The 55,748-nt window shown below is 46.7% G+C and overlaps 1 protein-coding gene and 1 non-coding gene across 4 annotated transcripts; one reads left to right on the forward strand and one right to left on the reverse strand.

Annotated features, from left to right (window-relative positions):
* The first annotated feature begins 17,614 nt into the window (after window positions 1-17,614).
* Window positions 17,615-54,184, forward strand: WDTC1 (WD and tetratricopeptide repeats 1). 3 transcript variants are annotated; one of them, XM_053267394.1, is made up of 16 exons: window positions 17,615-17,758; window positions 25,404-25,552; window positions 27,314-27,397; window positions 30,220-30,266; window positions 32,236-32,347; window positions 33,602-33,789; window positions 34,572-34,754; window positions 37,420-37,514; window positions 38,430-38,545; window positions 39,354-39,429; window positions 46,688-46,784; window positions 48,438-48,611; window positions 49,634-49,869; window positions 50,506-50,674; window positions 52,164-52,356; window positions 53,560-54,184. In XM_053267394.1, exons 2-16 carry the CDS (start codon window positions 25,424-25,426, stop codon window positions 53,755-53,757), a joined length of 2,097 nt encoding a protein of 698 aa, XP_053123369.1. In that variant the 5' UTR covers window positions 17,615-17,758; window positions 25,404-25,423; the 3' UTR covers window positions 53,758-54,184. The 3 variants fall into 3 exon arrangements, with proteins under 3 accessions (XP_053123369.1, XP_053123368.1, XP_053123371.1); XM_053267393.1 differs by having other exon boundaries at window positions 17,654-18,018; XM_053267396.1 differs by lacking the exons at window positions 17,615-17,758; window positions 25,404-25,552; window positions 27,314-27,397; window positions 30,220-30,266 and adding an exon at window positions 30,586-30,721.
* TRNAT-UGU (transfer RNA threonine (anticodon UGU)) lies at window positions 38,111-38,182 on the reverse strand. Its single transcript has one exon. It is a non-coding gene; the product is annotated as a tRNA-Thr (tRNA).
* Window positions 54,185-55,748: the final 1,564 nt, after the last annotated feature.

Genomic DNA, 55,748 nt, shown 5'->3' on the forward strand with positions numbered 1-55,748 from the left:
TTACAATTAAAATTAAAACATTTTTTTAAAATGCAATAAAAATCAGTTACCAAAAAACATCCCATGGTAACAACATATCCAGAGACATAGCAAGATTGAAGTGGGCCCTGGGACAAGAAGTGAGGATGGGTCCCTGGACCCTATCTCCCCCACCCCCCAGTTTCTTTGCGACAGAAGAACTAGATGGACATGGCGAAAACCAAAACATTCTCTACATGCTCTTTCTCTCGCTCCTAGGCAAATCATACCACACACTCAGCGCACCCTGCTTGCCACTGAGTCAAGGAGGCGGGAGGGGAGAGCAAAGAACAGGCTGTTTCTCAGCCAGTCCCCCCCCCCAGTCCCTTATGGGCCCAGGGACATTTGTCTTCCCTTGTTCAAGTGTAGCTACACCCTTGAGACTATCTTTACAATATCCTGTGTTACCATTTCATTAAACAGAACCTCACAATACAAGAGAAAGGATGAAAGCATTCTACATTCCTTCCTATAAAGGTGCATTCACAAGTAGTTAATTATTACCATCAATGTATACAGAAGTCAAGGTGTAAAATAAAGCAGACACGGGCATGGCTTCCAAAAGGATTGGAGGAAGAGGCAGGTCTCTGTGGGCAGTGCATTCTGTTGGAAATTCTCTGTGGTGAGAGAATCCCTTTCTCAATATAGCAGAGTGCACAGAGGCACGACACAGCGGTGGTTTAGTTAAGCATGCGTGTGTGCTGAGAGTAAAGTAACTTGGAGCCAATTCATAGTTTCAAATCAATATAAAAGGCATTTATTAAGGAACTCCATTCTAGATAGGAAAGTGAGGATTTAGGATCTCTAATCTATCTATCTAACTAACTAGATGCAGATGGATTCTGCATCCTCTCTGCACATTTGGTGCAGGGAGAGAAGCTTGCCATGTTGCAAGGTAGGCAGCCAGGTAGCAAGAGAGAGAGGAAGGAGGAAGTAAGTTTGAATCCCTGAGATTAGCAATCTACATTTCAAAGGGATAGCATCAGAAGTGATGACAAATGTCTTGACCCTCTAGCCCTCTGACTTATTAGTCTGTCCTCCACTGTCTGAGACAAGAGACAGCGCAAAGTCCTTTAACTTTCCAACACATTCCATATTGCAGGGACCACAAATGATGAAGGCCACATTTCCATCACTAGGGCCCGTCCAAGCCCCCGGGTGGCACGTTAAAGTGGTGCCCTCTAGGGATGTGCACAGAACTGGAAAGCCCTGTTTGGTTCAAGTCGAACTGGACTCAGACTGAACCGGGTCCTGTTTGGTTTTGTGAACATCCGAACCAGGCTCAGTTCGGCTCAAATTTGAGCCCAGTTGTGGGGGGAGGGGCTTGAAGCAGTACTGGTAAAGGGGAATCCAGTAAGGATTCCCCTTTACCAGTACAGGGGAAGGGGGGGCAGGTGGCTTAATTAAGCAGAGTTGGGGCAGGAGGGGAGTCAAAATTTACATTGCTGCTGCCGCCAGCATTGGCAGAAGCTGCGGCGACTTCTGGGGGTGACATCAGTGGCTCCCCCACACCCCTGCCAGAGCAGGCAGGCCCATTTCGGGCCCATTTCAGACCTCTGCACATGTGTAGCAGTTTTTTAAAAAGCCTCTGCGCATGCGCAGCGGCTATTTTTAAAACTGCCACATATACACAGAAGCCATTTTTTAACACCACGCATGTGCAGAGGCCCCCAACAGCCTGCCTGCTCTGGCGGGGATGGGGTATCCCCCGCTGCCACCCCCAACCACCCCTGCAGCCACCACCTCAACAACACCAGTGGCACCAATGGGGTAAATTTTGACTCCCCTCCCACCCCAACTCTGTTTAATGAAGCCCCCTGGTCCCCCACTTTATTGGTAAAAGGGGACTTTGAACTGATTCCCCTTTACCAGTGTGTTCTGAGCCAGTTCAAGCTGAACCAGACCCAGTTTGGCTTGAGTTCAGGCTGAACCAAACCGGTCCAGCTCACCCTGGACCTTGTCAAACTGGTTTGCAGATCCCTAGTGCCCTCGACCCCACCCCTGCTACACGCAGAGGCAGAACCCACTGTGTTCTGCTTGCCATTCTTTCCATCGTCCCTCACCAGCCCAGCTCTTCCATGCACCATCCCTCCCAGGGGTGTGCAGTATGCACTACTTTTTCCTCCCAGCATTCCAGCTCCCCACCCCCGCCATGGTGATTCCAGCTCCCCACCTCACCTGGCAGTGCCTGCTCTTCCTCCCATGTTTTCAAATGGCAAGGGAAGGAAAGGAAGTGTGGAGGAACGTAGAGTGGTAGGTTAGAGGAATGCTCTAGCCCACTACTCTCTGCTCTTCCTCCACACTTCCACTTCCCTCTCCTCTGCTCTTTGAAAATGCAGGAGGAGGACGAGAAGCAGATATATCCTCCAGAACAGGGCTGCACAACTTTGGCCCTCCAGTTGTTTTTGGACTACAGCTCCCATCATCCCCAGCCATAGACTCCTGCTAACTTGGCAAAGAGGCACCTTTTAACATGGTGATTCTCTTTATTTAGCAGGGGGAGAGTAACTGGCCCTATCCACCCCCAGCACAGTATCCCTCCAGCGACTGTTGCTGGTGTCTGTCTTATGTTTCTTTTTAGATTGTGAGCCCTTCGGGGACAGGGATCCATCTTATGTATTTATTATTTCTCTGTGTAAACTGCCCTAAGCCATTTTTGGAATGGCAGTATAGAAATCAAATAAATAAATAAATAAATAAATAAATAAATAAATAAATAAATGTGGCCACTAGCCAGGGGTTGTGGTATTTGCAGGAGGGATGCAGCTGTACAGCCCTGCTCCAGAAGCATCCCATTTGACCTGATGAGCAGAATACCAGGAGCAAAGCAGTGGCCAGTCCTCTAATAAGGCACTGTGAGATGGCCCCTCAGGTGGTGGATTGGTGGAGGCAGCAAAATCGTGGAGGCATCCTGCACCAGCTGGCCACCTTCACTTGATTACCATCTTCACAGAGACACCCCTGTCAAGCAGGGGCATATCTATGGTGGGGCAGGCAGGGCACGTGCCCCGGGCGCCACTTGAGGGGGCCAAATTTTTGAAAATTATTTTTTTAAAAAAATGGCCACCAAAACCAAAATGGCCACTGCACATGCTCGAATGGCCTCTGTGAGGCCCTAGGCCATGCCAGGCCTTGCAGAGGCCATTAGAGCATGTGTGGTGGCCATTTTGTTTTCAGCAGACTTTTTTTTTTTAAGATTGTTTTTAAAAATGGCCACTGCACATTCTCAAATGGTCCCTGCGAGGCCCTAGAGGCCAGTGGGGGGAGGGAAAACCTTTGCAGACCCCCCACAGCCTTTATGAGGCCCCCCGGAGGGTAATTTAAAAAAAAATTAGGTAATTTTTAAAAAAACAGGTAATTAAAAATATATATATAAGTCACTGTACACATATTCACTTTGGCACTATGTACAGAGAATCAGGGCTTGTGAGAATCAGAGCTGAAGCTTATGAGCTAGGATTGTATTCATTTGTTCTTACTTTGCTTCTTGTGATAAGTGAGTTAAATGTGATGTCTTAATAATATGGCTATTAATGGTGAGTTTGTCTTTGAATCAGTGTGAAATCCTTAGTAGTAAGACCTACTGGGAGCTTCTTGCTCTCTTTCTCTCATTTTAACTGTCTTTCTGAAATACTAGAATATATTCCAAGCAGTGACACAGTTTACTCTGCATATCCTTTAATTATTTTCAGAGTATCTGGGAAAAGTCAAATTCTCCATTTATTTTTAAAACTTATGTAATAGTGATTCTACAATGCATAGTAGAGAATTAGACAGGCACTTCTGTTTAGTTTTCCAAGTACACCTCCACCTAGTATTTGGGTATTTCATGAGCCCCAACATACTGAAATTTGTAGTTTTCCTGCATTTTTTGGTCTGGCTACATCCACTGCTAAATAGTTTTTGAAATATTAAAAGATTAACGTGCTTGACTTGTATTTTTCAGCTGATATTATGGTAAAGTTATCTGAAAGATGGGTGTCAGAAGTTGGGACAGGGGGTGCAATTTCAGTGCTTGCCCTAGGCGCTATTTTCCCTAGATATGCCTCTGCTGTCAAGTTGCTGCATCCACCAATCTGCTTGAGAAGCCGTCTAACTGTGCCTCATTAGAAGGCCAACTTGGTTGGCTTCACTCATGGCACTCCATCATGAGTATGATGATGATGAGCACTGAATGCTTCTGGAGCAGAGGTATCCTCCTGTCCAACATACACAACCTCAAGCCTCCTCCACAAGCATGGAGACAAGATGATTAGTGTAATTATATTAAATGATGAGTGTAATTATATTAGATTATTGGCACACTGCACCATGAAGATGTGTGATAGCTCAGTGGCAGAGCATTTGTTTAGCATGCAGAAAGTTCATAGGAACAGAAGAAGCTGCCTTATACTGAGTCGGACCCTTGATCCATCTAGCTCAGTATTGTCTTCACAGACTGGCAGTGGCTTCTCCAAGGTTGCAGGCAGGAGTCTCTCTCAGCCCTATCTGGAGATGCCAGGGAGGGAACTTGGAACCTTCCCAGAGCAGCTCCATCCCCTGAGGGGAATATCTTACAGTGCCCACACATGGCATCTCACATTCATATGCAACCCGGGCAGACCCTGCTTAGCAAAGGTGACAAGTCATGCTTGCTACCACAAGACCAGCTCTCCTTCCATAGTCCAGTCCCCAGCATCTCCAGTCCCCTATCAGCAGCATATGCCAAAACCCCGCACTCATATGTGTGGTGTTTTTGGCTAACCCATTCCTTGTCCCAGACCAGTTTTTGAATGGAGCTCTAGTTACTTGTTTTCCAGTCTTGGAGCAGAGGCGGGGCTAACAAACAGCCAGCAGCAAGAGCACTGAAGGCAGCCTGCACTTGCCTCACTGTAAAGTAAAGTAAAGTAATGCCATAAAGTTGGTGTTGACTCCTGGCGACCACAGAGCCCTGTGGTTGTCTTCGGTAGAATACAGGAAGGGTTGACCATTGACTCCTCCCATGTAGGGCTGTCCTTAGGGCATGGCAAGCAGGGTGACCACCCCAGGCCCCACTCTTTTAACCCCCATTAGTATTAACTGGAAGGGGGACACAGGAACACCGGAACACAGGAAGCTGCCATATACTGAGTCAGACTATTGGTCTATCTAGCTCAGTATTGTCTTCACAGACTGGCAGTGGCTTCTCCAGGGTTGCAGGCAAGAGAGGCTCTCAACCTTATCTTGGAGAAGCCCGGGAGGGAACTTGAAACCTTCTGCTCTTCCCAGAGCGGCTTCATCCCCTGAGGGGAATATCTTACAGTGCTCACTCATCAAGTCTCCCATTCATTTGCAACCAGGGCAGAACCTGCTTAGCTATGGGGACAAGTCATGCTTGCGACTACAAGACCAGCTCTCCTCTCATCCTCACTGGCTGATTTGCCCCAGGCCCCGGGCCCCGCCAAGGCTCTCTAAGGACAGCCCTGCTCCCGTGCAGTCTGAGATCATGCCTTTCAGCATCTTCCTATATCGCTTCTGCCTGATATAGGTGTTTCCCATAATCTGGGAAACTGGGAAACATACGAGCGGGGATCTGAACCAGCATCGTCTTGCTCCCTAGGCAAGTTATTTCCCCACTGTGCCATCATCTAGCTCATTAAACCATTAATATTCTTGATTCAGCTCCACTGTCTTGTCCTTGTATACCACAGTATGGTCTGTGGATTACAATTTCAGCACAATGTTATTCATATTTCTAAGCTGCCGCCTCCTCCAGCTACTTTCCTGGAAGTAAGTACTATGGAGTTTAATGAGGCTTGTTTTAAAGGAAGCCCCAGTAAAATCAACAAGACCAACTTATTCAAGGTTATTAGGAACAGGCCATTAGGATTTCAACAAAGCCTAATTTATTTTCTATTTTGTATTTCCATGGTGACATGCCTCATTTCTGCAGTTCAATCTTCTTGAACAGCTTACATCAGTAGGCTGCAACCTTATGTGCAGTTACCTGGGGAAAGGCTCCTCTGAACACAGCGAGACTTACTTCCGAGTCAGTGTGCATAGAACTGGACTGTATATCAATGAAATAAATCAACCACTATACAACAGCAGGTATAAAACAAGGATTCTCAAACTTGGGTCCCCACACATTGTTGGACTACAACTCCCATCACTGTGGCTGGGAATGATGGGAGTTGTAGACTAATAACATCTGGAGACTAAGACTGAGAACTCCTGGTGTAAAAGAAGAAAGCAAAAGGCAATATGAAAAATAACAGTTAAAACAATTCAGAGACTTCCAACTCAGCATTTCTTGTTCTTCAGTTGTGTGCATTTTGGTTCAGGTTTGTACCAAGGACTACGACGACAACAACTATGGGTACTTATATATCACTTTTCAACAAAAGTGCTCAAGGAGGTTTACATAGAAAAATGGATTGTTTATTTATTTATTTCTCAACCAATCACATTTATATTCTGCCTGATATATACATCTCTAAGCAGTGTATACAATCCAAATTACAATATAAAAATGAAAACAAACAAAACAATTTTATTTCCATAGAATAAAAACAGAATCAGAATCAAGCTTTATGAATAAAAACAATTAAAAACAATTCACAGAGTGAAACAAAATAATTTCACAGGACAAAATAAGTTAAACAGTTTTAAATTAATTTTCATTAAAAGCCTGAGAAAACAGGTGTGTCTTAAGGGTCTTTTTAAAAAGCAATCAGACATGGAGATGCTCTTATTTTAAACGAACAAGAAACAAGATCCCCAGGATATTGTTTCTTGTTGGTTTGATCTTGGAGATCCTTGGATGCATTATTTATCTTCTTATTTAAGTTCTTATTTTGACCGGGAGTGCTTTCCAAAGTCCTGGGGCAGCCACAGAGAAGGTCCAGCTCTGAGGTCCAGCCCCAGATGTGTCAGTGGCAACCATCACCAGACCTCTCCAGATGATCTTAATAGGTGGCAGGGTTCATGACAAAGAAGGCACTCTCTTAAATACCTTGGACTTAAGCCCATTCAGGTTTTATAGGTAATGACTGGTCTGGCACTTTGTATTTTGATCGGAAACATATCGGTAGTCAGTGCAATTCTTTCAGAATAGGTGTTATATTCCCTTCGTGTTGTCCCAGAGACCAACCTGGCTGCACATTCTGTACCAGCTGTAGTTTCCAATCTCTGTACAAAAGCAGCCCCACATAGAGTGTATTACGGTGGTCAAGCTTGGAGGTCACCAGCATATGCAAGGCCATTTTAAGGTCCTTTACCTCCTGAAATGGGCATAGCTGACGTATCAGCCAAAGCTGATAAAAAGGGCTCCTGGCCACTGCCTCAGCCTGAGAAACCAGAGGGAGTTTTGGATCCAGGAGCATTCCCAAGCTACGTACCGATAACAACTTGCACCAATTCTCCTGACCATCTCTCCCAGTGGTTTCACGTAGATGTTAAATAGCACCGGAGACAATATGGACCCTTGTGGAACTCTGTACTTTAGTTCTCACTCTGAAGAGCAACAATCTCCAAGTGACACCATCTAGAATCTATCCGAGAGGTAGGAATGGAACCACTGCAGAACAGTGCCACCAAATCCCACCTCCCTCAGGCAACCCAGAAGGATACCATGGTTGATAGTATCAAAAGCCACCGAGTGATCCAAAAGGATTTAGCAGATTCACACTCACTCTGTCAATACCTAATTGGAGATCATCCATCAGGCTAACCAAGGCAGTCTCAACCACACAGCCCTCCTGAAAGCCAATTTGAAATGGGTTCAGGGCTGTCTCCACTCCAGGACTGTCTCAGCTCCAGAAAATAGTCAGTTTCCTCCAGGACTGTCTGGAGCTGAGTGGCCACCACCCTCTCAATCACCTTGCCCAAGGGGCCTATAGTTGCCTAACTCTGAGGGGTCCAATATTTTTTTCCAAGTATGGTCTAATGATAGCTTCCTTAAGACAAGGAGGCATCCAACTACCTCAAAAAAGCATTTATGATGTTTATCAGACCCTCTCCAACAATCTGTTGTTAAGTAAAATAAGCCAAGTTGGGCAAGGATCAAGAGAGCAGGTGGTAGGACACACAGTCCACATCTTCAGGAGTCACAAAGTGATCCAGTCTGACCACATTAGAGTTGTTGCTGGATACCTCCATAACAGACACTGCCCTAATTGTAGTATCCAGTTCAGCCCGAATACAAGAGATTTTGTCTGTGGAAAAAAATCGTTTAAAACATCACAGTGGATAAGCAATGGTTCTAAATTGGGATTCAAGGAGAAGAGGGCTTGTAGGAGCCCTCTCACAACCCTAGACAGCTCCGCTGGACATGAACTTGTGGATGCAATGCGGACAGAAAAGAATTTCTTCTTTGCCACACATATTGCCAGAGCATAGATCTTCAGATGTGCTCTATGTTGTAACCTGGCGGATTCAAGTCGAGTCTTTCTCCACTTGCATTCTAGTTGTCTACCTTGCTGCGTCAACTTCCATAATTTTTCCAAATACCACGGGGCTAATTATGAATCCATAAGATGGTTCTCTGTCCCCAGAGGGCTCACAATCTAAAAAGAAATTCAAGGGAAACACCAGTAACAGCCACTGGAAAGATGCTGGGGCTGGATAGGGTCAGATGCTTTCCCCCTGCTAAATGTAAGAGAATCACCACTTTAAAGAGTGCCTCCTTGCTCAGTTAGCAGGAGTTACAGTGTGCAATGATTCGTTATTCATTAATGGCAGATCAATGCCTTGCATTTGCCTTGTACCTTTCCGTTTTCCCTGTATTGCAGGAATGCAGGAGGAGATGGAAAAATCATGCGCAGATTTATTAAATACTCATACATTGTGGTCACATTGCCTACCCACTGCAGGCAAGCAATACAATCCACCACTTAAACTGGTCTTCGTGCACTTAAATCAGGGCAGAGCACAATAAGAAACCACAAAAGCTGATTTAAACCCAGTGAGACCAGCTTCACCACTAACATACTGACATATATTTAAATAGATTAAGATTGCAGATCAGTCAACACTGGTCCGACTCATTTCAGCTTAGCTGGCATCCTAAATTCCAACATTCTGATTTACATGAGCTGTGGATTTTGCTATTATATCACAAGACCAACCAAACCTTCAAGATGGCTTCTTCTTCTTGTTATTCTGCTTTGCAGCAGAAGGTTGTCCAAGCAGTTTATTGAGAAAAATAAGAAGATGGTCCTCTGTCCCCAAGGGACTCATGATCTAAATTTACCTTGGCCTTGGAATCTACTTCACACAATAACAAAATTCCTAATCAGAAAACAATATAATTAGCATCATATTATTTATTCACAATTTAATTAGCATCATATTATTTATTACATCACATCTGCATGCCTGCTGTGCATAGATACATGCAGCTATCCTATTTTATTCTCACAACAACCCTACAAGGTAGGTTAGCTTGAGAGATAATGTCAGGATACAGGTAGGAAGTGTACTGCTGTACATGCATTGAGGATATTGTGTGAATGACTGTATGTGCCGACAGATCTGAGCGTGTGTATATTGTACATATACAAACTGAGCAAAGAGGCACCTTTTTAAAGTGGCGATTCTCTTTATTGAGCAGGAGGAGAACAACTGGCCCTATCCATCCCCAGCACAGCAACCCTCCAGTGGCTGTTGCTGGTGTCTATCATATGTTTCTTTTTTAGATTTTGAGCCTTTTGGGGATGGGGAGCCATTTTATTTATATACATATAATGTGTAAGCTGCTTTGGGAACTTTTGTTTATAAATATTTGTCATATTTGTATTTGTAGATCTGGCAGCAGGTAGCAGGACATCTCAGGGGTTACAATTTTGGTTGTGCTGAACCTAGAGAGTGTGGGTGATTAAAAGTGTGAGAGTGGCTTGTCAAGAAAACACTGTTGGGGGAAAGAGTTCATGATCCATCATCTCCCAACCCTCTATTTTATATCAATTCAGTGGTGACTTGTGGTGTTGTGTTAGTGGTGACTAACTAATTAGACTGCAAAGGCAAGGTGTCAGGCGGAGTGAGTCAGGTGATCGGGCATCAGGGCCCAGGGGCCTTACTCCCAAGGACATAGCTATAATTGAATGTGGGGGACAAATGGACTAGGACCAGGGAAACCTGAGTTAAAATCCCTGTTCAGCCATAAGGGGCATATCTAGGGTAGGGCATGCATGGCACGTGCCCCGGGTGCCACTTGAAGGGGGGTGCCATTTTTTTAAATTTTTTTAAAAAATTTAAATGGCCACCGAAAAGAAAATGGCCACCATGCATGCTCAAATGGCCTCTGTGAGGCCCTAGGCCATGCCGGGCCTTGCAGAGGCCATTTGAGCATGCGTGGTGGCCATTTTGTTTTCAGCGGCCATTAAAAAAAATATATTTTAAACAATGGCCACCGCACATGCTCAAATGGTCCCTATGAGGCCCTAGAGACCAGTGGGGGGAGGGAAAACCTTTGCAGACACCCCCCCCAGCCTTTAAGAAGCCCCCAAAGGGGCTACAGGTAAAAATAAAAAAAAAATTTAATATGTCACTGTACATATATTCAGTTTGGCACAATGTACAGAGAATCATGGCTTGTGAATACTGAGCTGAAGCTTATGAGCTAGGGTTCTATTCATTTGCTCTTACTTTGCTTCTTGCGATGAGTTAAATGTGATGTCTTAATAATATGGCTATTAATGGTGAGTTTGTCTTTGAATCAGTGTGAAATCCTTAGTATTAAGGCCCACTGGGAGTTTCTTGCTCTCTTTCTCTCATTTTAACTGTCTTTGTGAAATAATAATAATAATCAGCTGAGCCACAGCTTGCTCTTCGCTCTTCCCTTCTCTGAAGAGGAAGGTGGGAGGCAGTGGCATCAGAGGCATGGGCCCCAATGTTTTGGGGGGTACCCTGGAACCCCCCCCTCCTCTCCTCTCCTCTCCTCTCCTCTGCAACCTCCTTCTCCTTGTCTCCTCCTCCTCCCTCCTTGTAGCAGCAGCAGCAGCAGAGGAGCAAACCAGCAGCACCAGGCGTGTGCAAATCAAGCAGGAAAGTGGTGGCGCACTTCCCCCAAAACATTTTGCGCATGGGCAGCAGTGCACTTTTTAGTTCCACTGCCACCATCGAGGCAGCAGTGGTGGTGGCAACCTTAAGGTAAAAAAGTTTGCCTGGCCCTGGATCATTTGGGGGGCATAGCAATGCCCCTAGTGGGTGGGGATCATCACTCTTTGGGGGGCCCACTCCAACCTTGCTATACCCTTGCTTACTCCCTGCACTACACGGGCAACTCTCAAGCCGGGGAGCTGTTGGTTGTTCAGCAGCACCACCCATAAACTGGCCAGGGAGGGTACTGCAGCTTGTCAAACCATATGATCTGGGGAGGGAGCCAATGTGGAGGGGTCCAGCAGGCTAACCCTACTATTGCTTCAGGCTTACTTTCTTAGTCGGAGTTGTTCTGTTGTGCTTTAACTCCTGGCCAGCAGTGTGGGTGTGAACCATATACCAGCTGCCTCTGGTCCTTCTGATCTTGCTTGTTTCTATGGACATTGACTTCTGCCTCATCTGATTATGTATTTGTCTCTATTCCTTCGTTGGACTACTCTTAGGTTTGACACTGCAGGGTCCAGATAGAGACATATGTTATATTGTATTACTCTTTATTTGTAGCTGGGGATGATGGGAGTTGTAGTTCAACAACAGCTGGAGGGCCAAGGTTCCCCACCCCTGCTTTAAGGCGTGCACATGTGCACATGCTCACGCGGTTTTTGATGTCTGCTCAGTTCATTTTAGATCCCGCTCAGGTTGAATCAAGAAAACCTCATTTTGACTGCATGTGCACACACTCTGCCTTGATACTGTCGCTCAGAACAAGACCCATCACACACAGAGATGAAAAAAACTAGACAGAACACTGTTCTAGAAGTGCCCCCATTGCATTCAATTCAAATGTAGCTTTCCTCTCCGAGGTTAAATTTGGGGAGCTGGGGGCAAGAGAAAGATTTTGGGGTGTTTGAAGGAGAAGCCTACTATGCATGATGCTGATTGGCTGGTTCCCATGCTGTCACCCTCCACATCCTGAAGCCGCAAAGCATAAGAACATCTTCTTTATATCTAACTCGCTAAGGCATACCCGTGGCTAATCCTATGCATGGCAGATCTCGCGAGAGTTTGGAGAGCTGCCGGACAGGATAGCTACGGAGATGGTGGGGGGGAGAAAATGCTGGCAGCAGCCAGTTGGCTGGCCGGAGGGCCAAGGAGTTAACGGTGGTGGTGGCCGGCCAATGGGTGGGTGGCCAACCGGGAAAGTGCCCTCGCTTTCCTGGGTGGAGAAGGCAGGGGTGGGCAGACAGGGAGGAAATGGTGGTGGCAGGTGGGCAGGCGGAGGAAGGAAGGAAACAGTGGCGGAGGCGAGCGGGCAGGGAGGAAGGAAGGAAAGCGAGGCAGAGGCAGTTGGCCAGGTGGGAAAATGACAGTTCCAGCGTGTGCCAGCAGGCGGGAGAAGGCAGGGGCGGGTGGGTGAAAATGATGATGATGGCAGGCAAAGGAAGGAAATAGCGGTGGGGGCAGGTGGCCAGGTGGGGAGAACTAGAGGCGCAGAAGCTCTGTGCCCGGCATAAGAACCTAAGAACAGCCCCGCTGGATCAGGCCCAAGGCCCATCTAGTCCAGCATCCTGTATCACACAGTGGCCTAGCAGATGCCTCGGAGAAGCCCACAGGCAAGAGGTATGTGCATGCCCTCTCTCTTGCTGTTTCTGCCCTGCAACTGGTATTGAGAGGCATTGTGCCTCTGAGGCTGGAGGTGGCCCACAGCCATCAGACTAGTAGCCATTGATATACCAGTCCACCATGAATCTACCTAAGCCCCTTTTAAAGCCATCCAAGCTGGTGGCCATCACCACATCCCATGGCAAAGAATCCCATAGATAATTATGTGCTGTGTGAAAAAGTAATTCCGCTTTTTGGTCCTAAATTCCCTGACCTTCCGTTTCATGGGGTGACCCTTGATGCAGAGGTCATGTCATGCATTTAAAAATGCAGCTTTGCTTTAAAAAAAAAAGTTAATACAGGGATGATTGGATAAAAGCAATTGTCCGTGCAGAACGTTTCTGCTTCCCCCGCCCTTGAAGCATAGGGAGAAGGGAAAGAGTCATGCCTTCAGTTTGCTAGTATGCATATCAGTCATTTGGGTTGTGAAGCCCGGCTTCCACAGGAGCCGAATGTGGCTGGAGCTCGGTTTCTATATTGTCTTTTGCCTTCACCCGAATTGCGCATGGGAGTGCAGCTCTAATTGTTCACCAAACCATTTAAGGGAGTTAATCAAACAATGACCTGCAACCTTTGGAATGTTCCGTGCCATTGGGCCTTTTTAAATTGCCATTAATCATATAGCTTTAGATTACTGGGCAAACCATGTTGCTGTACTTCTCTCCACTGTGCTCCTGGTAACTATGTAATATATTTCATTCACATACAGATTCCAGTCTACCTCTGGGACAGGCCTGTGAACAGCCACTGGCTATGGTCTGCCTGTGATGAGGAAGAGCTTTCTCCACAGCCCTAGATATGCCATTAAGATTGGTTTCTATTAAATGCCGGCATTTCCATGCAACTTACCACAAAGAGCTACTGTTCTGATCTATATAAGACAAGCAGGATTCCCGTGTCTTAACCCCTGCTGCTTGGGCACAGAAGCACCTTTACTCAGAAATGATGGCTGCTATCTTTTATTTAGCAGTGGGAGAGCAACTGTTCCTGTTCAGCCCAGGATAGGACCCCTGTCCCCTCCCAGTGGTTATTGCTGGTGCCCCTTTAGCTGCATTCTCATCGCCGCGGTGATTGAGAGCACTTTCCAGACTAGACCCTACAACGGGGTCAGGACGCATCTCGGAAGTGTGCTTCCACACTTCCTGTGTCGTGACACCGCAGTCCCTATGCAGACCGCAGGGTGCCACCTTGTTGCAAATTTAATCACTGCGATATAGAGCAAGGACGCCATATATCCGGCGTGAAAAAGTTGCTGTGTCTTCAGGTTGTTAGTTTCCGTGAGGACTGCTCCCCCTGCTGTTTATGTTTCGAATGCGACTTGCCTGAACGGAGGCATTTTGCTGCTGTTGAGCAGTTAGGCTGGAAAGCACCCTGGTTAAAGAGTTAACCTAATCCTGATCTGATCCTGGCTACCTATCCTGGTTAAAAGCACAGCTAGCACATGAGCCAGCAAACGGAAGTACAAACGGAAGTAGTTTTTCACACAACACACAATCAACTTGTGGAATTCTCTGCCACAAGATGTGGTGACAGCCAACAACCTGGATGGCTTTAAGAGGGGTTTGAATAATTTCATGGAGGAGAGGTCTATCATCGGCTACTAGTTGGAAGGCTATAGGCCACCTCCAGCCTCAATGGCGGGACGCCTCTGAGTACCAGTTGCAGGGGAGTAACAGCAGGAGAGAGGGCATGCCCTCAATTCCTGCCTGTAGGCTTCTAGCGCCATCTGGTGGGCCACTGTGTGAAAGCCAGCATTTGCTGGCTGGGTGCATTTATTTCTCATTCTTTCCCTCGCTGGAGGGAGAGAAAGGGAAATAAATGTAGCCAGCCAGCAAACGCAGTCTGTAAAGGAGTACTGGGGCGCTCGTACGGGCTCTCCGGAGCCCAGACCACATACCCTTTGCGCATTATGTCATATGCATGGAGGGCTCCAGCGGTCCTTTTGATTGGTGGCCCAGGTTCTTTGGACCCTACCACACAATGCTGGCTCAGGGGACGAATGCTCATTGTGATTTTTGACAATGTCTCCACTCCTAGACATGCAAAAGAGGTGATAACATTGCAATACTTTCAGCTTTCGGCGTATTATCATGCTGATGAAAGGCATTATCTCATACTGCGCAGGAGGAGGCAATGATCAACCCCCCCTGTATTCTACCAAAGAAAACCACAGGGCTCTGTGGGCACCAGGAGTCTAAATCGACTTGACAGCACACTTTACCTTAAAGTATTCTGGCAGGCATTCATGACCCAGGCACTAAGGCCTTTCCCCACTTGACGCCCTAGACAGCCACCTAGTGGGCAGGCTACCCACTGACAGTGAGAAGTAGTATACAGCTTCTGCTCATTGTGCTTCTGGCTCTATCCTCTCACACCTTATAAACTTATAAATGCTTCACACCAAGGTTATAGGCTCAGCTTTTCTCAGTACTGTGAAAGGTCTAAATATGAATGTGCAGATCATGAAATAGCTAAAGGCTGCATGGAACCAGGAGGGTATGAAGACGCCCTGTGCAAGCAGTGCCACCTTATGGAGAGAGAGAAAATAATATTACAGCATGGTTGGCAAGTTACACATGTCTCAGGTTGAGATGTAAATGAAGAAAGGACAATTTCATTAAGTGGCATCAAGGCTGCAATCCTATGAGCACTTACTTGGGATGAAATCTCAATGAATTCACTGGTGCTTACTTCTGAATAAGTGTTCATAGGATCTAGTTGCAAATATGTGATTCTAAGCTGAGTTGCACAGATTCAGTGGCGTAGTGACCGTTGGACAAGGTGGGACAAATGTCCGTGGGCCGCCAGGGCCACCACCATGACGCACCCTCTCTCCTTTCCCACTGCACCTCCTTGTCCTCTCCCACACCCAGCCAGTGAGCAAACTGTTGCATTCTCTTCATGGAGTAAACTTAGGAGGACATTCCTGCCAGTTTTTACTTCCATTCCTCTGACAATATCAATAACATTTTTAGTAGTTTTTTGTGTTTTAAAAACCTTTGAAAGTTTTTAAAACACCATTGCAAATTTGGCTGCAGCAGGCCAGATAGTTAGGACAATAAAACCTCCCCAGCGAGGTTCACCTGGCTTCATCACTTTGTTCTTTTAGATGCCAAGTGCAGCGGGGAAGTAACTTGCCTAGGGAGCCAGAGGTTGCGTGTTCAAATCCCCACTGGTATGTTTCCCAGACTATGGGAAACACCTATATCAGGCGGCAGCGATATCAGAAGATGCTGAAAGGCATCTTCTCATACTGCACGGGAGCAGGCAATGGTCAACCCCTCCTGTATTCTACAAAGACAACCACAGGGCTCTGTGGTCACCAGAAGTCGACACCGACTCGACAGCACACTTTATTTTAAAGACCTTTTTACTCACTTAGACCTATTAAATTTTAATTTTTCAATTTTATTTTTAAAATCAAAACGTTAAAAAATTGTTGTTAAAGTGCTTTGTATTGTATTTTGAGTGTGTGTGTTGTGGTTTCATGTGTTATGAGTTTTTAATGCAGTGTTGTGAGCTGCCCAGAGAACAATTTGGTGTGGGGCGGCTAACAAAGCTTGTCTGTTTATAATTAATAATAATTATAAAAGCATGAACACACGGAAAGTCTTGCAATGCTATCACCTCAACTAGACCTAGTCATTGTCAAAAATCACAATGAGTATTCGTCCCCTCCAGATGGTACTGTCCAGCCCAGCTGGGGTGTACTAAGAAGAGAAAAAAGCATGGGGGAACTCTATACATCCCTTTAAGCTAGGCTAGGTATGAGGGTTACGGATATGCCTGAGGTTGTGCCTTTGAGAGAAGAGATGATCATTGAGGAAAACAGGCAGCCATGCTGCTTCCAGACATTTTCCTGAGGTGAAGTGGCTTGTAGTACTACTATGAGAGAAAAGCAAAGCAGGGGTTAAGTAGGGAATTCCCACCCCATAGGAAGATTCTAAGCAAAAACTGGGTTCCAACATTTCCACTAATCTATTAAAGAGATTTCTTTTCGATAACCGCCTCACTACGCAGTGGAAAGAGACATCATTAAGTTTCGTCTTATTTTAATTAATGATTTCAAAATATACACCCTACTGGTTTTCAAAACATCTTTCAGACTCAGCTCTTTGATGCAAGGTTTGAACGGATTATGAGTCTTCCCTTTCAAGCAGATGACAATGGATAATTTCCAGGGACTCTCAAGATTTTGAAATACTGGCTTTTTAAAAAGGCTGCCTCATTACATGCATATCTAATGTTTTTGTGTTGCTTCATAGTTTGCTTTTTTAATTGCAAGTCAACTGGATGTATAAACAACATTTCTGGATTGTTCAGAGGCGTCCTGGATTTCGGAGCTGAAGTCCAGGGCCTCCACAACCCCTGGGGGCATCCAAATCCACTTCACACCTCCAGCCCACATCACACCTCCACAGAGGCGTATCTAGGGAAAATAGCACCTAGGGCAAGCACTGGAATTGTGCCCCCTGTCCAAACACCTGACACCCATCTTTCAGATAATTTTACCATAATATCAGCTGAAAAATACAAGTCAAGCTCGTTCATCTTTTAATATTTCAAAAACGATTTAGCAGTGGACGTAGCCAGACCAAAATATGCTGGAAAACGACAAATTTCAGTATGCTGGGGCTCATGAAACTCATCAGGAATAATCTCAGAGAGAAGCCAAGTACTTTACTGTCCTACAAACGAGAGGCGTTTTTTCTCTCCACCTTAGACAAACTTCAACTCCCAGAATCCCCTCTCGGCCAAATGAGCCCGCCCCTTTCCCTCTTTACGTCCTCTAGTGTGAAGATTGGCCCGAGCCGCCCACCGCTTGGCGGAGTCCCTTTGGACACAACGGCCGTCACTCCTCACACGGCCAATTAGACGTTTAACGTCTAGGGAGGGAAAGCTATTCTCGAAGTGCGTCTGCGCCGCTCGCGCGGCGTAAGGATTGTGGCGGAGATAGAGGATGGTGGCGCAGGTAGCGTCGCGCAGGCGCGCTGCTGGGTGAAACGACGGAGGCAGGGGGGTGAGTGAGAGAGGAGGTGTTTGCTCGAGCCCTAGACAGCTGGAGGGGATAAACAGAGGAGGGGGCCGGGGAGGGCTCGGGTCCCAGCCAGGCCGGGGCTGCGAAGCCTGGCGAGCGGCGCAGGCTGCCTCGCAGCCACTCGTCTCCTGGAGGGGCCCCTGCTCTGGCACGGGGGCCGGGCCGCCTCCCTGCATGGAAGTTCAAGGGCTTCGTCCACTCGCTGCTGCGGCTTCTGAGCCTGCTCTGAGGAGGCCTGACAGGTAACCAATCTCCTCCAGCCGTGTCCCACCCTGGGAGGGGGGGGAACCTGCCCCCTCCCCGCTCCGTCTTCCCGTGGCACGTGATACCCCCCCTTGTCTTGCCCCATAACCTATTGCCCCATAAGCTGTGTTCTCCTTCTCTTCCCCCTCTCTTGAAGTCTGTCTCTTCCTAACCGATTCCATAGAGGTCTCTGAGTAACCGTCATTATTATTATTATTATTATTATTATTAGTAGTAGTGGTGGTGGTAGTATTGTTCAATGCAAACTGCTTTGAGAACTTTTTTTTGGTGAAAAACTATATAAATAATAGAAGTAAGAAGTAAGCAAGCTTGCTCCAAGGAGAGAAGCATTCTCTTGTTGCTGTTCTAATTGTGCATTCTAAAGTTTTGCGTCCATTGCCTTGCAGCTCAATAGCTCAAAAAGTGGGGTGTAAATCAAATAAATACCTCTCTTTCCTCGTATGGGCAGAGGAAGCTGCTATATACTGAGTCAGACCATTGGTTTATCTAGCTACCTATACTGACCTGCAGCTCTCCAAGGTTTTGGGTAGGGGTCTCTCCCAACTTTTCAAGTTTACTTACTGGAGATGGGAATTGAACCTGGGACTCTTTGCATGCAAAGTAGATTCTTTACCTGTGAGCTACAGCCCCATTCTTCCCCCTTTTCAAAAGTGTCCAGTGGCATCTGAGTGACTAACAACAAATTTATTGTTTCAGAAGCATTCATGGACTAGATAGAGCCCATGTCGTTGAACTAGTCTAATCCACAAAAATTTATGCCAGACTTTAATCTATTAGTTTTTCATGTGTTGCAAGATCCTTTCTTTCATTAACGCCCCCTTCCTGGTACCTAATGACTTAAGGACTAATACTCAAGTTTGCTTAAAACAGGACAGTTTGTTAGAGGTATGCCCTGCCATTTGATCTAAAAATTCTCAAGGCAGTTTACAGTGGACTGTAACAGTTTAAAACACACATGTGTGATTTGTAGTTATTCCTCTTATATCTTCTCCTTTTGAACATTGAAAAAGTTCCCCTTTTTCTTGAACAAGCTTTCAGCATTACCCTGGCAGTCAGAGGAGGCAAGGGGGTGGGTGGGTGTGTCTTCAAAAGCTTGTTCTTCTGAATTCAGAGGAGTGATTCTAAATGTGTGTATGACCCAGAGTAATCGGTTAATCAAGAATAACAGTTTGAAGTAGAAGTGTGTGTGAAGTAAAAGTCTTCTGTGTGAAAACAAACTGCTGTCTTTCTGTTATTATATTGCCTTTTAAAAATCTCTTGTTCATGCCACTGTGCCTCCTTTTTCTCTTGCTGTGTTTACCACCTCTTTGGTCAGGAAATTGGCTTTTCTAAACCCCCTGATAAGTAGTATTTCCTCTTATCCTATGATTAAGTTATACAGTTTTCATGTGCTTCGTAGTAAGTATCTGGACAGTTAGGCATTCAATGTTCTTGGTATACTACTTTTATGGATGAGAAGTGAGGCAGAGAAGAGAATAGCATCTTGCCCAGAACCACTCAGTGTGTTTGTGGCTATAAAGAGTTTCCCACAAACTCCTGTCTTCTAGTTTCCATTGTTGCTGTTTTCTCTGCTCCCTGACTGATGATCACTTCATACCCTGCTTCTTCTTTCTAAGTTGCTGGTCAGGATCATACCCCTTGTATTCCTTGGTTTGAATGTGGATCGGCTTTTGTTGTCAATTTGCACGCATACATGCACTTTGGGGCTTATATTGTCTCTGTGCAATGCTTTGTGCTATGCATGTGGCCATTGGTGCGTGTGCAAAGCTGAGTGCCACATTTGTTTACCAACATCCTTCTGTAATTTGCCTTAAAAATCAGCCCTGTAACTGCTTTTTAACTGTAAGCAGAAGTGTCTTTGTAAAAATAGATACAAAATCCTGTTGTTCATATGTGCAACTCAGCATGCTAGAGTACGCAATGAATAGCTCATGTTCATTCTGGAAGCCAATCTAGGTTGAATTGGTATATGTTAAATGGGGCCTTGGCAACCTTTCTTTGAATCTAGGAGCCAGGCAGTAGACACCTGACAAAATTACCTGACTTAGTGACTGACATTTTGGAGTGGTAAATGGGCTTCTCTTTATCTCCTTTACAAGTAACAGAACAAAAACAGGGCTGCCTGGGCCAAATAAAGATTTTTATTAAATAACTCTGCCTCTCAGTATCCTAGTCTAGGAGCCATGACTCCCTGGTGTCTGGGATTTGTCAAGCCCTGTGTGTGTGAATGAATGAATGAATAGCTTTATTACAATCACTGATCAGTTATATATATGCAAACAGATGAAACTGCATTCAGATAAGAATTAAATCATACAGAATACACCAAGGGCTGGAAATTAGTTGTTGACAGATCTTAACAGCAGTTGCACAAAATTTGGCAACCTGTAGGTGATAGAAGATTTCTTAGCTGCAAGAAGGAGTATGGTGTAAAATTCAGCAGTCTGGCCAGGAAAGCGTGATAGCAAGGGAGAAATAAGACTGCACCGGCTATCATTATAAAAAGGACAACACAGCAGCACATGGTGGACAGATTTGACTAGGAATGTGCACAGAGCCAGGCGAGGGAGGCTCAAAGGTGACGGTGCTGCTTTAAGGACGGGGGAGGGTGCACTTACCCTTCCCGCCGCTCTTCCCCTGATGGCACTCCGTTTTCATTAAGTCCATCAGGGCGGCAGCGTACCTCCCTGCTGCCCCGTTTGCCACCATTTACCGGAACTAGCCAGAAGTATCTGTTATGTCTGCACGCCCTGGTGCGCACACATCACATCCACTGTGCACCTGCGCCCGCTGTGTGCGCGTCCACACAGGCGCGGCAGATACTTCCGGCTAGTTCCGGTAAATGGAGCGGCAGGGAGATATGCTGCCTCCCCGATGGACTTTCATAAAACCGAGCACCGGCGGGAGAGGTAAGTGCACCCTCCCCCACCCTTAAAGCAGCACCCCCTGCCTTCACACTGGCCGGACCACCTGCCGTTCGAACCGGTTCCATGCACATCCCTGGATTCGACCTTACCTGAGCTACAGGGGCAAAACGGACTGGCCAGAGGGGTTTCCAGAAACCTTCCAGATAAAACTGCTGATGGTAAGGCATCATGAGGAGTACCCTGTGATGGCTTGGTAAAGAAAGGCACAATAGGTAGCTAGCAGGTTCCCAGTTAAAGTCACCAAGGCACCCTCTTATGGTCTCTGGGATAGAGCTTAAATCATTCCGATGTTCAGTGTCCAAGACCCTCTGTCTGAGGATCACCTCGGCTTGATTGTAATCTGGTAATGACAAATCTTCAGTAGAAAGTCCAAGTGATGACAGTTTACTCATCAGTGCTCATGTCCAGGTAGATTGAAACCTGTTGGCCAACATAAGAGGGATCAATCCCAGAGAGGAGAAATGGATTCTAAGCCAGTATTAAAATCCATGCTTTTGTTTCCACCCTCTGGGGGCCCATTTCCAACCTCAGCACTGTTTTGGAGATACACCGAGAGCCGTGAATACTGCTGTAATAAGCTTAGATTGGATTATTTCCAATGGCCTATACTTAGGGTAGGTTCCCAATTGTGCACCATACAAAAGTTGGGCCAATGATTTAGCAGCAAATAACTTTAACTTTTGTTTTAAACAAGCAAATATTGCAAGGTGCTGCATTTTGTACTTAAGAGAGCACCTTCTGTCATGAACCCGGTCGCCTATTAAGATCATCAGAAGAGGTCCAGTTACAGTTGCTGCCAGCTCGTTTGGTGGTAACTCAGGACTGGGCCTTCTCTGTGGCTGCGCCAGGGCTTTGGAACACGCTCCCTTCTGAAATAAGAGCTTCTAATGTGTTTTTATCTATTATTATTTTTATCTCTTTATGAATTTTAAATGTTTTATATTTTATATTATGTTTTAATTCTATACACTGCCTAGAGATTTCTCTATTAGGTGGTATATACATTCAATAAATAAATACTTAGTACAGAATTCTTTGTGTGTTCATGCAGAATTTTGGAATTCTCACAGTCCAAGTAACAGGATGTGTGTGGGGTTCCCTGCTTATGTCGAGAAAGGCAAGGCTGTTGATTTTGGCTTGCCAACTTTGTTTCCTTAATTGCTGAACTGTCTCTGCTTTCCTTCTCCCTTGCCTTGGGCTTGCCTATCTCTTTTTTCTTTTTCTTTCCTCCTGCTAAATTTTTAACCAATTTTCCCTTCTGGATATCTTTAAGTTTGCAAGGCAATAACTTTAAGAGGAAAGCAGCATGGAATTTGTATGAGTAAAAATATTTGTAATCGTAGTCATGTGCTAATGTTGTTGAGTGGTTGCTCCGGTGAGTCCCAGTGTGTACAGTCCAGAGGAAGGAAAGCGTTCAACACTCCTTAAGTAGCATTTTGTGTCAGTGGGACTCGTGCATTCCTAACTTTCTCCCCAACACATATGGAGCAGGCAAAAATAGTCTCTGGAAGTATTTATCATACAGGACTTTTCCCCCTTTAAAAATGTTAAAACTTCCTTGGCAGAGGAAATGAATAATTCTTATATGGCAGTAAAAAGTTGAATTGATGATCAGAAGCCCTGGAAACACCGCTCTGGTTTCTGAGTCTTTATGTGTGTGTTCAGTGGCTTATGCATATATAAAAGGGCTGGCTCAAGCTTTGGAGGGTGGGGGGAGGGCTCAAGCTTTGGCGAGGGAAGGGGCTCAGCAACCTGCCCTCCCTGTGGTTTGTGATGGGTCTTACCATGGCAGGTGAGGAAAGAGAGAGAAGGCAAGACAACCGTGACTCTTTTGGCCAATAGAAACATTCCACCATGACTGCAGAAAGGCTATGGGAGCAGAGCAGGGATGAAGAAATGTTGGCTCAGTTTATCAGCCAGACACAATATTTTATTCGTCAGATGATTCCTCAAGCTATGTAGGTTAATTGCTTGCCAGGACTCTTTTCACGCGTCAAGCATCATTTTTTACTCATCACAAATCAGTAGACTAGTAGATTTCTTCAGCCCTGGAGCAGAGGTGGGCCATACTGAGCCCTACTGAGGGCCTGGGCCCTCGGCTGTTGCCCAACAGTGCTGATACCTGACATAACCAATGTATAAACTGAATTTGTGTTAATCTTTGTAGAGACACAAGGGCACTGAAAAATGCTATTTGTTTGCAAGCTGTATGTCCCAAGCTTTCCAGAAGCAGAAACTGGAAGCTGTTGCGCAGAGGAGCAGAGTGTTCCAGTGGGATGGGAAATGCTGATGGTTGATGTATCCATAATTTGAATTCAAATTGCAGAACCTGGTTGAGCATGAAACAGTGCAGCATTGCTGAGATGGGCTCAGTTTATTATTCTGAGGAAACAATTCTGCTTTGCATGCAGAAGGTCCCAGACTCAATCCCTGGCATCTCCGGGAACATAGGAATCTGCCTCATGCTGAGTCAGACCATTGGTCCATCTAGCTGGGTCTTTACACAGACTGGCAGCAGCTTCTCCAAGGGTGCAGGCAGGAGTTGCTGTCAGCCCTCACTTGGAGATGCTGCCAGGAAGGGAACTTGGAACCTTCTGCTTGCAAGCAGGCAGATGCTCTTCCCAGAGTGGCCCTTTCCCCGGAGGAGAATATCTTACAGTGCTCAAACATGGAGTCTCCCATTCAATTGCAAACCAAGGAGGACCCTGCTTAGCAAAGGGGAGAATTCATGCTTGCTACCAGAAGTCCAGATGGGAAAGACTCCTGCCTGGAACCTTGGAGAGCCATTGCCAATCCAAGAGGACAATACTGAGCTAGATGGACCAAGCGTCTGACTCGATATAAGGCAGCTTCCTGTGTACCCCCTGTAGCCAAATGCCTAGTGTTGTGCTATTGGCAAGAGTGCCGGACTTGGACCAGGGAAACCTAGGCTTAAGTTCCAACATAGCCTTGAAACATACATGAGGCAGTCACTATCTGTCAGTTAACCTTCTATGCTGGGCCATCGTGAGACTAAAATGCACGTATGCTGTCTTTAAGCCTTTTGGCGGAAGGTTAGAGTACTAATAAATGTCATCAGTAAATGTAGTCAGTAAATAAATTATTTACCAGTTCTGGTCCCAAGTATCAGCCCCATAATAAGGATAGTTGTTATATCTGACCCAGACTCCTGGTGGGCACAACTGCAGCATTTGCAAGCATTAAAGCCTTGCATTAATTGGTATCTTCCTTGATAAGTTTTCCCCTGCCATTCATTCCAGCACAGTAGTTGTGGAAGGAAGCTGCCATCTCCCCAGAGTCTCTAATTTGCTTCAGTTAACTTTCTCTAGAACATCTGTTCTGTGCAGAGAACAGCAGAGCATAATTTTAGGGATGGAAAATATTCCAGGTTCCTTGATCCTTTAGAAACAAGCATTTCACAGGGCTAAAAACCCAATTCTTAAGAATCTGCTGTATCATGTTACTGGACATCCAGGTACTTGAGATTTTTATGTTTTGTTTGTAGGCGCTAGTGTGTGTTAGTTTTTGACTTTTGTTTTTGTTTCCTTTCGATAATAAAGTACTCTGTCAGACCTTGACAAATCTTTTTTTGATCTATCAGCCAGCCCAAAAATTTGGAAGCAGACGATGGACTCCTGACAAAATGATCAGCCTTAGTGACAGACAATGTGGAGTGGGAGGGTGAATGGGCTTCTCTTTATCTCTTTTACAAGTAATGTACTTTAAAAGGTGGGGGGGGGAGGCTACATGGTACAAATAAGGATTTTATGAAATAACTTTGCCTCTGAATATCCTAATCTAAGCACCATGGTTAAACTTCAAGGCGCCATGGCTCCCTAGCGCCTGGGATTTGTCGACTAGGGATGTGCTGGCTCACATTTGACTGAACTTGAATGCTTAGGTCTGTTCCAGGCTTTGTCTGTGAGGATGATGGCCCAGAGTTTTGTGATACTTGAGGTTCGAAGGTGGGATGGATGGATGGTTCGAATGCCAGATGGATCATTTGATTATGTCTAGCTTGTTGTCAGAAATACTAGAAGTCACTCCCTTTTAGGAGAAAGTTCCTGATTTAAATTATACCTTTAAATCTGTTGTGTGGTGGAGGGTTTTTTAAAAGGTTCTTAAAATTTAAGATTAAGAATAGGCTGGCAAAACAGGTGTACTATTTGGCCTGTTGATTGACATGAATGGAATAACTCCTTGGCTAATGCAGCAAATTAAGGCTGGAACTTGATTGAGACAGCTGGGCCTTCTCCTAGAAGGAGGAATGTATTTATAGGTAAATTTTACGTGTGTAAAATGTATTTTGCAAGTCAAATACTTGGAGGGAATGGTTAAATGTCTCAGGCAGTTGGGGAAGGGTTGCTGGAGATGCTGCTTAACTTCATGTATAAATGACAAGCCTTTCCACACACCCACTCCCTCTTTGACCACAGGTAATTTCAATGCCTTCTCTATGGACATGAACTCTACTGGAATGCTTGGATGCACAGCAACACCTCCACTGGCTTGCGTTTGTCAGCCCTATTGTGAGAAGATGGCAAAAGCAAATATTACTAGAGACCTCATCCACAGGCAGCTCAAGGTGCATCTTTTCCTAAAGAATTCTTGAATTGGGTCTGCTTACTGGGGAGGAGAGAAGGAAGAAGTCGTTCAAAAAGCCATACTGGGACAATGTGATGTAGTATATTAGCAGAGGTAACATCGGTATCATCTCCTAGGACTCGGGCACAATTCAGGTGTCATGGCCAAGCCATAATTTGGCAGTCTGGAAAGTACTCATGTGCAAGAAGAGGAGGGAGCACACTCTTCCCCTCTTGCACTTCTCTATTGCCTTAACCATAGTTTGTGATTGTGGCTAACTGGGGGAAACTATCATTACTGCCAACTGCAGTCTGCCTCCAAACCAGAATCAGAAGCCAGCTGAATGAGTCTGATTCTGGTTTGAAGGCAAGCTATGGTTACTACTAACTGGAACATAGGAAGCTGCCTTATACCTAGTCAAAACGTTGGTCCATCTAGCTCAGAATTGTCTATACTGACTGGTGGCAGGAGTCTTTCTCACCCCTCCCTGAAGATGCTAAGGATTGGACCTGGAATCTTCTGCATACAAAGCAGATGTTCTACCACTGAGCTACAGCCCCATCCCTTACAGGGAATACCTTACAGCTGATAGTGCTCACATGTAGTGCGCGTGCGTGCTGTTGCACACAGACGCATTGGATACTTCCGGTTGTATCTGGTCAAAGGGGGCAACAGGGAGGTACGCTGCTGCCCTGATTAACTTTTGAAAAAAGGAGCACCAGTGGGGGAAGAGCAAAGGGAGGGGTAAGTGCACCCTCACTCACTCTTAAAGCAGCAGACCCCACCTCTGCCGTTGAACCAGTGGACCAGCCGCCTTTTGAACCAGTTCAGAGGCCCATAAAGGGCCTCCAAACCGGTTCCGTGCACATTCCTATCGTGAACTGCTACATGTGTAATCTTCCTAGTTATAGAAAATCTTCTAGTTTTCTGCTATTGCTCAAGAGAGGAAATCTTATTAATGTGAAGTTTTGGCAAAGAGGAAGCAGAACTGAGTTTAGTGTTTTGTCTGGGTTGCCTCCAAGCTCAGAGTCCTGCAGTTCTGATAAATGTAGTGTTACATTTGTCACAGAAGGTAATATGAAGTCTTTTCTGCACTGCAGCTAATAAAGTTGTTGGGAGAAAGCCGTGCACAGCATAATGTGGAAATGGCAATGCAAAAGAACTTGGTTTCTAATGCATATTGTGCACACTGTTTCTGACATGTTTGGTGATCTCCATATTAAAAGAAGCAGCCCAAGAATTTGACTTTAAAAAAACACACATGTTTTATATACGCACAGCTCTCAAATCCATTGTTTCCATGATCTCATAACAGCAGAGCTGGATTTAGGCTCCCCATATTGATCTTGGAAAGCTTTCCCCCCCCAAAGTACAAAGTACTATGGAACCTCCAGCTTCAGAGACAGTCTGCTCCTGCATATTGCCTACCAGGGAGCAGCAGCAGGAATACGAATATGATGGATATTTATTTACTGCTTTTCAACAAAAGTTTCCAAAGCGGTTTACATAGATTTAAATAAATAAAATGTCTCCCTGTCCCCAAAGGGCTCGCAATCTAAATAAACATAAGATAGACACCAGCAACAGCCACTGGTGGGCTGCTGGGCTGGGGATGGGTTGCTGTCTTCAAGCGCTGCTGGTAGATTCCTGGAGGCATCTGGCTGGCACGGTGGGAAGCAAGATGAGATTTCTGGATTAGATGGTCTGATCTAGTAGGGTGATTTTTACATACTTAAGAATGATTGTCGTTTGCTCTTTACAGGAGAAGGGTGCCCTTAGCTTTGAACGACACTATCATGTCACCGACCCATTCATTCAGCGCCTGGGCTTGGAGGCAGAACTGCAGGTAAGTGCCCAGTGCCGGAAATATGGAGATGCCTGTCTGTTCCCTGATAAATAATGTAGACTAAGGGTTTGCCCCCTATGGTATTCCAGATGTTGCTGAACTACAACTCCCATCATCCCTAGCTATAATTCATTGTGACTGAGGATAATGGGAGATGTAGTTCAGCAACATCTGGAGTACCACAGGTGACGAAGGAGACCACCCAAGTTTTACTGCAGACCTGCTTTTTCTCCTAGTAGGGTTGGTCTGGTTCTTCTGATAAGCTTTGCTCTACTTTCTGGAATGATTATCCAAGGAATTGGTATGGTGGCACTGAAAAGCTCGATGGACTTGCAATAAAATATCAGAGTATTCTGCCAATTTGAATTGCCAGATACAAATACAAAATAATAAAAAATAAATAAAAATGGAGCGTGACAAATGCTTGAAATAGAACCTCACGAATTGAGATAGTGACATCCAGCCAGGTAGTTGAAAATTGCAGGCTTGTTTGTAGTGCTTCAGAATGCTTCTCTGACATGACCTTGGTAAGCTATAAGACTCCTTTGAGGTGGGTCAGTAGCATGGCACAGGGTATTGCAGGTGTGAGCTCTGGATCACAGTAGCTTGAGGTGATTTGAACTGGGGGCTTCCTTGTTTATAGGTCAGTTTTCTGAACCAATACACCACAATACCGTGTGCGTGCACACCAGGGTGGTGTAGTGGTGAGTGTTGGACTAGGACCGGGGAGACTTGAGTTCAAATCCCCATTCTGCCATGAAGCTCACTGGGTGACTCTGGGCCAGTCACTTCTCCCTCAGCCTAACCTGCCTCACAGGGTTGGTGTGAGGATAATCATAACTATGTACACCCCTTTGGACTCCTTGGAGGAAGAGTGAAATATAAATGTGTGTACTCATATTTACCCAAATAGAAGACAACCCTGAATTTAAGGCAACCCTCTAAAAATGTAGGTTATACCTAAATTTACCCCAAAGGAATAGCACTTTGCATGTAAGATGACTCTCCCCACAATGGCTCCAGACAAATTTCTAATATAAAAGAACTTGGAAAGAACCTAGATTTGGATTCAGGTAAATATAATATATAAACATTAAGGGGCGGAAAGTGAATAGGGAGTTGGAAAGCCCCCACTTCAGATATCCCCTTTACCATAAAACTCACTGAATAGCTGAGGATGAGCTGCTGTTTCTTTGGCCCTAACTCCTCACATATCCCCATATAAGCAGATATAATAACAGGGCTGTTCTATAATACTTTAAGAATGCATGTGAAGTAAACAAACAATGCAATATAGATGGCAAGGATGAGGTTTTCAAGTGAGATGCCTTTCAGAACTGTGCTTTCACCAAGGGATGGAATAACGAGTTTCACAAAACAGTAAGCAGAGCATAGTCAGAACTGTATCACGTGTAGCTGCGCTCTCAAAGCAGGACAGGTGCTGGGATTCATAACCTAGTTTCTGAAATGTTTCCTAGTGTAACAAATTCATCTCCTTGTGAGCCGTTTCACCTTATTTCTCTGAAATGCCAGTTTGCTTCAGTCATACATAACGCTGGAGAGAAGATCTGGCCACCTTTGTCTTTTAACCCAGTTTTCCCTAAAAGATTAGTACACAGTTATTATACTGACTGAGGTTTGTGGATTACGGGCATGTTTCCTTGTGCACAGCAAGATCTTGGCAGGAGCCTCTGACTCGACTACCATATACAGAGGCTAGATCTTGATAAGGGCCAGAGCAGATACGTGAGTGGCACGCATGGCCTAACTTGGGTAATGTTGAATCCCTATAAAAGTGGGTAGGAGTGGCTTTCAAGTGCATTGGGGCAGGTGAGAGGGTAATGCTGAGCCTGACCTCTCCCTGTTTTTCTGCTGGTGGGATTCAGTGACAGGAGGATTGCCTGCCCAAGAAAAGAAAGCCCACTAGGGACAGATGACTTCAGAGCAATAGTTGAGCACTCTGCCTGCTCTAATGTTTAAGCTGCCCCAACCCTCACTCTGTAGGTGGCCCCATTCTTGACACATGTGTCTTCTGCTGTGGCATCTAGCTTGATCTGAAGCTCTCCTAGAATGTTTTCCTTCTCTCTCTAATGTGAGCAGAGGCTGCTTCTTGTGCCTTTCAAGTTACTCCTGTTAATTGTACATAATGTACAAAAGTTAGGAGCATGGGAAGCTACCTTCTGCTGAATCAGACCACTGGTCCATCTGGCTTGGTATTGTCTACACTGACTGGCAACTGCTCCCCAATGCTTTAGTCGGGAATCTCTCCCAGCCGTACCTGGAGGTGCTGGCAGAGACTGAACCTGGGACCTTCTGCATGCAAGCAGATTCTTGTACCACTGAGCTATAGCACCATCCTCTAAAGGGAATATATTGCAGCAAAGAGCGCTCACATGTAATCACCCACCCAAATGTATGCTAGGGCAGAACCTGCTCAGCAAAAGAGACAATTTACGTTTACACAGCAACTAGCCTCAGAATTGATAATGAAGACATTGCAGTGGTGGATAGCTTCTGCCTTTTAGGATCGACCATCAACAGTAAAGGATCCAGCAGTCAAGAAATACGCCGCAGACCAGCACTTGGTAGGGTTGCCATGAAGGCCTTGGAAAGGATATTTAGATGCCGTGACATGTTTACACCTACAAAGATTAGAATCATTACTACTGTGACTGGAAGTCCTGAGGCCAGGAGAGAGCAAGAGAATTTTAAAATGTCAAGGAAAATTGGACCTATTGAACCGGAGTATACCGCCTCCGCCCCCCATGGAATTTTCTGTTAAATCTAGAATCTGTCTGATGTTTCTCCCTCTTCTTGTTCAGGGTCACACTGGCTGTGTCAACTGTCTTGAATGGAATGAAAAGGGAACGTAAGTATTTCTGATAATTTAGGATGAATGAATTCATAGCATAGCTTGCATCCAGGACAGAATGGAGGGGGTCCTGTAAGTGGGGTGGGTAACTGGCTTTATGCTGGGTTGCTTTCCCATTTGCTCAGCCAAATGGCCCGTGTGCTCTCTAGAACCCTGGGGTGCTCTGTTTGGACCCTGCTGAAGATGTTGGACTGCAGCTCCCATCATCCATGACCAGTCTTCCCTGCAACTGGAATCCCCAGGTGGTGTTGACTACAATTCCCAGAATTCCTAACTGCAGTGACCTTTGGCTGGGGATTGTGGCAGTTGTAGTCAACAACTTCTTGGAATCCCCGTTACAGGGAAGATAGTCCCTGACTATTGGCTACTGTGGTTGGGTATGTTGGGAGCTGCAGTCAAAAAAACAGCTCAAGGGCCCAAGTTGTGCAGGCCTTCTATAACCCATTTCCAAGGTAATATTTTTTAATAGTGTTAAAATAGATTTGGCAAACTCATGGCAGACCTGTATGGTGATAGGTAGTTGCCACAATAGCAACACAGGGCTACAGCATACTTCCGAACACCAGGTGCTGGGGGCAGTCAAAAGTAGACATCAGCCTAAGGTTCTGTTCATGAATTTCTGTATTTCTCTGGCATGCTACTGTTGAGAGAGGATGCTTGGCAGAGCAGGACTGATCCAGCAAGGCTCTTCTTACATTTGTGTTAATTCAGAACAATGCTATGGCATTCAGGAAAGGGCTAAATACTGCCAGGTAGGCGGAGTTATGCTGAGCGTGTAACGCTGTCAGCCACATAAGTTGAGGACTGCATAGTAAAACTTGGTGGACAGGTTCAGACATCATGCAGAACAGGGGCTTATTTTAAGTAAGGTCTTTCTATTACACCACAGATAATTGCCAAATCTCTGTCTCACCATATCATGGTTTGTTCAGGTCGTGCCCCTTCTCCTTGCCTCCCATGACCTAGGCTTGCCTCTCTATATGCAAGAACATAGGAACCTGGGCACATGGGAAGTTGTCTTAGACCTAGTCAGACCATTGGTCCATCTAGCTCAGTATTGTCTACACAGACTGGCAACAACCAGGGTTTCAAGCAGGAATCTTTCCCAGTCCTACCTGGAAATGCCAGGGAGTGAACCTGGGACCTTTTGCATACAAGTACGTGCTCTACCACTGAGGGGAATGTCATACAGCAGACAGTATTCTCATGTCACCCGTCCAAATGCAAACCAAGTCAGACCCTGCTTGGCAAAGGAGACAATTCATGCTTGCTACTGCAATACCAGCTCCCCTCCTGAACCCTGTAAGGGTGAAATTATTGAAACATACCAAGATTTAACCACTACTGTGGATTTAGACATCATGCAAGACCATGGGTAGGATGAACTAACCAACTTCAGACCTTGGGTTCAGATTGTGGTTTGACTCCCAAGAGTAAACCACAGTTTATCAAGTGGTGTGGGTTCAGATATACAAACTAGCCACAAAATAAGCCATGCTTCTACACCATGTCTGAACCTGCTAGGAGACTGGCTGTAAGTTGCAGCAAGTGGGCTACATTTCGGCATGAGAACTGTAAGATTGGTTGGTGGGATAGCTTGCTTGTGATTCAAGCCCTTGTATGCCCCTGGGGAAAGTATACACAGCTCTATTAAATGTCTGTGGGAAGCTCACCTGGCCAAGGGCACAGTTTCTATCAAGGGCTTATGGGGCCCAGTTGTCAGATGGCCATTGGTAGTTGTCTTGCCTTGTTCATGTTGATCTAGCTTGCAGAACAGTGGAATCGGCTTCGCCTCCTGAGTTCCCCACTGGACTCTGTAAACATAGGTTGCACCTAGTGTCTAAGTAGTGCTTGTATCTGAGGACTGATCACAAAAGACTGTGGAGAAAACTGTAAGATTCGAGTAGCTCTTGCAAATGGTCAGTGCAACCAGACGTGTAATGCTTTTTCTCCTTGGATTTCTCAGCTTGTTGGCTTCTGGCTCGGATGACCAGCACACAATTGTGTGGGATCCCCTACACCACAAAAAGCTCCTTTCAATGCACACAGGGCATACGGCAAACATATTCTCTGTCAAGGTGAGTGGACTTCAGGCTAGATGGTGAAAAGGAAAAGCCAGCTAGCCTCTGAGCCAGTGCAGTTTTGTAGCCCTGAATAGTCAAAGCTGAATTCATGGAGGACAGGTCTGTCAGTGGCTACTGGTCTTGATGGCTGTAGGCTACCAAGCTGAGAGGCAGGATGCCTCTGAATACTCGTTGCAGGGGAGCAGCAGCAGGAGAGAGGGCATGCCCACAGCTCTTGCCTGTGGACTTCTCAGAGGCATCTGGTGGCCACTGTGGGAAAGAAGATGCTGGACTAGATAGGCCTTGGGCCCGATCCAGCAGGGCTGCTGGAGCCCACTCCAGCAGAGCTGTTCATATGGATAATCCACACAGCCCCTCAGGGCCCGTATGGAGTTAAGTTTCCTCCTCACTAACTCCCTCCTGGAGGGAGGCCTCTTAAAGACCACTGAGTCCTGCTCCATTTCAGTGCCATCTTGGAAGGAGAGCTGCTGAGAGGTGTAGTCCATTCCCAGAACTTTCCCCATTGATTATTCTAAACCCTGTGGCCTGGGGCTTAGTCACCAGCACCCTCATAAAGAGGTACCCAAGCCTCCAACAGAATTCTTACATCTAGCATGTGAGACAGATTTTTTCCACTGTTGGGTCTCAGCTTTGAACACCCTGCCCCCTCAGATTTGTTCAGCCCCCTCAGTAAAGAGGGGCCCTTCTCAAGACATTCTTTTGAGGCCCTTCTCAAGACCTACCTTTTTTGCCAGGCTTTTGCCCTTTAATTTTTTAAAAAAATTATTGCTGCTGCTGCTGCTGTTAACTGCCTAGCATCTTTGGAGGAGGTGGTATACAAGACATTTTAAATTTATTTACATAGAGATAGACACACACACACACACACACTGCTTAGGCCATAAGGCCAGGATTCAAATTGCTGAATGTCCGTGTCCATGTGGGTCTGGGGAAATGGAAGACTTGATCCATTTATTCTTTTGTAGTAACTTATATAACAGGAAGAACTTTGGGGTTATATGCAGAATTTGTTTAAATTCACTGATACCAGGCCCTATATCTCAAGGAAAGCAGCCAACTTCTTAGTTTCTGCCATCAGTGTTCATGGCAAGCTGATATGATCTGAATTATCCCAAGTCCATGTTTTTGTGTTTGAGTGCCCCAAGAGCTTTTTATCATTGTTCTAACTACGTAATTTTTGTATCTCTAATATTTTTGTTATGGCTAAACAAATAAACTGATTGAATATCTTGTTTGTTTTTTCTTTAGTTCTTACCACATGCAGAAGACCGGATACTCATTACTGGGGCTGCAGATTCCAAGGTGCATGTCCATGACTTGACGGTTAAGGAAACCATCCATATGTTTGGGGATCACAAAAACCGGGTCAAGCGGATTGCCACAGCTCCCATGTGGCCCAATACCTTCTGGAGTGCAGCAGAAGATGGGCTGATCAGGTAGGAGGAGTGTTTTGCCCATCTATTCTGAAGTGTGATCAAGTGATAACTGCTTTAGCTCTTGATTCCGCCTGCCAAGAATGTGAGAGACTATATTTTCATGAGGATGTGAAGAACTCTCCAATAGGTATAAATACAACTCTCAAGCTTTGGAGGCTGGAGTGGAAAGATAACCATAACTATTACACTAGTTTCAGTTTGTAATTGAAGTATGAAGCTGCCTTATAGGAACATAGAAAACTGCCTTGTTCTGAGTCAGACTATTGGTCCATCTAGTTCAGTAGTGCCCACACTGACTGGCAGCAGCTTTCCAAGGTTTCAGGAAAGCATCTTTCCCAGCCTTACCTGGAGATGCTTTTTGAAGGATTTGGGATTGAAGCTGGGACCTTCCACATGCAGCTCTCCTCCTCTTATACTGCCAGGCCATTGGTCCATCAAACCCACTATTGTCCACTGTGATCGCAGTGGCTTTCTAAGGTTATTGGGTAGAAGCTCTCCCCAGACCTTCTGCCTAAGATGCTTCTTCTGGAAATACCAATGCCTGAACCTTAGAACATTATGCCAGCAAAGCAGTGTGCTCTGTAACTGAGCTACGTGTCTTCCTTTTTATCAAAGCAGACCATTATAAATAAAACACAGAATGTCAAGTTAGCTGATCAACAAAGCGTGGGGATGTCCATTTAACTTGCCCCTTTCTCATGATGGCTTGGGTTGTAGTTCCTCTAGCTGACCACTCCTCTCTTGTGATCACTTACTAACACTTTCTTTCATTCACTTTGTAGACAGTATGACCTGCGAGAGAACAGCAAGCACTCAGAAGTCCTGATTGATCTGACGGAATATTGTGGGCAGCTTGTGGAGGCCAAGTGTCTCACTGTCAACCCCCAGGACAACAACTACCTAGCAGTGGGAGCCAGTGGACCCTTTGTACGGATCTATGACATACGCATGATCCACAACCACAGGTAATGGGGACTAATGCCAGCAACTGGATGTGGCCAAATCTCCAAGTGGAAGTAGTGGTAGTGTTAAAATCCAGAAGGGAGGGAGTAAGTGTTCTTTAGGAGGCAGCAAATTCAAAGTAAGTTACAAATGCTGGAAGTGTAGCCCTATTAATCCATTGCAACAAACTGTGTGCCGCCTTAAGACTAACATCTGTTTAAATAAGTTACCATTAACCATATACTTGGTTAGGTGAATGCCAGGAGCTCCCACACTGAGATCTCATCTGGCCATGAGATGGTATAGTTAACTTTCCACTTCACCATAAATTAGCACTAATAGAGTTTGAATTAATACACCCAGGCCCTATCTATATGTTATGTTTGGCACACATACAATGTGTACAGTGCACACATATACTGAATTGTACACATGTATAATTATTCACCGGTTAGGTTAACCTGTAATCGGTATACATGTGCAGTAGTGCCCTTCCGATCTGTGTACCCTGCACTAAAGGGGACATGAATCAATTTTGAAATAAATGCATTTAGAGTCACACAGAAACATGTACATGTTTACACACAGCTGCTGAGGTGTACAGGTATAGGAAGCTGCTGTCTAGTGTGTCAGACCTTTGGCCCATCCAGCTCAGTGTTGCCTGGCAGCGGCTCTCTAAGGTTTCAGGCCGGAGTCTTTCCCAGCCCTACCTGGAGCTGCCAGGGGTTGAACCTGGGACCTTCTGCATGCAAAGCAGGTGCTCTCCCTGTGAGCTTCAGCACCATCCCCCAATAGAGCTCCGGAGTCATGAAGTGCAGACCTATTGCCTTAAGAATCTTCCAGATGTATCTGGTGTGTATGGCCCTTGGAATAGGGCATATTCTAGAAAAGTAGTCAAATGTTGCTTTGCAGTGAAAAAGAGAGGCACTGTAGCATCTTAAAAGGTTGCCTGATTCATTGTAGCACACACTTCCTCTGCAGTATGGTGGATACATGTGGGACACAGGCACACCCCAGTCTTGACAAGATGAGAGATGTACCCTTATTGCTTTTCTACTATGAAATGAAAAGACCACAGTAAAATATTGAATCCCCTTTGATATAGGTTTCATTTTAAGCATACACAGCCATCCTCTATAATAAAACGCTTGGTGTCCGTCCGTGGACGGACACCAAGAGTGTGTCCGTGCCTCCCTGGCCTGTTCTGCGCATGCGCGGAGCGCATGCGCAGAACAGAGCAAGGGAGACACGCCACCGGCACCCGGTGGCCATCTTGGGCGGCCAGAAGCGGCCGCCCCGAAGAAGCCGGGTGAGCGGCGCCAGGGGACACTGGCCGCCGCCGCCTTGGCCGGAGGACACGCCGCGGTGACAAGGGAGAGGCCCCGGGCAGCGGAGGGCCCGGCCGGGAGGGGTAAGGTGGTTTCGGAAGTTGGGAGGGAGGGAGGGTGGGACTTCGGCGGCAGCGTCGTCGTCAGAATTAAAAAAAAAAAAACAGTAAAGGGGAGAGGAAAAGGCTAGCGCCTGTTATTATAATGGGCTTCAAAATACTAGTTTCTGAATAAGGTTCCAGCACATACAAACTGCAATAAAGTCCTCATCCCCAACTGAAACTAAATATGATTATTGTGTAAGTGTATTTGCTTGCCCTTGTTACACTTGCCTCTGCATTGCCTCTTCTCCACTCTCTCTAGTCCCCCCCCCCCATTCCTGGAATTTAGATGTTAAAACTCCTGGGGACAGGAATCTAAAGAGAGATCTGAACCTAGGAGCTACACCATGTATGGTGTGAAATTATTTTTTGTGATAAGATTACTCTAAAATTGGAGCCAGTGTGGTGTAGTGGTTAGAGTGTTGGACTTGGACCAGGGAGGCCCAGGTTCAAATCCACACTCTGCCATGAATCTTGCTGGGTGACTCTGGGCTAGTCACTTCCTCTCAGCCTAACCTACCTCACAGGGTTGTTATGAGGATAAATATAACCATGGACACTGCTCTGGCTCTTTGAAGGAGAGTGGAATATAAATGCAAGTACAGGAGAACCTCATTATCTGCAGATTCATGTAGTCACGGTTGGGTAAAAGACACCCGTCCTCAGTATGCACGAGGGGAAACAGTGGGGGGAAACCCACTTTGACCTTGCTTATCCATGGGTCAGGGGTGGACAGAAATAACTGCGGAGGTCATTTCTGGCTGCCATTTTGTTCCTCAGAGCCACAAAATGACTCTGTTCAAGAGGAAAAAACAGGAAAAATTGTTGATTTATGGCTGATTTATGGGTATTCTGGGGCACTGCATGACTTGGGGGGAGCAGCAAAGCATGGTAAGGAGCTTCCCCCCATGTTTGCCCTCGAAATATGGTCAGTGTTCAGCCATTTTTAGCAAATTTTGAGCTGACCAGGAACCTCACCCTCACGATGCCATTGCCCTAATGTCTCAATATTCGTGCCGCTGCAGCAAGGAACAGAACCCCCCCAAATATTGAGGTCCTCCTATAAATAGTCTTAACTGTAGTTACAGACCTGAGAGAACGTTGGTGGTCTGAAATGTTCCTCCAGTAGATTCTGTCTGTTTTAAATGTAATGGCTCTAGTTTCCTTATTGTCCTTCTTGGTAGATTGGTGGGATGATGGGTTCAAAGCCAGAAGTGTAGTGTCCTCATTTTCAAAATAAAACTCTTCCTTCTTGTTAGAAAAAGCATGAAACAGAATCCCACAGCTGGAGTCCATACATTTTGTGATCGGCAGAAGCCCCTCCCAGATGGTGCAGCGCAGTACTACGTAGCAGGTATGGTGGCTTGGCTGGTGCCCACTTGCTGACGTTTTCAGGAAGATGGCTGGCTTGTTGAGGCGAAAGGGCCAGATCTAGCTAAGCTGGACTGGGGTGAAATGGCTCAGAAGTCATGGGGCCCTTCAGTTGTGGGTTGTATTTGCAGTAAGGTTGGAACATAGCAAGCTACATTATCCTGAGTCAGACATTTGACCCATATAGCTCGGGATTGTCTACAGCAGGACTGCACAACTTTGGCCCTTCTGCAGATATGGGAATACAACTCCCATTATCCCTGACTATTGGCTACTGTGGCTGTGCATGATGAAAGCTGCAGCGCTGAAGTTGTGCAGCCCTGCTCTACAGAGACTGGCCATGGCTCGCCAAGGGTCTTTCCCAGACCTACCTGGAAGTGTTAGAGATTGAACCTGGGACCTTCTGCATGCAAAGCAAATGCTCCTCCACTGAGCTACAGCCCCATCCCTTAAAACAATCAGGAAGCTGCCTAATGCCATATAGTCAGTCAACTGGGCCACCTCGCTCGGTGTTTTTGACACCGATTGGCAGTGGCTCTCCCTAGGTCTCAGGCAGGAGTTTGTCCCAGCCCTGCCTGGAGATGTTGGCAGGGATTGAACCTGGGACCTTCTGCATACAAAGCAGATGCTCTACCTCTGAGCTACAAGATTCACATATGCTCACTCATCCAAATGCAAACCAAGGGGAGCCCTGCTTTGCAACGGGGACAATTCCTGCTTGCTGCTGCAAGACAGGCTCACCAGTCTCCACCCCAGTTGACAGCCTGTTTCACTTGCTACCGAGGAGTGGTGCAGAAGTCAGCACAAATATGAGGTTATTGGTATGGTAGATTTAATGAGCTTTGATTCCATTAAACTGTACAGGTGAACTATGCTTGGATTTCTTTCCCATCCGCAGGACATCTTCCAGTAAAATTACCAGACTACAATAACCGGCTGAGAGTTCTGGTAGCTACATATGTCACCTTCAGTCCTGATGGCACTGAGCTGTTGGTCAACATGGGGGGAGAGCAGGTAGGAAGGACGATTGATCAATTGATGAGAAATTGGAGGAAGGGGTTCTTTGCTGATCATACACTTGGAGGCAAACTCAGGTTTGCTGTCACATAATAGCGGCATTCAGATGATCCTCCAAACCAGAGTTCAAAGGATCATGAGTAAGCATTGTGTGCATGCCTGCCTGTGTGCTCGTAGGAAGCTGCCTTCTACGAAGTCAGACCCTTGGTCTATCGAGCTCAGTATTGTCTGCACTGACTGGCAGTGGCTCTCCAGGGTTTCAGGCAGGAGTCTCTTTCCCAACCCTGCCTGGAGAGGCTGGTAGGGATTGAACCTGAGACTTTCTGCATGCAGAGCAGATGCTCCTCCGCTAAGCCACTTGCACGCAACTCCATCCTCCCACCCCATGCGTGGGATTTAATTCCTTCCCACTTGAAGCGAACTGGCTTGGTCCAAGCAAGAAGTAAGGAACTAAGCCTGATGCACCAGGGGCAAGGCTCAGCATTTTCCAGAAAACGTTTTAGATGATCATCCGAATGCACCCATGCGAGAACTGGCCCTCCGTCACACATTAGCAGCTGAACATACTAACTGCTTCCATTTGAGGTATGCCTGGTGGCTGATCCAAGAGGGCACCTTCATACTGCACATTTTCTTGTGGAGGACATTGTCTTCTACTAGAAATATGTACATGGTGTTGGATGCACACGCATGTGACTTTTAAAAACTGATTGTCTCAGACTAACTTTTTTTAATGTGGATGCCTTATTCCTTGTTATAGCTCGTCTGCACCAACATCAGCTCACTGTCTTCTTTGATCTTCTAGGTTTACTTATTTGACCTGACTTACAAGCAGCGGCCATATACTTTTCTCCTGCCAAAGAAATGCCACTCCTCGGGAGGTAAGTGTGTGCCATAATGCCCTAGGATTTAGAAGAGGGCCTCCAGCATCACTGTGTTTTGCATGGAGCACAACCCTCAGTGGGGTAGAAGTGCCCAGTCTGGGTAGAGAGCCGGACGCACTTCCAATCAGCAGTCATAAGAATGACAACATTAAGGTAGGAGGTGGGGAACGTGATCATGTGGAAGGCAGAAACTGGGTAGGATGGCTCTTCCTCATACCTTGGTGAAATGCTGGGGGCAAACTCTGGGTAGGGCCCGCTCATCCTACCCAGCTGCCACCCCTCACACAGTCACACTCCCTGCCTCCTACCTTAGTGTTTGTAGTTCGTGCAGCTGCCAATCAGGAGCATGCTCAGCAATCTTATCCAGGCTAAGCACTTCTTTTGCCCTGCTGGTGGTTGTGTGAGCAAGCCCCTTGTGTGTGCCCCATAGGCAGGTGTGTGCTCCATAGGCAAGCCCCTTGTGTGTGCCCCATAGGCAGGTGTGTGCTCCATAGGCAAGCCCCTTGTGTGTGCCCCATAGGCTAGTTGGATTCCTCAGATGGGGTCTTCCTGTGCCAAACAGTCTGCAGGGGCAGGCTGTGCTGTTGCTTTAAAAGCCATGGGATGGCAGAAGATGGTGTAGAGCATTAAGTTGGGCTCTCAGGGGCTAATGGTATGTACGCAGTGTCCCAAACCTGTTTTAGAGCAATAAAACCAAGTGTCTATAATGGATAGAAGCTTGCTTGCTTATTGGGCGGAGGGGCGGGGAGGGCTGAGAGAAGTGTATGAAGCAAAGCCTAGTGGCTTGGAATAATCAATAATGATAAATAAAACAGCACAGCAAGGCCTTCTTTTCCCCAGTGCTGCTTCTTTTCACAACATTGCTGGCAACTTATAATAAGGCTTCTAGATGTGTGTGGTCCCCCCCCCTCATTTGGATTAGTGGGGGAGTAGAACTGAGAGCGGTGTACTCTAAATTTTTTTTTTTAATCTGTGTATGGAATGAGTTTTGTTCTGGGCAGCCGTATCAAGGCAGTGTGTGCACACGTTCAGAATGGGGCCTTCCTGAATCACCCTGAGCAGGATCTAAAATTAACTGAGCGGACATCCAAAAACGTGTGAGTGGGTGCACATGCACACGCCTTAGAGGGAACACTGATTGAGAGAGGTGCAACTAATCAAAGCACCAGACCCACACATTCATGCCATTGGTAACAGATGAATTCATAGTGATTTTTGGCAACATCTACCCCCCCCCCCCCCGAGATGGAAAATAGGTGATAGCATTGTTGCACTTACAGCTTTCTGTAAAGCTGTACAGTCCCTTCTTTATCCCTACCCCCAAAACCATTAGGGTAAAATCAGTTGTTTTTGTGCAGAGGAAAGGGTTAGGGTCACATGAACAAATTGTTATATTCCCTCCATGGAATAATCTTTGGAGGACACTCCTGCCAATTTTCTTTTTCTCTGACACTGATACAATTGTATAGTGGTTCCTGTGTTCTTAAAAGCTTTTGAAAAACCATTGCAAATCTGACTGCTGCAAGCCCAGTGGTCAGGAAAATAAAAGTATGATGACACACTAAAAGTATTGCAATACTATCGTCTATTTTCCATGTCTGGGGTGTACACCTTGTCAAAAATCACAATGAGCCTCTGTCCCCCACCCCAGTAGTACTGACCACCCCACCTGGCTCATGCTAGAAGTTGAGATGTATCAACACTACAAACTTCAATGGGTTTAATGGTCATTCCTTCTCTCAAGGAAGCTCTCAGTGCCATAGTTGAGGGGTGAGGGAGAATTCCTCTCCATGAAACGTCAGCACTTTTACCAAACTAGGATTGCTTAGGGAAAGCCATCCATGCTAAACTGGTGTAAAACTGACCACTTGTAATTTTAATGTAGATATTCCCTCTCACATCTCAGCAAGCATTTCAGAAAAAGCACAGTATAACTGCAGCATGCCACTTGAGGGAGCTCTTGCCTGTATCTTCACCCCCCACTGATGCTGACAGAATGGGTGATCTCCACAGACTAAAACAGTGGCTGCCTGACATGCAAGAAAACTCAAGAGTCCTTGCAAATCCTCCAGTAGCAGAAGGCTGCTAAGAACATGGGGAGCTTTCTTAGACTGAGTCAGCCCTCTGGTCCATCTAGCTCAGTATTGTCCACACTGACTGGCAGCATATCTCCAGAGTCTTAGAGCTATCTTTTCCTAGGCCTACTTGGAGTTGCTAGGGATCGAACCTGGGACCTTCTGTGTGCAAAGCAGATGACCTACCACTGGGCTACAGGCTCCATTCTACCAGGTTGTGCAGGGCACCTTGGTTTCTGATGGCGTGTGGCTGTGATCTCTGCTAAACCATTGGAAGGCCAATTTCAATGGGTTCTGTTATGTTCCCTCCCTCCCAGAACAGATGTGAATCTGTTTTTCTGGGGTCCTTTAGCCTCAGTCAGGTACAAGTTCTATTGACATCTGGTAATGGCCAATCAGAGGACTACTATCCATGCGCCTGATCTGGGCTGCAGCTGTCAACTGCTTGGTTAGAAGGGATGCAAACCATCTTATAACTCTTGTTTAAACTGAATTGTGATCCTGGCTTGTATTGCTGCTAGTTAATATTGATTTTGTTAAGCATTTTTGCGTGTGTGTGTGTGTGTGCACGCACACACATACACACACCCACACCCATTCAGCTAACAAGTCTGCCAGAGTAGCCCACTTAAAATCAATAAAACACATTAACTTGATACAGAATCTTTCCCCCCAAACCTTGTTAGCAGCATATGGTTCTACTGACCTCCTGAGGGCGGAGGGTGCTCAGTCCTAACTGAAGAAGCAGCAGCAAGTAGAGATGGCGATACTTGGCCTCAATGACTCGCCCCGCCACGATACTCTTCTGCACATCATTATAGCAGGGCTGGCTTTGCCTGTGGTTGGGGACAGATGATAGTTGACTTTTTTGAATTGGATAGGGCCAGCTGGATAGGGCCAGTTGCTGTCCCCTTGCTAAATAAAGAGAATCACCACTTTTAAAAGGTGCCTTTAAAAGCCTGCAAAAATCTGTTGGAAATGGTAGTGAAGCAAAGAAAGTATCCCCTGGCTGACCTGAGGAAAATTACTCGAAGAAGTCCCATTGAAACTAAAAGGACAACTTGAGCAATGCTAAACTTGTCCTTTTAACTTCAATGGGATTACTGTGAGTCATTTTCCTGATCATGTATGTCTCTGTCCCCAGTAGTCTGGAGGCATATTTTGGGAGGCTCATGTATGTATAGTCATGACTGGATAGTTAATGACCTGCTCACTGCAGTCTCCATTGTTTGCTGGGTGGATGCTTGTATAAATGTACAATTATAAATTGCATAATCTGTGTACACTCATGGCCTGGGCCCAAACGGGCACTTAGCACAAGGCCACAGTTCTGATGCACATCTAGGGAGCTCTAATGCCTGTCAGACCTCTGGTCAGCCCCATGTCAGACATACAGAAACTCCATCCACCTGCATCGTAGCCTTTGAACTCTCTGAACCAGTAGGTAAATACTGAGTATGAAATGCTTTGAACGAAGGACCATTGGCTAGATGGGTTGTTGGTTCCATCCAGCAGGGCTGCTCTTGTTATCCAGCTAGAAGTGCCAGGGGCCTCTGGGATGCCCACAAGCAGACCCTGAAGCTTTTCCATGCTGTTGCCCCTTCTGTAATGAGTATTCAGTGGTATCCTGCCTCACTTCACTATTTTTCAAGTGGCAAAAAACCTTCAATATGAGAGCCATTTCCCACTGTGCTGATCTCCACACAGTACTGCGTTTTTCTCAGTGTTGGGTGGACCTTTTAAGAGAGACTGAGCCCTCTCTTAAGATCTCCATGGGGAAAGTGCTGGGAAGGGCTACATTTCTCAGCACTCCACGTGCACCTTCCAATATGGTGCAGGGGCTCTAGGAGGCTCCGTTTCCCTTAAAGGACAAAGCGCAGCACTGCACAATGAGAATGATAGTCTCCACATAGGGCCAGGGGGACTGTGTAGAGTATTGAGCCGAGGCTGAAGCTTCACACAGACTCAATACATAATGAGTCAGTGGGTTGCATTTAAGATTGATGGGGACCACCACTGACCTTTGGGCAATGAAGAATACTACATTAAGCTATGAAGACTATAGACCTACCCTTCTCCATGAATTGGTCCAATCCCCTTTCTATTGCCATCTTTTTTCGCATTTTAAAATTTTATTGGTTTTTACAATATCTTAACAATCCCATTACATTTAATTAAGTAAATGTTGACTTCCCGCTTACCAATCTGCACGGTTCATATTGGCTATACAAATCTACCATTGCTATAATAATTCAAAACACATATACTCCACATTGCAAACTCGATTTTACCCTACCCAACCTGCTGCTGTTACTAAATTTCAAACCCTGCTGAAAGGTCCATATTGGAAAAATAGTTCTTTAAGTAAAATAAGAATGGCTCCCAATCTTCTTTGAAACATTCCAAGTTTCCATCCCTTATAAGTGCTGTAAGTTTTGCCATCTCAGCATATTCCAAAATTTTTATCAACCAATCTTCTTTTGAGGGCATTTTATTATCTTTCCATTTCTGCGCATATACTATTCTAGCCGCCATGGTTGCATACATAAAAAATGTTAAGTTTCTTCTGGAGAACTCTCCTTGTGTTTATTCCCAGCACTAAGGATTCTGGCCTCTTAGGAAATGTCACTTTTAAAATTTTTCTTCAACTCATTATCCTATATAATAAAAGGCTAAGTGAGTGGCCGTGGCCTTGGAATGTTGGGGATCTGCGTCCCTGCCTCCCTGGGCTGTTCTGGGCCTGCGCAAAGCGCAGGCCCAGAACAGCCCAAGGGAGACAGGACCGCAGACACCAGTGTCCCAAAGCCGCGGGCGGCCATTAGACAGCAAACACCCGACCTCTTGCCACAGTCCCATGGGCGGCCATTACGGGCCAATCGCTGCCCGCCCGCCCGCTTTGGCAACAAACACCCGACCTCTCGCCGCGGCCCCACAGGCGCCCATTACGGGCCAATCGCTGCCCGCCCGCCCGCCACCACCACCCCGGACCCACCGGCGGCCTTTCCGCCCAATCCCCGGTCCTCTTTTCAAGCCCCCACGGGCGGCCACTTCAATCCAAATGCTGCCGCTGGCCCCCCGCCCACCCTCCTTCCTGACTCCTGCGTCCCCGGTCCTCCTTTCACAGCCCCACGGGCGGCCATTTCCACCCAAATACTGCCGATGGCTGCCCTCCCTCCCTCCCGAGTCCTCCTTACCCCGGCCATGTCCGTCGGGCTGAAAGCTACTGCATTAAAGAGAAAAAGAGGAGCTCGCAAGCAGAGCTCCTCTCTTTGCAACGGCTCTGCCCGAACTGACACTCTGGCCATGAAGGACGCAATAGGCGTCCTTTGCGTCCAAACTGACAGTACGGGCAGAGGCTTTGCAAGAGAGAGGAGCTCTGCTTGCGAGCACCTCTCTCCCACTGACATTAGGCAGTTCTTGGGCGAAGGACTCTCCTCATGGGAGGGCAGCCGGGAAGACAGTGGTGACGGCTCCATGGGCCAATTGCGCCCGGAAAAATATTCTAGACCTTCGGAGGAAGGGCGGCCGGGAGGGCAGCGGAGCAGGCGGCAACGGCACCATTTCCATGGGACGATCTGGACTTTAATACTGTGGGGAGGGGGGTGGGGGGAGTACCACACAAGCACACACACACCCCCTTTGCTTAATTATTTACTATTTGTGAAGATGACTGTAATTGTTCAAAATTATAGAACTTTCCAATACTACTTTGCATACTGTGCAGACATCCACAGCTCTGAGATGTGCATGTACTGCTTGCAAGCCACTCCAAAGTGCAACCACTCTGGGGCCACTAAGCAATACATAATTCTAATTGTGATGGTACTCTCATTTTTCCCAATGGGTGTGCAAAACAGAGAAAGAGAGAGAGACAGACAAAAAAATAGACAGACAGCAAAAGACAAAACAAGGAATGAGGGAGGGAGACAGAACTCTAGAGAAAAGAAAAGAAATAAAGAAGGAAAAACAGAGAAAAGAGAGAGATGGGAAAGAAAAGAACAAAATAAACAAAGAGAGAGGAAGGGAAAATAAGAGAGATAAAAGTGAAGAACAAAGGGAAAAAACAAAAGATAGAAAAAGAGAAAAAGGAAAACACACACACACAAAACCCCCACAGAACACACCCATTATAGAAAGAAGAGAGAAAAAGAGAATGAAGAGAATAAAACATATAAAAAACAAAACAAAGATAGAAGGAAAAGGAGAACAAGAAAAGGAAGGAAAGGAGAGAAAGGAAGAGAGACAGGGACAAAAAAAAGTAAAAGAAAGGAAGAACGCTTAAAGGGTGGGGGGGGGAAGCTAGCGCCCGTTATTATAACGGGCTTAAAAATACTAGTATATCATATCCCAAAAGGCCTTAGCCTTCCCGCATGACCACCACATATGAAAAAAGATTCCTTCACATTGTCCACATTTCCAACATTTGTTTGGAACATTTTTATACATTAATGCTAATTTTTTCGGTGTCAAATACCACCTGTGCATCATCTTATAATAATTTTCTTTTAAAGTATAACATGCAGTGAACTTTAAATCAGTTTCCCATAATTTTTCCCAAGCTGCCATATCTATATTATGACCCACATCTTGAGCCCATTTTATCATAGTCGTTTTAACCACTTCATGTCTTGTCTTCTCCAAAAGCAACAACTTATACATCTTAGAGGCTACTTTTTCATCATTTTCACACAATTCCTTCTCGAATCTCGACATTTGATGTATTGCCATCTAAGCTTTTGCCACATCTCATGCCAGTGAACTCAATAACGTGACTGTGCACCATGTTAAGAAATACCTTTCTCTTTTCTGTCCTAAGTTTGTTACCACTTTGCTTCATTGTATGACTTGGAGTTTCTCCTTACTGAAAAGTCCCCAATGTGTGAGTTTCTCCTCCCAGGAAATGTGCTCCACCTCCCTAGTTATTTTGGCTGCCTTTTCTGCACCTTTTCCAGCTCTGTCCTTTTTGAAGTGAGTAACCAGAACTAGTTACTGGTTACTCATCTCAAAAAGGACAGAGCTGGAAGAGGAGCAGAAAAGGCAGCCAAAATAACAGTTTGTGGGGAGAGGAGAGGTCAACATCTGTTGCTATTTGGTTTGTATTTGACGCCTTCCGCCAAGTGCACACAAGACGCTTGCGCATTATTTCTGGATTATGCTTGGCTTGTGTTTACAATTCTCAGAGGTGCAGAATGGGAAGACATCCACCAATGGCGTGTCAAATGGCATCCATCTCCACAGCAATGGCTTCAGGTTGTCCGAGGGCCGAGCGCACATCAGGTAAGGCGACACCGTTGTCTTGCTGGTAGTGTCTGCTGTGCACCCCTCTTCTGAAAGGTAATGCAGCAGGAAAATCTCTTTTCTAGCAATGCAAATGTGACCCAGAAAGTGCAAGTAATCCACAGGAGAAAGTAAGAACCAGCTGGGCTAAGAGCTGTGCCAGAAAGTAGTAGTAAAACCAGGATCCGCTGTGCCCCCCCCACCACCACCACCTTGGCCTGCAGAAATTGCTCTTGAACTGGGGGTGGGGGATAAAAACATAACAGCTCTGCTGGATCAGGCCCAAGGCCTACCTAGTCCCACATCCTGTTTCCCATAGTGGCCCACCAGATGCATCTAGCAAGCCCCCAACCAGGAGATGAAGGCGTGTACCAGTTGCAGGCATCCCCTGCAGCTGGTACATATAGGTATGCAGCCCGTTCTACGAGGGCAGATGTGGTGACAGGAACACTTGCCTCAAGTGACCTCCTCAAGGTTGACCTCAGTATATTGCACAAGGCACTGAAAAACCCTCTGGAGCTAATGGGTGCGGATGCAGAGTCACGATGAGCTAGATCTCTATTCTGCCCTTGCTTAAGGCCTCATAGGAGGTACCCTCTCCCTGTCTGATCCTTGCAGCAGCTCGGTTTGGTAGATTAGGCCAAGAGATGCTGACTGGCCCAGGGTCACCCAATAAGATTCATGGGTTAAGGGAAATCGGGACCTGGAGCTACCAGCTCCTAGTCTGGTCCTCTACTGGCTCTTCCCAGGACTTTCCAAAGTTGCTTGCTGAGGGAGGGGGGTGGGTTTGCTGCCCGAAGTGACTGCTGCATGCTGGGATGTGCAGCTTGCTGCACAGTTGTCCCTGCAGGGAAGGAGAGACTTCTACTGGCTGCTTCTGCCTCCCGGTCTCGCCTTCTCTGAAGTGTGTGCCTCTTTCAAAGGGCTGGGCTGCTGCCCCACAATACCTTGCTGCCTGTGTACTATCACCCCAGCCCATCCCTTTCCACTTCCATCATGTTCAGGCAGAATAGTGCCACAGGAGTCACTGTGGTAGTGGGGCCAAGTACCGGCACCATACCAAGAAGAACCATCAGTGCTGCTTGTATCACTGGCTGGAAAGCAGTACTTTAACCTTTGCATCGCACGGCCTCTCAAGTGTGTCTCTTCTCCTTCTTCTGTTGAATCCCCACAGCCAGTCCCTATGCCTACAGGACAGTGACCTTCTCTTGTCTGCTGCCACTCCAAACTGATATCTAGGGGTGCTGAGGAGCAGGGAGAAAGGGCTGGATATCAGTTCTGACGGGCGGCAGCCTGTGTGATGCCTGGTGAGGCATGTGCCGCTGAGCCCAGCACAGGCCTGCAGCAGAAGGCATGGGGGAGGCCAGGCACCCCAGCAGCAGGGGAGTGGGGTCTGCATGGGCCACCCACGGGCCACGCAACGAAGAACGCTGATATAGGCTGATGGGAGAAGGGGTTTGGGGAAAAGAGGCTGGGGCTCTGGTACCTCTCTCCTTTAGAAATTAAGGATCTCTTTGAGCCAATGTACCTTCCTGGACTGGCTTGATGGGACATCTGTGGCCCAAGCTTCTCAGCCAGAAGGTTCCGCTTCCGTAGGTGGCTGCCATGGCTCAAGTGTACAGTGTCACCTTCCAGCTTTCCTTGTCCCTGCAGCCCACAGGTGGAGCTTCCTCCATACCTGGAGAAAATCAAGCTGCAAGCCAACGAGGCTTTTGCTTGCCAGCAGTGGACTCAAGCCATCCAGCTTTACAGCAAAGCTGTCCAGAAGGCCCCCAGCAACGCCATGCTGTACGGAAACAGAGCTGCTGCCTACATGAAGCGCAAGTGGTGAGTGAATGAGAACCCCTTCTGGGAGCCTTAAGGAACTGAGCCCCGGTTCCCCTCTAGCACGGGGCCAAGGGAGGAGACCGGAGGGATGCCTTCTCCCTTCCTTGGGGGAGAAGAGCCACTCTTGCAGCAGAGAGCACAAATTGTCCCCTTTGCTAAGCAGGGCTTGCCTTGTTGCCCATTTGGATGGTTGACTACATGTGAGCTCAGTCTGCTCTCAGGGATTTCCCTGGGGTGGGGCCATAACTCAGTGGTAGAGCTTCTGTTTCCATGCAGAAGGTTCCAAGTTCTGCCCCTAGCAGCGCCTCCAGGTAGGGCTGAGAGAGACTCCTGCCCGAAACCTCGGAGAACTACTGCCAGTCAGTGTAGGGAGTACTGAACTGGATGAACTAATGGTCTGAGTTGGTAGAAGGCAGCTGTCAGTGTTAACTGATTATGGTAGGGGACAGGGCTGTAGCTCAGTGGCAGAGCATCTGCTTGCAAGCAGAAGGTCCCAGGTTCAATCCCTGGCAGCATCTCCAGGTAGGGCAGGGAGAGACTCCTGCCTGAAACTTCAGGGAGCCACTGCTGCTCAGTGTAGACAATAGATAGGCCAGTGGTCTGATTCTGTATGGGGCAGTTTCCTATGTTTACTGGATCCCAGAATACTGGCCTGTCGCCTCCATGGGTAGCTCTTAATGCAGTTGCTAAAGCCACCCCATGGGCTGCCTGCCTAGAAGCCAGTTATGCTGACTCCTCCTGGCTCTGGTGTTGCCTTCTTCCAGCACCTTGGCCCTCCTAACAGCAAGAGTCTCATCCTCCATTTCCCTGAAGGGAGAAATTTTGCAAGCGGCCACACACAGCTTGTTGCTTACTGTAGGAGAAAAAAAGCCGGGTGGTATACATGCCAAGGGACATGTGAAGCCTTTAGGAGAGCTGGGAGGAAACATGCTTGTGGGTTCCCTGTCACCACCTCGAAAGAATGGTGGGGCGAGAGATGGGAGCAGCCCCCTAAGTTGTCGGGATCTGACTTATCGTTGCAGGGATGGGGATCACTATGACGCCCTGAGAGACTGCCTGAAGGCCATCTCCCTGAACCCCTGTCACCTGAAGGCTCACTTCCGCCTGGCTCGCTGCCTCTTTGAGTTGAAGTATGTCGCAGAAGCCCTGGAGTGTCTGGATGACTTCAAAGGAAAGTTCCCCGAGCAAGCGCACAGCAGTGCTTGCGATGCCTTGGACCGGGACATCAACACAGCCCTTTTCTCGAAAAGCGATAATGGTGGGGACCAGCATGACCGTGGGTTCCCCTTCTGCCCTGAGGGTTAGCAATGGCTAAATCGCCCCCCCCATTCCTAACTTATCAAGCTGCTTATTCATACTTACCCAGCAGTCCTTTGTCCAGGGTCTGGCTTTCTGTGTGCTGTCTGTTTTCCCTAATGGCATAAACATGTTTCTATTGCTACTACTGTTATTACTATTGCTACAAGGATTACTGGAATTCCTGTTATTACTTCAGGATAGGGAGGGATGGGGGAACAGCAAGGGGGTGGGGATTAAACCCTGCTTTCCCAGCAGAGTGATTCAACTTGGAGAGCCCCTGGCAACTGCATTTAGAAGAAATTAACAGATGAGAGAGCCAGTCATAGTGCTCTGGTTTGCCTAGTTTCCTCTGATTGGAAGATGAGGCTGGCCTGGACCTGGAAGCTGTGCATTCAAACCCCAACTCCGCTGTTAACTCCTTGAGAGGCCTCAAGGAATTTGCTGTGTGACAACCTCTGTTTCCCATCTGCAAAACTAGGGAATTTTAGTCATCCCATGATCCCATCTTTGCAGCAACCCTGTAAAAGGCTAAAAAGGGTTTCTGTTGTCTTGAAGCCCGAGAAGTCAGCGCCGTAACTTTGTATTTCCTTTTTAGCGGAGGACAAGAAAGGGAGCGGCCCCATCTGGCTGCGAGCCAACGGACGCAAAGATTCCATCTCGGAAGATGAGATGGTGCTGCGAGAGCGCAGCTATGACTACAAGTTCCGATACTGCGGCCACTGCAACACGACCACAGACATCAAGGAGGCAAACTTCTTTGGCAGGTATGTGGATCTCTCGCAAGCTCAAGGGTGAGATTTCTGTTGCATAGGGTTGTGTCTGCAACCCTCTACATGGCCCTGCTTGGATACCAAACGGTCTTTTGGCTTCCAGAGGCTCAGCCTTTGAGAGGCTCCCTCTTCTGAAACAGCCGGGCCAACCTCCATATCTGTGGCTGGTGTTAGACACTTTGGGTACAGCTTTTTGCGCTCCATTTATAGAAACATAAGTTCAGCTAATATAACGGCTGCCTTATACCGAGTCAGACCCTTGGTCCATCTAGCTCAGTATTGTCTACACTGACTGGCATCAGCCTCTCTGAGGTTTCAGGCAGGAGTCTTTCCCAGCCCTACCTCGAGATGTTGCTAGGGATTGAAGCTGGGACCTTCTGCATAGAGAGCAGATGCTCTACCCCGGGCTAGGGCACCACGAACAAAAATTTATATACTGCTTTTTAACAAAGTTTCCAAAGCAGTTTACATTGAGGATAAATAAACAAATAAGAAACACCATCCCCTAAAGGGAATATATTACAGCAAAGAGCGATCACATGTAGTCACCTACCCAAATGTATACTAGGGCGGACGCTGCTGTCCACCTGTGCTATGGCCCCATCCCCTAAAAGGAATGTTTTACAGCAGACAACTTTAACAAGTAGTTGCCCATCCAAATGCATCCCAAGGTGGCCCTGCTTAGTAAAGGGGACAATTCATGCTCGCTGTCACAAGAAGTGGTAGCCAAAGTGAATATTGGGGGCAGTCTTTGCCTGTACAAGCTACTCTTTGAGGTTGACATTGGGAACTTCTGGAAAGATGTGGCTTGCCCTCCTTCCATGGCTAAAGGCTTTTGTGAGATCTGCAGTTTGATGTTGAGGCACAAATGCTGGCCGCCTCCGCCTCCTCCTCCTCCCCCCTCCCTCTCTCCCTCCTCCTCTTCAGATTAACACAAGGTTGGTTCCAAAGACTCAGTAACAGACTCTGGCCGTTTATGAAGTGTGTTCTGTTGATAGTACTTCCAGTGATGGAGGGACCGGGGAAGCAACGGGGCGACAGGGAGGTATGCTGCCGCCCCGGCAGTCCCTTTGCAAAGGAAGTGCCTGCGGGGGGGGGGGGGGAAGCGGAGGGAAGGGTAAGTGTAGCCTCCTCCACCTTGCCTCCGAACTTCCCCCGCCCGGTTCCGTGCACATCTTTAGTGACCTGCATGCTGCAGTCGCTTCTCCCCTCGTTAAAATTCTGCTGCAGGTAGCAATACTCTTCACAAACTTGGCAATGCCTTGGAGCAGGAAACTGTGAAGCCAGGACCAGTTTACACAACTGCCAACTGAAAAAATCCTATACAGAGGCTGAACTCTGGGTTTTCCAACCTGTGGGCTTGTTGCTTAACAATCCGCCTCCGTCCCTTAAAACAGGCCGTTCCCTCCCTCTTGCTTCTGCTGACCACTTCACTGCATCCCCCAGTCTCTGCCTCATTTCCCCTCCTTTTTATCTTCTCCAGCAATGCGCAGTACATTGTCAGTGGCTCCGACGACGGCTCCTTCTTCATCTGGGAGAAGGAGACGACCAATCTAGTGCGGGTGCTGCAGGGTGACGAGTCGATCGTTAACTGCCTCCAGCCCCACCCGAGTTACTGCTTCCTGGCCACCAGTGGCATCGACCCCGTTGTACGGCTGTGGAACCCCAGGCCGGAGGTAAGAGCAGAGGCGGGCTCTGGGTGGCTTCTCTGTTCTTGGTCAAGCCTTCTAACCACTGCACTGATTCTCAGTTGCATGACACTTGTGATTCCTTGTTTCGGAACTTGAACTTATTTTCAGATCCTGATCACTGCTGCTTGTTTTCCAAAAGTAGGCAGAGTTCAAGGGCTCAGGCACAGGACAAGGAAAGACTTCTAGGCATTCCCATTGAGTTATACAATGAAGTTTCCTGCTAGTTTATAAAAAATAATTTAATATTTAATAATAATATATTATTAATAATAAAATAACAAACGATAAAGCAGAGGATTGAAAAGCAATGAGTGCCTTTCTTCATGTTGCTTTAGAAGGCCTGCTTTTGGAAACTGGATTTTATGGAACTCATTGCCATAAAATGTGATGAGAACCCCTGGCCTTGGATGACTTTTTAAAGGGCGTGATTACTACAACAAATATTTATATACCACTTTTCAAGCGAAGTTCTCAAAGCAGAGAAATAAGATGGTTACCCCCAAAGGGTTCACAGTTGAAAAAGAAACACAAGGGAGACACCACCATCAGCCACTGGAAGGATGCTGTGCTGGGGTTGGGCAGGGCCAGTTGCTTTCTCCTTGCTAAATAGAAGAGAATCGTAACTTTTATTTTATTTATTTGTTCGTTTTCTATGCCGCCCTTTCAAAAACAGCTCAGGGTGATTTACATTAGAACAAAACAATTAAAATCAAGTAACAGTTAAAAACAAGACTATAAAACACCATAAAACACTTACTTACTTGCTTATTTATTTCGATTTCTATATCGCCCTTCCAAAAATGACTCAGGGCGTTTTACACAGCGAAATAATAATAAATAAGGTGATGTTTTAAAACAGTTAAAACATTCAAAACAGTTTAGAAACCCTGGAAAACCAGGTTAAAGCAGGTTTAAAAGGTGCCCCTTTGCTTGGTGAGCCTGAGTAGACAAATGCATGACCTGTAGCACTATCCATGTCTTCTACCCAAGTTCAGAAATGGTGTGCCTGCTGTGCTTGAGGCCCATCCTTACCTCCCTGGGGTCAAATCCAGTCACTATCCAACACTGTCCTCTCTAGCAGAGGTAGCTCATAAGCCCCTTGGTGGAGGCGGAGGCAGCTCTGCTTGGGTTTGCCCCGCAGGAGTGGCCCTAAGGCAGTCCGATGTTCCCCTTCTTCTTGTTCTGCAGGGCGAAGCACTGAACGGGCGCGTGGTGGAAGACATGGAAGGCGCCTCCCAGGCCAACCAGAGGCGGATGAATGCCGACCCATTGGAGGTGATGCTGTTGAACATGGGCTACCGGATCACAGGACTGACCGGTAGTGGGGCCGGAGGCTCGGATGACGAAGACAGCTCCGAGGGGCAAGTCCACTGCCGGACCAGCTAAAGCTGAATTGCTTCTCCTTCCCGTAATTGTTCTTTTTGTTTTGTTTGAAGGGAAATCTAGTCTGCTCAGTTTGAACTCTGACGAACGACTGCACTGTTTCACACTATGCACAGAGTAGGACACGCCAGCGGGGGCAGGAGTGGCTTTGTTGTTAAACTGCTGCTACCATTTCTTCCCCCCTCCCTCACCTTCTCTCCCTTCCACTGTTGAGCAGCATGGTAACGCAGCCCGCTGGATTTTGCCTCTAGCAGACTTTAGTCTGTGCAAGGATTTCTCTCTTGCGTTGTCTGTGAGCAGTGTAAAGCTGGTAACCATTCCCTCCTCCGGTGCTGCTGCATGGCCTGGAAGACACGGGGGGACAATTACCTACATGAATGCGTTTTTTTGCAGAGAGGATGTTTAAAAACTCAATAAAATATAAACTAGGGCAGGGATTATGGAATGACGTTTTAATGCAGTGATCTCTGTCTCCGAAGCTTGGCTTGCCTGCTCCACTGCTAGCTGCCGGCCCGTAGCTTGGCTGCTGCAGCCTCTCTTCCGGCCTGCTGTGCAGCTGAGTCTACCGTTAACCTGGCCTCTGCATCTAACACATGGTCACAACAAAACGGCCAGATTGCAAACAGGCACCTTAGTTAACACAAGGACGGAGGCGCAGGGAAACTAACTTTTTCTGGCTCTCGTATCCAATACTTTATTTCTTCCGGCTGCAGAGAAATGGCTATAATAGGGAGAGGCCCCAGCCTCTTGGTGACTTCTGTGACTTGGGCTAGTAAAAAGACCTGATGTTGCTGCTGCTTTGAAAACTCTTTTTTCCCCCCCCTTCATCCAAGAGATTCTGTTTTCTGTGTCTGTCTGGCCAGGTGTGGAGCATATCACTTGACATGCTACATCACAGTTTGAGACCCTGAGAGAGGGGGATTTTGTGTGACAGAACCCAGATCATGTCGCCTCTCCTTGTCCTCCGTGGGATGTGTCCCTTTGCCGTGTGTAGGAGAAACCCCAGGGCAGGGGTTCTCAAACTGGGGTCCCTGGATGATGTTGGACTTCAACTCCCATGGGACTTGAAGCCCAGCAAGCTCTGCCTCAGAGGTTAGTGATCTTCTTGGGGTCTTTTTATCCCTTTTGAACTCTAGCTTCTGGGTATGCAATGTTTCTTAAAATAGCAGTGACTATTGGCATAAATTATGCCATTTCACCCATTTGTGCTTGCCACATTCAGGCATATCAAGTGGATTCTGCACAGCTGATCCCGCCAGAGGGGTTTTTTGTTCTTCCCCTTTCCATTTTTCAGACTGTCTCCTAAAGCCAAAGAGTCTCTGGAAATTGTTCCAATATTTTATTCACTTGGTTAAACTGCCACCATTGATCCTTGAGGGTATTGCTGAGGGGCTAGAGTGGGGGCATGGAAAATGCTGCTGGTAAAAATGGGTCTCGCATGGGCTCTACTGCCAGTACAATTGGTACAGAGTGGCGGTGATGAGGAATTATCCTGAACTACCAGGAAAAGAAGTATTTGCTGTGGTCAAGGGTATGTGCACAACCCACTCTTGATCAGAGGTAATAGTCACTTTGCTCTCCTGGATAAGAAGTTCTTTTGTCTTCCTACAGAGTGAGCAAATGCGTGCCATAACATCTCTCTTCCAGGGAACTTCTCTGGAGTATTGGAACTGGAAACCAGCCAGGCAACCATTTTGGCAGACAGGGTGCATAGAAAATAAATCTGGGTGTAACCAACTGCTCCACATCCTTCTCACAAAACTTCTAGTAGAGTGGCATGATGTAGACCAGGGCTTCGCATCTTCAGCCCTCCTCCTGTTGGATTACAATTCCCACCATCCTTGATTATTGGCTGCTGGGAGTTGTGGTCCAGAAATTGCTGGAGGGCTGGAGTTGGGAAGCCCTAATGCAGATGTACAGCATGCAGTGCTTCCTCTTCCCCCTGCTTTGGGCCCGAGTAGAACTAGCAGAGAGCGTTGTTATATCTTCTTGCT

The sequence above is a fragment of the Hemicordylus capensis genome, chromosome 7 (assembly GCF_027244095.1).
Source record: "Hemicordylus capensis ecotype Gifberg chromosome 7, rHemCap1.1.pri, whole genome shotgun sequence".
Classification (NCBI taxonomy): Eukaryota; Metazoa; Chordata; class Lepidosauria; order Squamata; family Cordylidae; genus Hemicordylus; species Hemicordylus capensis.

Excerpts from the sequence above, each read along its gene's own strand:
- WDTC1 (XM_053267394.1), top strand. The coding sequence starts at position 25,424 with ATGGACATGAACTCTACTGGAATGCTTGGATGCACAGCAACACCTCCA. Across the intron at positions 33,790-34,571 it reads GCAGAAGATGGGCTGATCAG|ACAGTATGACCTGCGAGAGA; the intron begins GTAGGAGGAGTG and ends TTCACTTTGTAG. Across the intron at positions 39,430-46,687 it reads GAAATGCCACTCCTCGGGAG|AGGTGCAGAATGGGAAGACA; the intron begins GTAAGTGTGTGC and ends TACAATTCTCAG.